The sequence below is a fragment of the Larimichthys crocea genome, chromosome I (genome assembly GCF_000972845.2).
Source record: "Larimichthys crocea isolate SSNF chromosome I, L_crocea_2.0, whole genome shotgun sequence".
In the NCBI taxonomy this organism is placed as follows: domain Eukaryota; kingdom Metazoa; phylum Chordata; class Actinopteri; family Sciaenidae; genus Larimichthys; species Larimichthys crocea.
Window position 1 is genome coordinate 20,607,950 of NC_040011.1, and position 72,089 is coordinate 20,680,038.

Genomic DNA, 72,089 nt, shown 5'->3' on the forward strand with positions numbered 1-72,089 from the left:
AGAGTCTGCTTGCTTGCTCACCCAGCTTTGTTGTGTCTCATAAAAGAATGCTGCTCTGTTCAATTAACGGACAGAGCCAACTATTGACTGAATGGTGGGCGCCAGATTTGTGTCAGGATCCTGGGAGAAATTACAGTAATGCAGTCAACTTGAGGATGATGCTATTGCTCCTCAGAGACAGACAAAGAGACAGAGTGGGAATAAGAGAGCAAACATAAAGGTGTTTATGATCCAGTGGTGACTCGGGTCTCTTAGTATTTCCTGTATATGTCCCCAGGGAAGACATTATTCATTTACATTGAGAAAGCTGCAGGATTCCAGCTGACCCTTGAAACCTGAAACACCAGTGTCTAGCACCTCTCCTGACACCCACGCATCACCATTTGTGTATCCTGTAATCCACGGCACAGACCAACACATACAGCGAGAGGCTGTCTGCGGAGGCCATAAATTCTGCCTCAGCTTATTGAGTGGAGAGGCTCGCAGGGCATGCTGTGTGTAGTCGCCTCCCGCTGTGGCAGACTTGCACTGTAATCCCTGTTTGCAAGGTCAAGAGATATTTTAATATCCATTGGTCACAGTCAGATTCAGTGCTCATCTTTATTAAAGCTGTCCACACCTGTTCTAGTGTAAACAATTGGGAGTGAATGCTTCCAGAGGGAAGAGAAGGCATCACTTTTACACAAGCACGTGCTCCACGATTTCAGCAATCCAGCCTATGTGTGTTAGAAATAAAGGAACAACATTGTACAATGCTGCAATGCAAGCATATATGTACATATAAGTATATGTGTTATCTGCATGTTTGTCAGTACAAAAGATGGACCAATGGGCAAAAACTCTTTTTTTCACAATGTTGCAGCACACATGCTCTGACACTTACTTCAATGTGAACATAAAATGTCATGATCGATCAGTCATCATCACCTAATTTAGATCCTGATGTGACTTGTCTCATGATACTTATTACATGACAGAGTCGCTGTATTTACACTTTTATTTTATTTGTTTATAAAATTATTTATTTACACTGTCTGGTATTAACTCCAGACAGGAGGCCTAGAGGAAGACTAAAGAGGAGGTTTATGGATGCAGTGAAAGAGGACATGAAGGTAGTTGGTGTGAGAGAAGAGGATGCAGAAGACAGGGTTAGATGGAGGCAACTGATTCACTGTGGTGACCCCTGATGGGAAAAGCCGAAAGGAGAAGAAGAAGAAGAAGAAGATTAACTCATCAGATGTATCTGGACAGGATAAGGAAAACTACATTCTATTAAAATGTGTGTTCATTGTCCTCTCAGTGCATACTAAAGATAAGGTAAGATAAGATAAGATAAGAGAATGAGGGAGTTTAATGATCCCACACTGTCACAGCTGCTTGTATGCACAAGGAACACAATAACAACCTACCGATCTGATGTGTGCATTTACACTATGAAGGGCATAAAATGATATAAATATAAATATGATTGAGGGGAGCCCATGCTGCAAACGGTCCTTGGTTTTAACAGTGAACCAGCTTGAAAACATTTCTACTGATCTATCACATCGATCCAACACCCAGTGTGACCAGGTGTAAATGGGATACGTTGACCTGCACATTTTTAAACCTTTAAAATCAGATTCTAAATAAATACTTGTTTTATGAATGAAAAATGAGAATGATAAGCACTCCTCAGTTTAATACACTTATATTGGCTAATGTTAACTATTCTCAGCAAAGGTTAGGTTGGTACTGCAGTGTGATTGACAGAGCTGAGTGTTTTACATACTGTAATTGTCATAGAGCTTTCTGTTCAGCAGAAGTTACTTTAAACTGTAATAATTAAAAGAAACCGAAGGCCGCACCGATGGTCTGCTATAATGACATCACTATATGATGAGCTGTTAGCATTAATCATCCTATACAGCAGCTTCTCTGATAAATGGACACTGTGTGTGTTTATAGCACATACAGGTTACAGTAAGCAGTGTGTCCAGCCTCCTGACAAGTCCACAGTGTGAAGCAGCGAATGATTAAATAATGAGGAGACCTTAATGCTTCTGCTGGCAGGACATGCCTCTGTTAATATACGACCACTTAGAGCAGACAATAACTGTCCTCTTTGTCTGCTTAAAGAGTTCAGACATTAAGAACAGGCAAACACCTTTGGACATAAATATTCACACGATTCAAATCAGCAGGCCTGAGAGAATATTGTCAGAGCGGTGAAATACCATCACTCCTCATTTCAGACGCACTCTAATGGTCTTTACACCGCCCCGCCACCCCCACCACCAACACCACCACCACCACCACCACCATCACCCCAGCTCTTTGTGCTGACTGAATGGAAAACACATCTTATTAATTGAAACACTCATTTCCTACCTATTTGCTCTCCAGGATGTGTTTCACTGACACATATGTCACATCCAGGTGATGACGTGTTGACGGTCATTTTATGTATGATATTTCTGATTCTGATATTATGATAAATACAAAAATCATAATGCTGCTCAAACAAAGAAATCCAGTCACTTTTCTCTGTTTGCATAGATATTCTAATGTCAGGAGAAATGAATGGAGCACCATACTGTAAATGCAGAGAAGACTTCTTCTTTAAGAGATTGACTTCCTCACGCAGTGAAAAGCTACTCCAGAAAATTAGCAACAGTCTGCCAGCTTCTGTAAATTATCCTGAAAAGTGCACTGGTGTTCAGTTTGGAGTGCTGAACTTGAATGTAAGTCTGAAGGAAAGACAGGTGGATGAGCTGTCAATCATGGGAGAAAAGTAGCTGAGAGAGTTCAATCACTGAAACACGTATGTATATATGTATGTGAGAGATTATTTTGTCATATCACATCATATTCATTTATAATGTACACTTATAATGTACTGTACCTATTTTTAATTATCATCAAGTCTAATTAAATATATAGAATCATCATTCAGTTCACTCTACATCTTCGAAGACACAAAGATTTAAGAGTACATCAGAACATAAATCATCATGGTCATCAGCATACACAACTCTGATTCCAAAGAAGTTGTGACACTGTAAAAACGGAATAAAAACAGAATGCAATGATTTACAGTTAATGTCAGTTTTTAATGCAGTGCTGTCTCAGGGGTCAAAGGTCACAGGCATTTAGATTTTTGGCCTTGTCTCTTATGTGCAGAGGTTTCTCTGGATTCTCTGATTTTTGAATGACATTATGAACTGTAGATGGTGAAATCCATACATTTCTTTGACTTTTGCACTATTTGCAGTTTTCTTTTCTTTTCTTTTCTTTTTTTTTTGCCCATACAATTCTATGAATTTTTTAAACGATCATATAAACAAAGAAAGAGACACAACACAATGACAAAGAATGGAAAGGAACAAAGTAATAAATAAAATAAAGCAAGAACTGGACAAAAATACATAAAAATAAATACATAATAATAAATAAGCAATTAACGGCTTGGTATTAAATGAGGATCCTGGGACATTGTACTAAGTAGGAAAAATAATTACAGCTCAACTAAAGTCTTTTTAGATTTTAAAAATATGTAATTATGGGTTACCACCTGGAAAAAAAATATTTTTTTCTTTTGATTGCCTTATCCCACAGGTTGTCAAATCAAATCAGATTTTATTTGTATAGCCCAAAGTCACAAAGTACATTTGCCTCTGAGGGCTTGTTACGACCCGACAGGGCAAGACTCAGCCTAGGGGAATTCAGGGAAGTAACAATTAAAGAAAAGACCCAAAAACAAAGGGGATTAACAAAGGACCGACTGCAAGTGCAGGGATTTATTCAAGAACACAGTTAAACAACGTAAAGTAAAGGCTATCTCAAACGTCACGATGAGTGCCAGGAACGATCATAAGCCACACGAAATGAACCACTCTCTCCGATTCTCTCCGGGAACACACCACCACGCACCACGAACCACTCGCTGCGGGATCACACAGCACACTGAGACACCCGGTAGGCAGTTATAGCCTACCGGCGTTGATCAGTCAATCAGCTGATTGAGGGAGGAGAGGAAAAAGGGCGGTACCTGCAATCAAGAGCAGAAGACAACAGGACACACACCCACTACGACACAAGACACACCCACTACGGCACGTAACAGGGCTTTACAATCTGTACAGGGAGTGACACCCTCTGTCCTTAGACCCTCGGTTCCAGTGAGGAAAAACTTGCCCACAAAAACCTTTAACAGGGAAAAAAGGTGGAAGAAACCTCAGGAAGAGCCACAGAGGAGGGATCCCTCTCCCAGGACGGACAGACGTGCAATGGATGTCACGTGTACAGGACAAATCAACACAAATATATTGTACAATTACAATGAAGGATAAAATGACAATGAATCACAATGAATGATAAAATGACAATGAATCACAATAAATGATAAAATGACAATGAATCACAATGAATGATAAAATGATTACAGTAGCAGTGGAACCTGTGATAGAGATAGAGAGACACAGATGCACAGCAGCAGCAAATCATCAACTAACTATAAACTATGATGGAGATATGGTAACAATATTACCAGTAATAATATATGTAGAGGACGTCATGCAGGATCACAGCAGAGTTTTCAGTAAAGGGAGATGTGATTGCATCTTCAATCAATACCATGTCTGACTAGGCATAACCCTGATCATCCATCACCTGTTACCAACAAACCTGTTTACCTGTGTCCAAACATTTTTGTGCACTCAGCAACTTTTACATTTTTTGTTTGGTTTGTTGCAAAAAATAAAGTGTATCGGTTTGGACAATACATTTCTTGTCATTGTGCTGCATTCAGTTGAATATATGATAGAAAAGGATTTGAAAATCATTGCAGCTGTTACGTGTTACAGTGTATTTTGTAATCAGAAGTGGCACAGCTCAGCTTCAAGCTCTCAGGCTTGATTTATTTGTGGGAGATATTTTTCAAACCAGTCACTGCTGAAATGTTGATCAGGAGAAACAGAGATGTTCAGCTTCACAGTGCTGATTGTAATGCCAGAAGATTAGTGTCATGTCAATTTTATTCACAGAGCCACAAATTAACTTGAGGAAAAAACAGGTGAGTTACCTGCCGCTGCTTAAAATGAGCTCATCACAGGACACACAAACAACCATTCACACTCACATTCACAGCTATGGCCAGTTTAGAGTCATCAATTAACCTATAAAGGTCATGTATTTGGATTGTAGGAGGAATCTGGAGTACCTGGAGAGAACCCACATGGACACAGGGAGAACATGCATACTCCACACAGAAAGGCTCAGCTGAGGTCTGAACCAGGAACCTTCTGCTGTGAGTTGACAGTGCTAATCACTGCTAATACCATGCAACCCAACTGTAACCATGTAGCACACATTTGAAAAATAATCAGGGTTTACCATGTATATATTAATCAGCTGTCCAGACACTGACAGATAGTAAATTATGCTTTTCACACCTCTCAGCATAAATCTATTCTAAAATGACATCCAGACTTTAGATTAAACACAAATTGTTGCCATGGTAGAGAGCTTGGCAAATATAAATACATTTTTCACTTTAAACATGCATGTCAAATATTGAGAGTCATACTTGAGAACTTACTATATTTTAAAAAAGAATGTTTAACTTAGCTCCTGATATCCATTAAATGCAACACATAAATTCTGTCAGGATTCTCAACATTTGTCATCTGTCTTTTAAACATCTGTCATCTACTATTCATTAAAAAGAAGCAGGAGCTGTTTTAAATGTATGATTAACTGTTATGTCAGTCACGTCTTTCTAACAATGGACATTTCATTACGCAGTTAAAGTGTTTTATAGTGGCTTGAATACACATACAAAGGATTGAAGCTGACTCTTAAGTAAGGATGGAGAGATGTTGGAGTGAAGCTCCTCACAGAGCTCATCAGTGGAGAAGCTGTTTTCCAGTTACAGCTCTCTTCAACATCCAGTCTTCAATCCATCTTTCACCTCTCAATAAACTAATAGTTCTAATGTGTGAAAATTGATCTCCAGGGGCCTTCTACCTCCTCCTCCCACAGCACTTTCTCATCCCCTCTCTTTGCTCACCTTCTTCTACAACTGATTAATGATCTTGTTGCTTCTGGGAAACAAATATTGATTTCTTTTTCTTTGCATAAACCTTTGTTTTAAAGTATGCTGTCCGAGCAGAATGAACGGGAAAACAGTTGTTTTACCGTCAGTCTGTGGGTGATCACAGACTGGCACATGTACAGAAATTGACAGTTTTTATGATGATGCAAAATTTTCTTGGTGTTTCAGAGAGAAAACATCAATTCATGTTATTTAAAAAATAGAATTCATTTGTGATTATGGTTTTGGGTTGTTAACCTAGAATACTGAACTTTATAATGCATCTACACTCTTACGGCAACAGAAATGAATAAACCAATTTGGACTTGATAGTCAACGATTAAACTCTACAAAGAAATTGCATCATGTGTATGATCCTGCCTCACCACATCTCCATCAGCCATCTTCGAGGTGGAGCTGGGTCTGATGCTGTGACTTGGCTTGACTTGGACTGAAGATTTCTTATGATTTAAAGCGCTGGCTCATTGTTGATGCAACAAACTTCACAGCAAACATCTGAAGATGTTGTTAGAGGTCAGTGTGAACACTTCCTCTGCAGCACTACAGCCTTCTCAGAACTTTGATTTAACGTTTAATGCAGTCTTTATGTACTACAGTTTGTTTGACATGCATTAAAATACATTTTGGAACTTGCAGTTTTAATTTCTGCTGTAACGTGACTAGAATTGATATTCTTATAATGACAACATATCACATGTGAAAACAATGTGACGATATGAAAGGGGTCGCTGGTAATGATTAATGTGAATCTGCAGCTTCCCTGGGCTTTACAGAGCTTTATATATAGCTTTAGCCACCGCTTTACCAGTTTGGTTCACTCTCACAGATCCTATAGTGTCAGTTTCAGCCGTAGAAGCAGCTGTTTCCACCACACTGCCTGTGTTTAATGCTGAACAGACTACAGACACAATGAGAGACTAGCTGGTGAACATGGAAGAATGTTTAGCAGCTTAAGAGACATTTTGTATATATTCCTCAGCTCATCTATTTAAACGGTGATGATATGTCAATGTTCACAACTTGTCTTTACTGAAGTTTAAAGCTGCACTAATCAATATTTTTATCGTAACTACTTCATGTGTAATGCTTGTAATGCTTTTTAACATCTTTCAACTTGTTTTGGTTTTATGACTCACAACCTTTCTGTTCGGGATGATATGATTTTATTTATGGATTTTTGTCTTAGTGCGTTTTCTGCACAACTGTTTATGAAGGTAAAAAAGAAAAGAAACATTATGCATGTCCTTTTAGTGTAGCAAACAGTGAAGCCACCACTGTCCAATGTACTAATTGCTTGTTATTATTTTTTTTTATTATTTATTATGTCATTATTCCAACATTTCTTTCTTTGAGTAAAAACATTGGCTTAACTGTCTTCCCAAGGGGATCTGTGGAGCTGGGAAATGTGAGCAATGCTTAGCACTACCTTGTGAACCCCCCCTCCCAAAGATTATATCTGCTCCTCACACAGATTGACCCCGGAACACACTGAGCTGGACCAGGCCGGTGTGAATCATGTCCTGCAGCCATGTTTCATAAAGACACAGCATGCTGCGGCACCGGCCTCCGTGTTCTCTATTGCTGACTGTTTGTAGTGCTGGCATCACAGACTGTAACTTACACTGATGTAAATATTGTTACCTGCCACTGAAAGAGCATAGTGAACATCATCAGGAACAGATTCAACCTCTCCAAATATATTCCAATAATAACATGGGCCTCCAACACTTTATATGATATATGTGTCAAGCACAACTTTATTTAATTCAACATTTAAGCATAATATAAATTCATAAAGTTTTCTTTCAGGGGCCCTTCTACAAATGTTCCTCAGGATTATGTAATAATGCTAGTGTTGGCTCTGTCACATCAGTTCATACTGGTGTTAGTGGTTGTGGTGGCTGAATACAAACATATCAGTTTCTACTCAGACCTCAAAGATACACACACATGTTTTTGTGAGTAATACTGAAAGTAAGTATAACAAGAATACTACACAGAATATCTTTAATATTTGTCATTGTACAAGTCAGTCCCAGAAGAAACGGCACAGTAACTTGAAAATCAAATATGAATGCAAATAAATTAAACATATAGAACCTACTGTGATAATGTGAGACTAGCAAAGTTGTTAAATGCATTTCCTTCCTCAATATTTGCAAAGCCGATTTTTACAAAATCTCCTGTCATGCTCTGATTACAACAATGTTTGTTAGCCTCCACTCTTTTTCTTCACTGCCTTTATTGGCATGTCACTTATTCTTATGTACTGTACTCTTATGTAATGCTGACCAGTGGAATACTGACTGTGCACATATATGTACAACATTGTGCACGTGCACGGCAAACAAATTCTGAAGAAACATAGTTGACTGTTAAGTCTTATATCTTCTCCATGATGCCTCTCTTGTGGCCTCTCCTTTAAAGGTTCACTGTGTCAGATTTAGAGATCTCTGTCTATTGAACATGTCAGAAATGGAATATATTCTTCATAACTATGTTTTCATCAGTTCATAATCACCTGAAAATGAAAATGGTTATGTTTCTGGTCTTACAATGAGCCACAGGCCCTTTGCCACAGAGTCTGCAATGTTGAACCTCCATCTTTCTACAGTAGCCTAGACCGGACAAACTAAACACTGACTCTAAATAGAGACTGTCACATTAAAGGTATGATGAGCTGAATGGGAATGAAGGCTGTTCTAAATATGAAAGATTGTTTAATTCATTTAATTTAAAAACAGCCAATGATAATGCCGCCCAGAGTTAAGTGTATCACAAATGAAAAAATATTATTGTAAAATTAAAATTAAAGATGTGTTTCAAATTTTTTCCGAAATATGACAGAATAATATGTAATATATAAAATATGAACAATCTGTTTTCTCACTTGGAAAGTGAATCAGTTTGAACATGCTAACAGACATTAACCAACATTTATAATGTGAAATTAGTCGTAATTACACAGTATTGTACACTGTAAAAAAAAGTAGTACAGTAAAAAGGGGCAGTTGTGGATGCCAGAATTTTACAGTAAAATGTTTTCTTCTGATTTCACTTTGGCGTTTTATTGCATATTTTACACTACAAATACAAGTTTTTTCCATGAAAAGAAATGCTGTTTTGCCATTTAACTGACAGGAAAATATCACATGAATGCCATATAAAATCAAATTTTTGCCATGAAATATTACACTGTTTAATGAATGATACCTCAGAACTGTTTCTCGAGTACTGAATAAAATATGAGTATTGAAGGTGTGTACTGTATAAGAAAATCTCCATTACTTTATTAGACTGAATATGACATGAAGGACATACAACACCCTGCAGTGTGAAGGTGACTGGTTACACTTGACTTTCTCATGGATAGTCCTCCAGTCGGCCCCACCTCAAGACATGTGGCTGCTGTGTGTGTGTGTGTGTGTGTGTGTGTGTTTGATGTCAATGCAGGCCCCATCTCTTTCAGCACCTCCGCTCTGCTGTTAAACTACATTCCTCCCACCTCTGAAGCCCAAGTATGTTCCCTTGCACTAACCTGTTACCATTAGGCCATTCATCAACGTTTGACTGTCCAAACATAAGAGGTGTTAGGGAGACAGTGCGGCCAGAGCGGTTTGGAAGCTTTCCAGTGACCCTGGTTGTGGAGAAGGTTTCCAGTCAGAGCACATAAAGTCTGCAAGAAAATGACGCCGATGTTTTGAAATCAGAGATATTTTGAGTTGCAAATTAACATTCTGGTCAAAGAGATTGAATAAAGGATCTTTGATGCCACAGCTGACGAAGCTTATTTTGGATGCACCGGGTCAAAAGTATCACCGTGACTCGAAATATATTTTCTTTTATCTTGTTAATATCCCTTTGGTCTTTCTTGCCTTAGTGGATACAGAGGTTTATTTGGTGTTTTAATATTCTCATGTTGTCACAGTAGGCTTTCCATGAAAACAGACAAATTTTCCATGAGAAGAAGAACATGAACTGTGGGATGGATCAGCTCAGAGGGTAGTGTAGGCAGCACAGAGTAAACCCATGTTACCAGCTCTGTGAGGCTCTACTTGAGCTAAATGCTCACATTAGCATGCTAACGTGCATGCAGTGATAATGCTAGCATGTTTATGGCTCAGCAGGTGTAATATTTGCCATGTCCACTGTGTTGGTTTAGTGTCTTAGTGTGCAAGCATTTGCTGAGGCTGATGGTATTTTGTCATAAACCAAAGTTATTTTGACTCCATAATGGTGCAACATGAAATGTAAGGAGATCAAAGTTATTAGAATTTATCTTCATGAATGTATGCACAAAGTTTCACAGCAATCCATCATGTAAGCGTTGACATATTTGTATAAAGCGTGGTGGTGGTGCTAGATGAGAGGTCAGAGGATCATCAAAGGAAGCGGGATACATTGTCTGGGTTCCACAGATATCTGTACGCAATCCATGTTAAGACATTCTCAGCTTAAGTGAAAATTTTGACCTGCTGGTGTCGCTGGTGGAGAAGACAGAGGATCAACAAAGTCGTTACAATGTATACCCTTACACTTCTGTTGTAAATTTACCTTCATTCCACATATTGCTTATTAAGATTTTTCAGTCTGAACCACAATTGTCAACCACCTGGTGATGCTAAATTCAAATTCGGCAGTTAACCAAAGTCAGTAGGATTCACGGTTCTCCATGTGCAGCTGTGGTAACTGAACAACTCAACTACAAAGACTCCTGTAGGCTGTGTTCAGACCAAATCAGGCAATGCAAAGAATGGTAGTGTGCGAGGGGTACTGGGGGTATGGGTGTGTAGGCTTGAGGTAATGGTGATGTCGGTCAGTTTTGTTAAACATATAGAAATCTGGATGACATTTTGTATAAACATTTAAGGTTCCCAGAGGATGAGCCCTACTGATTGGTGATCCTGACCTTTTTTCTTCCGTCATGATGTTGCATGTTAGACCAGATTTAAATATCTCAACAGCTAATGGACACATTTCCAGAACTTTTGATGAATTGTGATGTAAAAAAAAATGTCTTGAATTTGTGTTTTATACTAGGTCTTAAAAACATTTGGTATCTCTGCTCCATCGATTTTGATCGTGAGTCTAATTCTGGTTCATTATAGGAGTGCAGTGTAGAAATGGTGGAATACTCTTTTGACTGTTGTTTCTATAATCGTTTTTGCCTGATGAAGGTTCCTTTTCCAGTCCTCCAAGCTGCTTCTGACTTATGGACCATATCCCCAGATCCCAAAGAGTCCATCCAGTAATGTGGAGGTTTTACTCAGGAGAATGTGTTACTGGGCAGTGACCCAGTGGAGATCTGCGGGTTTATCCTCAGTGACAGGTTTCACACGCAGCTTGTGGGCCAAACCCACAAATAACAGCCAGGCGTCTTGTTTGCCATCATTCTCGGTCCTGTTTCAGATTACTGACTGGCTCTTTGAAGTTGGCTGATGGACAGGCAGGGTTTTCCCCTGCTTCTCTGCCAGAAAAAGATTGGGTCATCAACAGCTCTGCCACCCACCACATATCTTGAATGACCTCTGAATAAGAAGTGTGCTTACTTAGGCATCTGATCAGAGAGCTGTCGGGAAGCTGTAACAAAAGAGTCCAGTATGAGGTATTTCCTGATTTCACAGCAGAGTCTTTGCGGAAATACAAGCCTCTGTGTGTTGCTTTTAGAAAAACTGCTGTTACCCCTTACCATTGTTTCATCAAAGCTTATGACTAGCTGTACCAACCTATAAATGTCAGTCACTGACTCTGAACTTTAAGTCCAGTGGGAGATACTCACTGCTGACTGTATTTTCTGCCGACTAGGCTGCTACAACTAAAGTTGTTTCATTGTCATCATTGGTAGTCCATGTGTTGAGTCTGGGTTAAGGTTTAAGTTATGGGGGCAATATTACCAGAGCCGGGGCATCGCGAACCTCAGATGCAAACAAATATAGTGTTTCTGTATGATCTGGTTCATCACAGCACATCAGTTTCAGGAGTTCTATTCTCCCAGTTAAACTGTCGCCCATATCATTCAGTCAATTAAGATAATTTAAAATGAGGACCTTCAGTATTTTCATCAAGTATTTAGTGATCTACACCTATTTTAATGTGACATGTGCTTTGGTAGGTCCCAAGTATATTCTTTGCTAAGTTGTACGTGATAGTTTAGCAGTCTTTTTTTCAGTTTGTCTTTTTCATACTGACAGTCTGCCATGCATCACAATAACATGTCCTTGTTTCATACTGGTTAAAACACACTCATCTCAAAATAGTGAATGTCATGTCACATACTGTACAAAGTGGTAATACGGGGTAATAGGTAATACGATGTCATGAGTGACATTTCACTTAACTTTGTTCACTTATTACATCCTCAAACCTTCATCAACCGGAGATGAATGAAACTATAAAGACCACCAGATGCTAAAGCTGTTTTTCTCAAAATACATTTTCCAGTCAAGAATGTGAAACACTGCTGAATTATGTAGGAACAGTGTATTCTCACTGGTTACTTAATAGTCCAACAGCAGTCAGCAGCTCAGCGTCTGTCTTTCAGCCTTTTATTTCATGAACTCTGCCTGATGACTAAAAGTCAGTCCCAGATACACTCTTGCCCAATGGCTTCTTGCTCACTTACTCTATCATTTTCTTTTGTTAGCTTCCTCTGTCCTCTCCAGTCTCTTAGCCTCTGCCACTATCTATGTTTATAGAAGCTGCTGAGCCTGGTTACATTACCTGCTTGCAACAGCCCCATTCCACCTTTACCCTCTTCCTAGACCTGAAAATGTTCTCCAGTAAAGTTTACAGGTAATGAAGCTATCTAACATTAGCTAACAGCAGCTACAGTTGGCAGCAGTTCACTGTCCATCAGGAAACTCTGTAAATCACAGAGACTTGAGGTGGAGCAGCTGGAGGACGTCAGAGAGAAAAGCAGAAAACATAAAATATGATCCAGTTTCACCAAAATCAGTCAAATAGTTGGTGGTGTGTGACTTAGTGCTGTAAAACACACTTCACATGAACCAGAGCCCAAAATTACAATGTAAGAACAGACTTACGGGGTGCAGAGCGGGAATGACATCTGATTATGTGAACCTGATTAAGTCAGTGTATCATCAGAATGATAGTGAAGTTACATGATCTCACTTTAATGTGAAATCAAACATGCTGTGATAAAATCTGGGTAAATTGTGTTAATGTAATGTTATAAAATACAGCATGAATATGAGCATAGGTTGAATCACTAATGTGGCAGATCAACTGATGCAGCAACAAAAACATTTAAACGCAGAAACTTGAATTTCATGGATTGTTTTGTTGTATTGACTTTCTTCACACTTCATGGTTTTATGCAACTTCATATTGACCACCACCTCTTCATGTTGACATACTGTGAGCCCCCGCAGTGCTCCACATCAGGGGTGGCACACACGTCTCCCCCTGAACCTGCCGCCCTCACTCACAGAAAGTTTTCCCTGGGACGTTCCTACACTGTCATGGACCACTGAGCAATAAAAACCCTGTAACCAAACCCAGAGCCTAATCCAGCCGGGACAATTGCTGGCAGAGGCTGCACCTCCACAGATCTGAACCGCTGCGCTGTCCTCATGCAGCGCTGTATGGTAGGAGAGACCACATCAGCGGAGCTACTCGAACCACAGGACACTGGAATGATGTGGGGAGACTTAAAGTCAGACCAGAAAGCGTGGGTTGTGGATATGTGGGTTTCATGATAGTGAAGTTCTGTGGTTCATGGCATTGTTTTTGGGGACCCTCAGATTGGACAACACAGATGATATGATTTCATGTGAACTGAGGGGGAAAGTTCCCCACATTTTTGTGCCTAATAAAGTGTTCTATGACTTAATTGGTTTACTTTATAATAAATAGAGCTGAATTTTAACACCAGACTGTCACAAAAAGTGAAGTAAAAACTTGAGACAGGATTTTCTTGCATATAAAGTGCAATGCCAGGGAGGCTCCACCCACTGCTGGGTGTCATACTGAGTCCAAACGTGTCAAGGAGCAGATCAGCTTGGACACAGGCTGAGAGGCATCAGAGCGCACTGGACAGGATTTTAAGACAAACATCCCAAGAAAAGGAAAACACAGCGATAAGGCGGCTATCTTCACTGCGTTTTGGTGACTCTAAAAAATGCAGATACGCTCATCCTGCAGGTATCAACGTGGCATAAGAGTATAACCCAAACAGAGCCGTGCGTAAAAGTTTATTTTTACTTTGGAGACCATGCGCAGCTTTTCGGGGCTGTGCGTCCCAGACGAGGTACCACAAGTCTTTCCATCAAGAGTCAGAGATGTGGCCCTTCACGGGACTATCTTGGCCGGGCCCTCGCTGTTGTCCGCCATCGCTTTATCCTCCCGAGGGTCATCAGATCCCAGTTTGAATGCCAGCACGGAGCCGATGATTCACAGGTCGGCGGAGGAGCAGTCTTTGAGTTCGTGCAGGCTTCCCGAAATTCTGGAGAGAGAGGAAATGTCAGAGGACGAGCCTAAACTTTATTTGGAAGCCAGCGACCTTTGGAGACAGTTCCATAAATGCGGCACTGAAATGGTCATTACAAAATCTGGGAGGTAGTATATGTCTAATAATTACGCACGGATGGAGAGTTGCACTGTGTTTTAATAAATGCATGCTTCAAGCCGTCATCTCTTCTCCATGCAGGCGCATGTTCCCGCCGCTCAAGGCCAGATGCACCGGGATGGAGAGGCGAGCCAAATATATTCTTCTGATGGACATCGTGACGGCTGATGATTGCAGGTATAAGTTTCATAACTCCCGCTGGATGGTGGCGGGAAAGGCAGACCCGGAGATGCCCAAACGCATGTACATTCACCCGGACAGTCCGGCCACGGGCGAGCAGTGGATGTCCAAAGTGGTCAACTTCCACAAACTGAAATTGACCAACAACATATCGGATAAGCATGGATTTGTAAGTTTGTAATAATAATAAAGAACAGATTGTTTTTTGTATAATAATAATACATTAATAATTCAGCAGATTCGTTGTGATGATGATTGGAATAAATCTGATCTTTATTTAAGTTTCTGGTTATTTTTAAAAATTAAAAACACATTTTGGTGTTTGATTTGCAGACAATTCTCAACTCGATGCACAAATATCAACCAAGATTTCACATCGTGAAGGCGAACGACATGCTCAAACTGCCCTACAGCACCTTCAGGACATACGTCTTCTCTGAGACAGAGTTCATCGCAGTGACAGCTTACCAAAACGACAAGGTAAGAGGCTTTAACACAAACCTGCACTCAACTTGTAACACAAACCTGCACTCATTTATTAGATTTCATGTATCACATTTATTCATATTTAAGCAGGTCTAATTATTTATCTTGTTCTCATTTGGACCGATTTTCAGATCACACAGCTGAAAATAGACAACAATCCTTTCGCCAAGGGATTCCGAGACACGGGCAACGGAAGACGGGAGAAGAGGCAAATTATTCGTTCATTACAATGAAAATTAATGTTGAATATTTTGTTACAGTATGCAAATGTAAGATTTGTTACATAGAGGCTCAGTTCAGCTCCACGTGCGCCGTGTGGACTGCAGTCTGTATTCAGTGAAGAAGCTTGAAACTTTACTCTAAGTGTCAAAAGTAAAAGCACAGAAAGCCCACATATTATTATTATTAAGGATTATTATTAATTATATTTCGCTCTGTAATGTGGTGAAGTACAAGTATATCACAAAAAGGAAATCTAACGTACACATTTGTACAACAGATCATGTAAACGGATTCAGTGCAGTCCATTTAACAGCGCTTCGTTTTGTTTTGTCTCGGGGATTTATATAAGCTACAAAATAAAGTTTACAATTACAGATCGTTTAACCCCAATACCAAAACAAAGGTCTCTTAGTCTCAAATAATTAGAATTTGTAAATTTGTCACAATGTATTTATTAGTGAAATGTTAAGTCATATTTTCTGTTATATGATTTGTCAGACATCTTCTCTTGTGCCATAAAAACAATAAGGGAAAATACAGAATCATTTCTGTATTGAATTAAATTTAAAAAATTAATCCAAAACACTGGAAACAGACTAGAAAATAACACAAACACAACAACAAAACAACAAACAAAAACAACAACGACGACGACGACGACGAATAATGACAATAACAACAACAACAACAGCAACAATAAGAGTATATATAAAATGATAATAATAATAACAATAATAATAATAATAATAATAATAATAATAATAATAATAAGTATTATTATATATAACCACTATTTGGCATAAACAACAAAAAGTTGCTGAAATGTTCAAATACCAAGAAAAACTTCATAAAGCTTCATGAAAACTAGAGTAAAAATAGACTTTAAGTTTATATAGTGGAGGAAAATTTGGTTCTAAAACAGAATGTGATCTGAATTAATTAAAGGTAATAAAAATGCTTTTTTAAATGACAATGTGAGTCATTATCAATGATGATGATTTTCTTGATGAATCATTTTTTCATTATTTGTATTTGTAACATGCGAAAAAAGCCTCCTGAGGTCAACACGATGTTGTTTGCTGCAGTGCAGACAAACAGTACTTCAACATTTGTCAAGAGGAATTAGCAGCACAAATGTTCCACTCACAGCTGAGTGATTTCAGATTAATTATAAAATCATTATTTCAACTCAGGGTGGGTTTGATTACTGTGTATTATAACAGTTTTTCTTTCATTATTATCAATAAATTCTTTCTTTCTTTTGTTCCTTCAGGAAACTACAACACTCTTCACCAAAGTATAAAGAGATGAGGATGTCTGACATGGGCCCTGTAAAAGTTTCCTCTGCACAATATTCAGACACTTCCAAATCTTCAGGTATAGAAAATGTTTTTCACCTCTTCAACTTGTCGTTTTTGTTAATACCTACTGTTCTGTGAGTTTAGAAATATGAATCCAAAACTAACTTTACTATTTATTTTTTTCAAGATGCTCATGAAAGTGACAGTGACAAAGACGACTATGTTGAGGACAATTCTGGGCAACAAGTCCTCAAAACCCTCCAAGAAACAAAACTTGAACCAAAGGTCTCTATAACAATACAGACATTTGGCACACAGAGAGAAACGGACCCTAGACACGGCCGTGTCATCAGAACATTAAAGCATGGAGCGGGCTGCTGTGAGCCACAAGACTCAGAGAAGGAACAATTATTCAAATCATGCAGTGATTTTTCATACAGCTCTGTTTATCCCCCGGAATTACACAAACACCTTCAGGATCCATGTATCCCCAACAGTCTTCTCCAGTCTACCCAAGTAAACACCTGGAACAGCTGTGCCACCATGGACAGAGCAGCGTCATGTGGACCGAACCTGGCTGCTCCTGTCAGGACTCCAGGAATGCCAGGGTTTCCCATCAGCCTTCAACAGCACCCGCTGGTACAGGTACGCACACAACCAGCAAACAGTCAAATGCTTATTAAAAGACACGTAGAACACAAATACAATATTCATTACACAGAATTAAAAATATTAGAGTAAAGGCATCAAAAGTTAAAGTTGTTTTATACAAGAGAATGACCCCTGTATTCTTTATTATTTATTATATATTATTAATGTTGTAGTCAGTTGCTGTTGAGCTATTTTCAATTTCTATTTTATGTATTATCTTAATTTGCAGCTGCTATTGGTGAAGTAAAAAAAAGTCTCTGAAATGTAGTTTAATTAAAATAAATTCAATACAAGTCCAAGTTGCATTAGCTTGTGTGAGGTTTCTGCAGACAATGACGAGGGTATCTTCCAAAGTTACCATCTGTTACTGTAAAATTCCCTTTGCTTCCTCAGACATAAACTCACTGTTAACTATCTTATTAACTCATAAATGTTTTTGCAAAGTCACTACAGCTGCTGAATAAATGCAGCACAGTGCAGAAAACTACAATGTTTTTCTCTGAAATATGATGAACTAGAAATAGAAAGGAGAATAAACAAGTGCAATTCTGAGTACATTAATATTGTACTATAGTACTTGAGTAATGTACTAAGTGAATTAATGCCAGTGCATCAAATCATAATATAATAAATCTAAGGTGCATAGTAATTTAAATATTAATCACCCATTAACTGCTCTGTTCTGTTCAGGAGGATTTTCTTATTTCAAAACTGAAAATAATATGAGTCATCTACATAAAATAATAATTACCGTATACGCTGTATACGTATTTAGCTGTATTTATCTTTGTTAAAAAAGAAAAAGCATGGGTGCCATTTCAGTAGGCTATCTCAGATCTAAGCTGTCACTTTTATTTATTAAAGATCAACTGATGATGTGTATTTTCTCACCTGTTAATAGGACCTGGTGACCCTTTCACACTTTAGAGGCTTTCTATTTTACCCCTACTCCAACTTCTCTGCCGCATCAGCCCAGTATCTCATCCCACCAGTGCAGTCCAGAGTGGATTTCAGAGCCTATCCAAGCGTCCACAGTCGGGACTACTTCACCCCTCCAATCATATCTTCATCTGTTCCCCTCGTGGGTGGTGCTGGATTGAAATATCTCACTCCTGATTTGCTAATGTTACACAAAACCGACCAGGAGAACAAAGTTACAATTGATTCCACTCAAGACGATTCACAAACAGGGTGAAAATACCGACTTAAGAGTGGTTATCACTGTTTGAAAGTGTCCTGCATGTGGTGTGCCCACTCCCATCATGAAGGCTGTCAGCTTGTGCCGACAACAATTATTTCAATCCAAGCTTGTATAATGCCAAAGTCTCTGCATACATATCTGCATCTTATTGCCAGCATGACTGAATCAGTGTGATGCAAAAAGCATTTATTTCATTTCAATGAACATGACTTTATTAATAACATATTAAGTTGTCTTTATTGAAGCTATGCAGTGCTTGGTGGATTAAAGGTGAATTGAAAGATAAATTAAAAACACTTCTAGATTCAGATATGTCTTCCTTTTGAAGGCAGAAACATTGAACTGACCAAATTCTGAATAAAGTTTGGAGTATGACATATAAACCTACACATATTTATATGAATATAGTCCCTTTGTGTAAAAAAATACTAGTCGCAAAACATCTTTTAGGTAATAACCTGACAATCAACTATCATCAGATTCTGCTTCAAATACTTCTCTCTGGTTGGTGCATGGACGTATGTGGTGACAATTTGGGAAATATGAAATAACCAAAAATTCCACTGGTGTAGAGGAGATGAATAAGAGAAGAGATTACACCTTCTAATTGTTTATTTTTATTTTTTAGATTTTCGATTAACGCTGAACCTCAAAATTATAAATTATATATTTTTTTGTTTTAAAGTAGGTAGCCTTTGTTTTAATGGCAGCTTCATGATTTAGTCATCTGGAATGGCTTTTAATTAACAGATGTGCCAAAAAGTTCAAGCAGCAGACACATCAGTTGTTCAGAGGAGACTGTGTGCTGTTGAAATCCACGACTGAGGGAGACCAACAACAAGAAGAGAACTGCTTGGGCCAAGAAAGCCAATGAATGGACATTAGACTAGTGGAAATCCGGACTTTGGACTTTGAGTCAATTTTGAGATTTTTTGGTGTGTTTTTGAAAGATGCATAGAAGTTGAATGGATGGGATCTGCATGTGTGGTTCCCACTTGAAGCTTAGAAGAGGAGCTGTGATGGTGTTCGGGTGCTTTTCTGGTGACATGATTGGTGATTTATTAAAAATTAAAGGTTAGCGACATGTCATCCTATCTGGTTCGAGCTTAGTAGGACCATCACTTGTTTTCCAACAGGACAATGACCCAAAACACACCGTCAAGCTATTTAAAAGTTATTTGACCCGAGAAGGAGGTGATGCATCACATGACCTGGCCTCCACAATCACTCGACCTAAACCCAATGGAGATGATTTGGGATGAGTTGGACTGCAGAGTGAAGGAAAAGCAGCCAAAAAGTGCTGGCTTTTGTCCCAGACTCTATTAGTTTTAGCCAGTGGCTCCTAATAATCTGGCAAGTCATACACGCATCTCACTGTTCTGAGCTCAGCTGTCCTAAACACACTTTTGCTAGTAGTCTCAGTAGTACAGTTGGGATTCCAGATAATAGAATATCCAGTGAATGTGACTTATACTTTTTTTGTTAAACATTTTAAACAACCACACTGACTAACAATGGCTTCTCAAATATGACATTAGGGCTGTGGTTGATGAGGCCAAAAATTACATCCTTTGTCTCTTTTCCTCAAAAAAAAAAAAAAAGAGGTCAACCTGTACCTGGACAACTCTGAAACTGAATCTTTTTGATCTCCTACAAAATTAGTACAATGCAATGCCATTCAAAGTTAGAGTCTCTACTTGTTAACATTTTCTGCTTTCCCATCTTTGAATCTGAATGTGTCCCAGTGCATCTGCTTTCAGAAAACGCTGACATCTGCAGCAAACTAATGTCTGTATGGCAAGTCTAGGCCATACAGGCTAGAGACTTTCATTAAAGCACAAATCAACTGAATGACAACAAAAATGGCAACAATAAAGTTGTTACAGTACATTTCATTACACTAACATACATATAGTAAAGAATGGAAGAAAACTGCTAACTGCATGCACCATCATATCTCTGTGACATCAGGTGTGTCAAGCTAGATGGATCTTGCAGAGTTTCCGAATTGGAATTCCATTCCAATGATCACAACTTCTGTCAATGGAAATGGAAATTGTTAGGCAAATTCACAGTCAATGGGCAAAATGTCTGTTTTTGGTATAAAAGAACAATAACAGATTAGGTAAATTAGGTGACTGGGGCCATTAACATATATAAAAACACAGTATGTAACGTATAGCATGTAGTGTATGTGTACATTAAAGGGTTGACATTGGCTGAAAGGAAGTTCCTGTCTCTCATTCCTGTTTGTGGTCCTGACCCCAGGTTTAGAACCACTAAGCTATTTGCCAAGTCAGCATTACTCTACAGGAGTACCAACAAAGCATAAAATATAAATAAATCTTTTTTTTCTTTTTCATACTCTACTGATGGTTATTTTAACATGTTACAGGCTTAGTCATTGAACATGTTTACATTGAGGACATAAAAATATATATGAAAAACAAAAATAATGTTTTTTATTCACCCTGAGTAATTTATTTAACCTGGATAACTGGAATGAATTAACATATAAACCAGAGATGTCCAAAGTCCAGCCCGGGGTCCAGTCACAGACTGCTAGGATTGTCAGGTACTGTAAACTGGTTCACTTTTATAATATATTATTTATGGCCTGCTAGGATTGTCAGATACTGCATGGCTGGAAGATTAGATTTTTTGGTTGACATACAGTAATGAAGCATTTGAACCTGTAAGGACATAACTGCTGCTGTCATATATCTGTAGATGTGACACAAAATATTACTTTCTGAATGATCTTGTTAAAGAGTGATATGTTTTAAACTTAAATGTTAACAGATTTTGCATCACTCATAAAAAGTCATGTTTAGAATGAACATGAGGTTCAGATTTGTATCAACTTTATGCAAGTTTAACATATTCCATACAGTTTATTCTTTGTTATCTGACTCCAGATGTGAAAGAAAGGAAGAACTCGTTTTAGATTTGTTCACGCCCGATTGGTTTAGATTTGGTGACAAAAAAAAAAAAAAGATAGTTGTGACAATGAAAACAAAATTGTTACAGAAGAGTGCATTTGTATGTAACTCTTATTGTTCATTCTTTCATTTTTAAAATGTTATTATTGGCCCCCGGGCATCTTCACATTGTCAAATTTGGACCTCTTTAAAAGAAGTTTGGACACTCCTGATATAAACCAGTGACCGTATGGACTATATGCACAGCGTTGGAGTAATTCCTAAGGAACTGGAGAGGGCAGCAATGCGCCATTACAGAGTGTAGTCTGCCCACAGAAGAAGAAGCGGAGTCCAAATAAACGTATGTAAGTGGTTTAGAAAAGGTGATGCTATTGGCTGAAACACTAATTAAAGTTCATAGTTCAGAAAATCTATCAGCAGAGGCTAAGCAGCAAAGGAGTATTATGCTGGCACAAAAACACATGGGTTAATAAGAAAAACTATCTGGATCTTCCATTCAGTATGATGAGTTAAGGGCCATCCCCAGCACCTGGCAGTCAGCGCCAGGGAAAGATGACATTTGCTACTCTATGTTAGATAACATGGATGACAGGTCATTAGTAGTAATATTGAAATTAATCAACAGAGTATGGGATTTAGGGTAAGATTCCAGCTGCATGGAAGAACTCGGTTATAGTGCCAATTTCAAAACCAGGTAAAGTTGCATCAGATCCACCAAACTACAGACCTATTGCTCTTACATCTCAATTAGGGAAAACTATGGAAAAGGTGGTAATAGAGAGGTTGATGTATTTCATAGAAAGCAGAGATTTATTTCCTTCATGTCAGAGTGGGTTTCGTTAAGTGGGAAATACAATGGACTCAGTATTGTGCTTAGAATCAGAAATGAGGAAAACACAGACAAATAAAGAGATAGTGGTTGCTGTGTTTTTTGACATAGAGAAAGTGTATGTCATGTTGTGATAGGAAGGCCTGCTAATCAAACTGGACAAGTTGGGAGTGGGAGGGAAGATGTATAACTGGGTGTTGGATTTCCTGTTTGGGAGGACGATAGAGGTCAGAGTAGGGAAAGAGTACTCACCAGTATATATGGTTAAAAATGGAACGCCACAGGGGAGTGTATGCAGTCCAATACTCTTTAACTGTATGATTAATGACATATTTGAGGAGGTGGGGGGGGATAAGTAAATCATTATTTGCTGATGATGAGGCATTATGGGTAAAGAATCAGAAATATCTGCAGAGGAAGCTGCAGGCAGCGGTTGATACAGTGGAACAGTGGGCAAATAGCTGGGGATTAAAGCTATCAGTTGCATGTTTTGCAAAATGCCACAAAGAAGTATGAATACAGATGGATAAAAAGAGCCAAAAGAGCAGCAAATGAAGAAGAGAACAACAGATCATGCATCAGTGTACACAGTTGAACTCCTGGCTATCACGCTCACACTGAGATGGTTAGGAGGAGACAACAGAGCCAATACACCCATTGCATCAGTAAGCTGGGCAGTAGTAGTAGTCAGTAGTATTAAGACCATGAAGTCATGCAGGCAAGATCTAATCATGGAGATCCATCAAAGGCTATATGGACTTCATAATGGGGAGGATGGTCTGTTTTTTTGTGGGTTCCTGCTCATGCAGGGGTTGAGGGCAATGAGGATGCAGACATACTCGCAGAACAGGCACTCAGGTCACAAACAGTGAACAATATCCCACTAGGGAAAGCAGAAGGAAAGACAATTATTACAAAAGAAATGCAAAAGGTTTGTCAGGAATATTGGGATATAAATCAGACAGGAAGACGCTTAATAGCACACTGCACAGAACTGGTAAACTGGTAAATCCTGAATCTGTGCAGCATGTTCTTATGGAATATGAGAGAGAGAGAGGAGAGAACTAAAAGCAGCACTGCAAAGGGAAAAAGTGACCTTCACGGTAGGGAACATGTTGCAATGTGAGGAAGTACTTGAGGGAAACAGGGTTAATGAGGGTTAATGAGGGTTTATATATATATATAGTCTCTCTCTCTCTGTCATCTACTGCTGCTCCCCCTCACTCCCTCAGATCTTCCTCCTTCATTCACCTGACTGTCCCCTCTGCCCGTCTCTCCACCATAGGGAGCAGAGCTTTCAGCCGCTCTGCTCCCCAGCTCTGGGACTCTTTACCTCTGTCATAAGGAACATCAACTCACTCTCACAATTTAAGTCTACACTTAAAACCCACCTGTTTAAAATAGCCTTTTCCATCTGATTCAATTGCATTGTCCTATTTTAACCTGTTTTTAATGTTGTATTCTTGTAATTTGATACTTTTATGGTTCTTTTTTGTTTGATTCTGTGATTTGCTGTCTACTCTCATTTATTATAAGCTGTCCTTGGGTGACAGAAAGGCACCTATGAAATAAAATGTATTCTTCTTCTTCTTCTTCTTCTTCTTCTTCTTTCGTCTATGATAGTATTATTAGTTATGATTAGTATTATTAATTATTATTATTATTATTATTATTATTATTATAGTACTACACTCCAGTCCGGTAGGTGGCGACAATGCATCTATAAGCGGGATGCCAGCCGCCAATCAAATCTAAAAGAAGAAGGACGTCATACGCAGCTAGCTGAATGTCGCTGCTTACCATGAACGGCTGTTATGATTGTTCTGATTGTTATGATTGTTATGAGGATTAATGTAGTGTTCTGAGGCTGACAATGATTTCAGTGAGCTACATCCTGCTGTGTGGACAGTTCCTGCTGCTGCTGACGGTGATTCTGTTACAATGTCTGGAAGGAATTCACTCCCAGAACTCGTCGACGACGGAGACTCCCGCTACTTCCCCCGGGCAGGGAGCCACGACGCTCCCGTTCAACAGCGAGCAGCCGCCCGAAGCACCGGACCTACCGGAAAGTACCAATTATACAGAGGCCTATGAGTACAGACCCCCGTCACCAGTGGTCCTCTGCAGCTACCTGTAAGTCACATTCACGGTAACGCTAGTCTGGTCTGTCGTTAAGCATGTCAGCTGACACAGCAGACTGTCAGAGATCTGGGAGAACAGTCAGTCCACGAACTCCCCACAGAATGTACCACTCCTGTGTGAATGTGTAACAATGCAGCAGCCAGTGTTTGTGCCCAGCCTGTTCATTAAAAGATGTATCCTATGAATAGGCCTTCATGCATGCTCTGCCTGTTGTGATTGTACCGTCTGTCTTTCTTCATTTAAAGGCCGGAGGAGTTCATCTACTGTCAGGACCCCGTGGATCATGCAGGCAACATGAGCGCCTCCGTGGAGATGGGCCATGGCTGTGTCGGGGTAAGTTTATTTATTTATTTATTTATTTTTACAGCATTTTATGTTGGTAATCACTCAAAATGAATTCATTGTCTGTTTTTTGTCTTCAGTGGGGTGGCCAGACGAAAAAAGAAGTGAACGTCACGCAGGTTATCTGCACCGCTCTTGATGGTATAGAGTGTGCCGGACCCAGAGAGTTCCTCAGAGGAGATGTACCATGCATCAAGTAAGGCACAGACCACAGCCCCTCAAGACTATTCATTTTTACAGTTATGTTTGGAATGTAGTCCTTAAATGACTCATTTCTTCTTTGGCTCCACCAGTTAATGGCAGAGTAAAGCTTTCAGAGTTTTCATTAAGTCTGGACGTTATTTAAGTGTTTAAAATTCAAAGGAAAATACACAAAACAAAATGCCTGAAATGTAGCAGACAGGAAACTAAAGTCAAAACTGTTCCATGATAAGTCCCCCCCAAATTAAATCTTTTATGAATATGTTTTCCCTTTAACTATCTGAGAGGCAGGATGACTGGGCATTGATGATGGCTTCATTTAAGATGTGTTGTTTGTTGTTAAGTTTGCTGACTTATTGTTAGTACTTGTTATCCGAACCTAGCGTCAGACTTTTTGAATTTCTACATCACTTCTACATAAATCACGAAGAGAGAGCAAGAGTGTGAGAAGTAAAAGTTCCAACCCAATAAGTGGCCATTCTTTAGGAATATGCACTGTATGTGTCCGTATTACTGACTCAAATGAAATATTAGGTAATCTCTGTTACAAGATAAGCTAAGATAGACTTTAATGATCCCACACTGGGAAAATTTGCTTATTGTAGCTCATATGCAGAAGGTTTATAATAAATTATTAGTACCGTAGTTTTCGGCCTATACGACGGTGCGGCACTCTCCAGCAGTAAACACAAAAGTGACGTGGGGAAAGATTATGCACCAAATAAGACACTAGTTTTGATTTTGATTTTGAACTGTCATTTTGCAGATCTTGCGCACACCCTCATCATGGAAAACACACGAGGAAATGCATATGATGCAGCTTTTAAGTTAAAGCCAATCGATCTGGCCATCTAAGAAGGAAATAGTGTTGGTGCCGTGCTGGTGCCGTACTGCCGATTTTCAGGCACAGTTTGAAAAAAAGCGTCTCAAAAACAAAAATCTTCGTGTACCGTCTTTCTGTGTAAATACCTCATGTTACAACATGAAAACATGCGGCTCATATTCAAGTGCGGCCCGTATACATACAAAATTTATTCTCTTTTCAAATTTAGCTGGTGCGGCTTATATTCAGGTGCGCGCAATAGTTAGAAAATTACGGTAAGTAGTAAGTAAGAAATATACAGAAAAAATCCTGAAGTCATGCTGATGTTGAAGTGTCTGACGGCTGTTGGAAAGAAGGACTTGTGGCTGTCAGACTGTTCAACAGCAGCATGACTTTGTGACACAGATTTGTATAAATATATAGATACTGAGTCTGGTCTAATGACTATTCAGCTTTTTTTGAACAGTTATCTTCATTCATGTGCTGATATCTGTTTAGAGATGAGCAGAAATGTCTTCCTCGTCGCGCTCATGTATGAAGATGCTAATCAGATTGCAGAGGAAGTCTCAAATCTGTTTTCAAGATATCTGCTAGCTACACTAGAAACCTCCAAACATTGTTACACAGTAATTTTGATAACAATGCTGAACAATGAATTGTTTTAATATATTGAATTTAGAGCTGAAACTATTATTCACAGATTCAGTTTCAGCCCCTTAAATGTGAATGACCTCAGGCTTTGATACAATTACACATTTGGGCTGCAACAATGATTTGATTATTTTCATCATCAATTCATGCTGATTATTTTCTAGGTTAATTGATTAGTCATTTAACCTATAAAATGTTTGTTTGTACGTACCATCAATGCTGAAATATGACACAAGATGATGCATCCTGTAAAATAAATGTGTGCTATTAGTGTAATTGAAATGGATGGAAATGTGAAGCCGGCAGAGACTGAATACAGCATACAGAGTTCAGATGGAGACACGAGTACTGAGGCTAAAAATGAGACTTCCCTTCTCATACATACATGCACTGTAGCAGGACGTATTATATCCAGTAACTGACCCAACTCATTCAGATGTAAGTCTGTGGTCTTCACCACTAGAGGGCAATGTTCACACATGTATAGAAGCATCACTTTACTTTGTATTTGTCATGGTGTGATGCTGTTCTCCCAGCATCTCTCTGCATTCATCAGCACATGAGTGTTACTGCATCGAGATCAGACACAATCAAAGCAGCTCCTGTACAAGGACACTACTGCAATAGGCATATGCTAAATACTACATGAGGCTTGTTCCGTTCAGACAGTCTCCACCCAGGATATCGCTCTTCACTACACTAAGGTCTTAGTTCATTGTATTGATATCATGGTATTGGTGTTAGAATGAAATGTCCATCGTTCACTTGAACTCTTATTTGCACAGTTCTCTTTACATTTTGTCCCAGCTGACGTTAAATGGTCTTAAATGGCCCCCTGTACTGTTTTCTGTTGTGCAGATACACAGGACACTATTTCATCACCACACTGCTGTACTCCTTCTTCCTGGGCTGTTTTGGCGTTGATCGTTTTTGCCTGGGCCACACCGGCACTGCCGTTGGGAAGCTGCTCACCCTGGGAGGCCTGGGAATCTGGTGGTTTGTGGACCTGATCCTGCTCATCACGGGCGGCCTGATGCCCAGCGATAACAGCAACTGGTGTACCTACTACTGAGTCAGACAGCAGAGAGTGACTGAGGACTCTTCACAGCATGTTAAATATTGAGAACTCCGGGGATTCGGCTTCAGTTTGCGGATATGACTCTGTGAGCTCCAAGAGGATTTACAGCTCTGCTGTGCAAAGTGGAGTCCAGGGACCTCCTGAGGACTCTACACGGCTCACAGGACCCTTGAGAAAAACTAATTAGATTTGAATCTAGTCTAAGTCACCAGAAATGTTCCTACTTTGAGAACACACAAGAACAACTACTGTACTCAGCTCTCAGCAGAACTGTCAGCTAAGGTCATGTTTCATAGCTGTAGTTCAGTTCATGTGGAACAAACACTGATACGGCCCCACACGCACCTGTTTTAACTGATGGATTAGGCAAAATTACTGCACTCATGGTGGCATGCATGTGTTACCATGGTTACCAAATGATTAATTTCTACATTGCTTCTAAGACAGTTGATCAGTAGATGAGTTTAATATTTGTCCAGCTTGTTGCATTGCTGTCATTGTTGCCAGCCAACGTCCAGATAACAAACATAAAGTTCCTCAAGTGAAATGAAGCACCGCTGTGTCCGTGTGTGTCCGTGTGTGTCCGTGTCCGCTCTGTGTGGGAATCAAAAGTTTTGGGATTTGATGAATGTCCTGCGGAAAAATACAATTCAGTTGACATGTACATTGCAGTCCATGTTTTCTGCAACTTACACACACATGCACACGCATGCTGCAGAGTGATACAGCCTCGTTGACAGTCACTGCTCACATACTTAATATTTCATACTGACCAAGAATCCTCCGCTTTAGTTAAACTCTGCGCATTGATCTTAGAAATATTCTGCAGTTTCCAGAGGGCAAAATCCTACACGGAGCTCTCATCATAGCTCTCCTTCTTCAAATTACCAAAGCACTCAGCTTTGACCCTTCACTGTCCGCCTCCGCTGGTGGAGTTCTGACTTCTGATTTTCTCTGCTGTTTTGATGCATTCCAACTACTCAGATTGATTAATGTTAGAGTTTAAAGCCAGGAGGAAGACTAGTCTAAAGACGGACAGTTTTCACATGAGTCACTTTAACGAGGTGATGATTTAGTGGTTTTCAGCATGAACTTGAGGAGAGCAGTAAATTCCATCACCTCTTTACATTCAGGTGTAGTCTGAACCTGTTCAAATGTCTCCAACTAAACCAAACTTCCATCTTCATTGACTTTCTTCAGCTCGGCTTCCACTTTGTTACATTTCTGAACTGGAGCTTTATGTTCTCTTTCATACAGTGAGCTGGTTTCATTATGTTAATGGCTCCACAAAACCCTTTTGACTTCTTTCACAATCCGACAGTTTGCAGTATGCTGCCTTACAGAAAAATCTTTCCTCTTTATCGATTTTTGTTCGTTTTCATTCTCAAATCTCAATCCAGCTCTGTCTCAGTGTGAAAACAAACTGAAGCATTCTGTGTTCAGGCCTCTTTGAAGACATTGTAAAATAGTTTATGTACATGTATAGATTATTGATTCACCAAACAAATGCTTGACTTGGGAAATGCTTTATATTCTTTAACTTCAGTCCACTCCACTATTTATTATGTGCATTATCAGTGTCTTATGTGACTTTATTTATGTAAATAAAGAGTTGCCAGTCGAGATAGAATTGAGGTGATGTGATGAGTTAATGAAGGTTATAACAGACTGTTGTGATGCTGAGGCAGAATCTAAAGTGTCTCATGCTGTATTCTCACTCTTCACAGTTGTTACGACTCAATAAAAACTATCTGGAACATTGTGTTTTGAACATTTGTCTTACTTCTTGGATCCGAGTCATGAGTCCAGTCATGAGCTTTGGCTGGTTCAGGGTTTGTTTTTTGGGGTTCATCATTTCGCTCGAGGTCACCAACATGCAGTCTGGAGGAGCCAGACATCGTACCACCAATCATTTGATTAGTAAACGTCTCCACCTCGTCTACTCTGCCTCCAGAGCCTGTTGTCCAGTTGGTCCACTTTCAAAGGTGCAGTGTGAAAGTGAACCAAACCAAATGAAGGTGTGAAAATTTTCAGCATTCCCCGCCCAATCGGACCAAGTCCCCCGGACTATCCTGCGGTGTGAAAGAGCCCTTAAAGTGGAATGTTTCCTATTCTTACTTGAAGTAAGATTTCAGCTGCTCAATGGTTCATTTTAAATGAATGAATAATATTAATTTCTAAAAAAAAAAGTCATAGAGAACTAAATATGCCACACAACCTTTGAGGGATTGTTTCATCCAAACAACTCAGTTGTTCATTTCCTTCATTCTTTCTTCCATATGAAGGCTGTATGGGCATGTCACTGTAGTTTGTGAAGACTGTAGTGTGTGTACAGCTGTGACTTGTTGCCTCAGTCAGAACATGATGTGTCTTGTTTCAGTCAAGAAATTAAACATTTGAGTAAAATACTGACTCTAGAAAGAAGCCAAGCAGCAGAGTCCATAATACACCAAATATATATTAACATGACGTGCACTGGCTGGTGTAGTTTTATCACAAAGGTTAGCTGCTGAAATCACTGCTGCTCAGTGTGTTTAGCTTATCAGTCAGTCTGATGAAATGTGAAGAGGAAAATATATAAATATAAATATAGCGAGATTAATACATAGATAGACACATAGACAAATTATATACAAAGACCAAATGAATAGGAATGACAGAGTTACAAACTGGTCTGAGCTAAAAGACAAACACTTCTTTAAACTGATTTATTTAAATATTGTGAATTAAACAGTATTGTGTGTGTGACTTTACTTAATCTTTACATTATGTAAAAACTCTAAAACCGAATATCAGATTATTAGAATTGATAAAAGCAGCAAATGCTTACATTTTATGAATCAGGATATGCATGTGGGAAGACTTTGTGCCCCACACTGCACCACATCTCTGGGTTCTCCCACCTGCCAAATCCCACTTTAAACCCTGAGAATAAGTTTTTTTTCTCTTTAATGGCTGACATTTACAGTCTGTGGTATCAGTCACCCTCTTCAGGATAGATAATTACTGACACATCCTCGTCTTTTCGTCTCACCACCATTGAAAGTTCAGTGCTGCTCTGGATAGCTTCGCTCACTTCCTGCATGGTGTGGACGGGCTGTCCATTGATGTTGATTATGATGTCGTGATTGATCAAGCCGGCGCTGTGGAGAAAAAACAACACCATGCATCACTCAGACATTAAGCCTCACTAAAAACAGAACCAGCCCAGCCAGGTAGACCTTAAACCCTCAGGCAAACATCATTGACCTTTAGACAAGCCTTCTCCTGTCAAACTCCTCCCCCCTCAAGAGACAAAGTAAACAATAGAAGTGGTGGAGTCATGGCTTTTTAATGCACTGCACTGCTTGACATTTACATTTGAGGCATTTACACTTGCTGATGATCTTATGCAGACTAATTAACAATACATGAACACTTTATTTAAAGATTACAGTCTGATTTCACCAGACAAGGTGACAGTTTAGCATTGCCATGGTAACTTGTATGTTATGTTAATACTGTATTCTGTCCAAAGCTTCAGACTTCAATGTGACTGGAGGCTGTGTTGGACCATTAAGAATATAGAAAGTCTAAAGACTCAGAGAGATAGATCCTGTCTTCACTAAAAGGAAGATGTCAGTGCATTGCCTGTGGAAAGCACAAGTATAATGAACAACCAGCCCACAGTTCAATCTACAGCCTTGAAAACTGCAGGGATGCTCTTATTCCACACTTTGGAAAATATCCAGAGGCCTCCAAATGGCTGTTCACAGCACTACTGTGTGTTTTGTAAAACCTAGTATCTAAACAAGCACTTACTGTGCATCATACCCATTAGCTTCAGGTAAGACTTTCTAATATAAAATACAACTCACTGGTGAAGTGTCTTTCTTTGAAACTTACCAACAGGAAAAAGACATATTTCATTTTTTAACATCTTTTTTGCAAGGGCTAACATTTTAGAGTGACCTTGGTTGGGCCAAAAATTCTCTGTGACAATGTGTCATAGAGAACATAGACTGCTAAATGATGAAGATTAATGATTAATGTGTATTCTTTTACGCTCTTAGTGATGAACCCACACAAAATTATTACCCAACTCTGCACTACAGTGCATTTTAGTGTCTTTCAGCTCGTCTAGAATATTATAGCTTTGGTATAGCCCAAAATTACGCTCTCACTAACATCATTTGAGTCATAGCAAACCTCTAATATACCCTCTGTAACCTACCTACCAAGCAAGAAATGTTTCACAGATAATGTTAGTAACTGGTGAACATAGTGGCTAAATTATGTAAAGTCAGTTTGTTAATATAAAAATATTACTGCAGTTCTGGAGGTTAAGATGAAGGTCTCCATAAACAGCAATAGTGTCAGGTTTTTACATTGAGCATTTGACAGGTAGATCAGATTTATAAGAAAAAGCCGATCATCAGCCACTATCAATAACAAACATACAGTGTTATATTTTGCTTTTCTGAAACTGTGAACTCATTTGGCATTTCACATCACATATAGAGGAGAATGTAGCTGGATTCCTACCTGGATGCAGCTGTTCCAGGTATTACTTCGTAAATGTAAACCCCCGAGCTCACATCTGGAAATTCAACCTTATGTTCCTTGAAATCTTGGATCAAACTGGAGTGGAGATAAAGGATTAAAGAAATTTAGAAAGAGTCTAGTCCAACTGAAACAAGTCAAACTGAAGAAAATGTTCCAGCCTTGACAGCTGCAGGGATGTTCTTATTCCACACCTTGCAAAACATTCAGAGAACTCCAAATGTCACAGTGCTGCCGTTGCTTTTTGTAAAACCTAGTACCTATCCAAGTTCTTACTGTGCAACATACTGATTAGTTCCAGGTAACACTGTCCAACTAAAAACTTACTGATGTAGTGAGATGGTATCTTACTTTGAAACACTAATGAGGGACAAAAACACTTTCACCCAACATGTATGCAAACATTCATGGTCACCAGAGGATGAATCTCAGTGACTTTTCCTCTAATGCAGTGTAGTCGACATTTGTGCTTTTGACTGAAGTGTTTTGACAATTGTTCTGTGGATTGCCATGACATTTAGTACATACATTCTCACAACAGCCAGAGGTGTTAGCTTGGCCAGAGACTAGACACCTTCCTAAAATGTGGTACTTCACACTTCTTCAAATGTTTACTTACGTCGGTGTGAGCTGGAGCATCCGCACACCTATGTATTTCTTCTTTTGTGCTCTATTTCCTAAAGGCAAATGAATATTGGGATAATTTGAATGAATCAGTGAGATCATATAGTAATTCCCAGACACTGTGACTATATCTGCAACACATCAGATCCTGCTCACCGTTGACTTGTCTGATGAATGATTCAGCGAGGAACTGGCGTATTCTGTCTGCAGGGATGGCAAAAGAGATACCTGCTGCCACTTTCAGAGTATTTATGCCTATTACATCTCCATCCTGTTAAACAAACAATAGGAGGAGAGGGGTGAGATGGGCTTCATTGATTGCATAGCTTTGTTACCGCAGTGTAGTTATGGCTTTTGTCTTACAATGCACGTGACATAGCTCATGGTCTGTTCAGTGTTATTTGTACCTACAACAAAAACCTGGGTTATTGTAGTCACTTATCTGTGTTTTCACAGTGAAGGACGATTTATAAAATGCACTGTTGGAGTGGCAACCGTTCTTGAGAAAGAACAGAATTTTTAGGGAGAGAAAATTTGTGGCAACCTTGATAAATGAATGTACCATCAGTATGATTTTATTCCACAGTAAGTTGTCCTAAAATACTGTGAGGGAGGCTTAATCTTGAACCTGAGGAAGCAGAATGAAGACTCTGGGTATTAAATAAAACAGAATCATGACCTTAGTCCTCACTGTCATAAATAAAACAAAAAAGCAGAACAAATATGCAAATGCTTTGGTATTATCCCTTTAAATCCTCTTACCAAGTTGACAAGTGGTCCACCGGAGTTACCGTACTGTGAATCGACAGAGCAACAAAAACATTTTCTTATTCGTTGTTAAAACGTTGTCAAGATACATCAAATCAGATGCAGAACAAAGAGAAGCAATGATTGTGCTTCTAATGCTAACTGTGGCCTCACTAACATTAATGATGGCATCAGTTTGGATGTAGTCCATGTCAGAGTCCTTGAAGCCCAACTCCACGCCGTTGCGCTGGGCAGTGCTGACAATGCCGGTGGTGACAGTGTTCTGCAGGGCGAAAGGGCTTCCCACCGCCACCACAAACTCACCGGGGCGCAGGTCTGATGACTCGCCGAGGTGAAGCACAGGCAGGGGACTCTGCAGCAAGGCACAAAGATGGCAAGGATAACGCACACTTTTATGAATGCAACACATCATGGGTAAAATAATGTAAATTGTCATTGTAGAAATATTTAAGGTACACACAGTAACTATGGGTTAGCATACACTGAGGCATTACACTGACCCTTTGCTAAAGGTTTTAATCTGTTTTCTTCAACATGTTAAGAAGATTCTTGTCTCTTCACTGTTTCCATAGAATACCTGAGGACTTGCCTGCTTTAGATTCTTGTAAACTTTTACCACCTTCTTCCAAACTTCAAGCAAATGCACCTTTGACCACCACCTCTAGATACAACTTTTGTGGTAACAGAAATGACTATATGAAGAAAACTATTGCTTAAATACTGGGCTGTAGGACAACTATCAGTTCATGGAGCAGTTTTTTAATGCTGCCCAAAAAAAGGTCTCTTAAATTTGATGAATTATCTCAAGTGATGTGACATGAGTCAAGGTTGGACTGGCTGAACTTGAGTACTCTTTTTATGAAGTTCACTTCCATCCATTTTTAGTTTTGATTGTATGTGATTCTAACACAGGATTTCAGGAGTAAAAAGTAAACTGAACCTTAGCTTGCCTCTGCCTGCCCCATCTTATTGTAGGTTGAGGCCATTTATCTCGGAGGGAAATGGAAATTTATAGCCACATCTCCCGGGGCATGGAGCCTTTTAGGCAAGCTATCCTTCCTTCTATGAAGAATACAACACCGAGAGATATAGCATTGTAAAGCTGTCACCCATCCCCAGTTGTTTTAAGACAAATTCCTTCACCGACAGAGCAGTCAAATGCAGTGATGGTGATTTCCTCTTGATCTTGATTTATTCTTGTATTCAGATCAGCACTAAATATGTTAATCATGTGCTTCATGCTGAGTGGAGTCTGTCTGAAGTGGTCAGCAGTCCTGTCTGCCATACAAAGCAGTTGGTTGTGTAGGAGTATGTCTGAGCAGTGACATGTTTTATTCAGAACAGCACTCACAAATACACAAAAAAATAGCTGAGGCTTTGAATTTACAAGGCGTGACCAAATACCACCCCAGAGGAAGACAGACAACAAATTGACCATGTTAAGGAATAAATTCTTTTGGTGAGCAAAAGCCCTAGTTGACTTTCTCCAAGGAATATCTGCCCCCTTTGTGTTCAGGATTAATAAACTTTGATGTTAGCTGCTGATGACAAGCTGCCAGGCCAGAAGACAAACACTAGACAGAATTTAGTCTAAGGCCCTCGGGGAGCTGAGGGGAAACTGTGGGCACTCACATCTGGGTCGATTTTGATGAGTGCAATGTCCATTTTCTGGTCCATGTCCTTGACTGTAGCATCATACTGCGAACCACTTTTTAGCCCTACTTTTATCCGCTGCTTGTTAGTGAGAACATGAGCATTGGTGATGATCCAGCCGTCCTCTGACACTACGAACCCGGAGCCACTCGACACAGAGAGCTCCCCACTGGAAAATGGCAGCCTGGAAATGGAAAGGGCAAAAAGGCAACATCATTTTGTTGTGTTGTTGTGTTGAAGGTGGTTTCATTTTCTTGCTTTGGTTAGTTTTACCTTTGAAAAAGTTCCAGATGCACCACGGCTGGGACAATCTTATCCACCACGTCTGCAATGAAGTTGAACTTGTAGCGCATACTTTCTGGATGTTGCATTCCTTTGAGGACACAAGATATTAGAGCGTAGTAAATAGACAGGTTAGACTGCTCAGTCCTCTAGGAGATGATCATGACAATCATGATGATTATAATAATTTAATGAAATTATTTTAGCCATGGTGGTTTTGATCCTTTTCTTTTTATTTCTTGCATAATGTGTTTTCCCTCATCATCACATCATCAGTAACTACTTCTCTGACTTTTCACAGTCTGTCCTACAATAGTCCTCACACTTACCTGTTCCCATATACCATTCACTTTCCCTTAGTTTCCCACCTGATTGTTCTGAGTTAGTCTTGTTACTTGTTAGTCATCTTACCCTTTTTGCTTCGTTAGTCTGTTTGGACTGACCACTTGATGAACTATGGACACAATAAACATCTCCTGTTTTCAAGTATTGCATTTTAGTCTCCACACTCACAGAGCAGTGATTGTGACTGAGATTAATTCAGTGGATAAACTTTTCCATATATTCTTTCTTCTTTGTCCACTTCATAACTTATTAATAAGATCTGAAATAGCAAAGATGCTGCAGAAAATAATTAAATGTTAACAATTCATGCCAACAATTAGTAGATGCATTTGTTAGGTCTCTGTAAATAATATTATAAAGAGTACGGTATAGACCTGCTCTGTATGGAAAGTGTCACGAGATAACTTTTGTTATGATATGGTGCTATATTAATAATATTGAATTGAATTGAATGGATGCAACCGATGCAGTTTCAGAGCACATGACCCAAATTATGACTTCTCAGACAAGTTGAGACACATGATTGCTTTTATGGCCTGTAATTTCACTGAGATCATGGACTAACAAACACAAAAACAGATTATAGAACAGTGCATGTTAAAGCCGTGTGCAGCTTTGCTGCCTTGCCACCACAATACAGTTTTTAAGTTTTTTTTTGGTCTGATATCAAAAGACTTAATGGCTTGAGTCCCTACAAGAGGAAATAGAAGGTCAAACCTAAACTGTTTAAGGTAACATCTTGAGTTTCATTTGTGCCATTTGTTTGTGTCACCTATAAAGGCTGTGCAATCTCTTTTTCGACAATATCTCCAATGTTCTCGTCCCTCTGCTCTCTAGGCAAACACACAGTCCCTCTCACAAAGCCACACTTTCACTGATGTTGTATTTAGAGTTGCACAAATGGACTTGTCTCTGCAGGAACAGCCTTAAATGCAAATTACTTGTAAGGCAGAACACCAACTATTTTGCCTGTCAGCAAGCTCTACTAACAGTTCAACAGTATGTTTGCCGCTGGCAAGGAGATCCCATGCCATTCTCTACCCTCTTGATTTCACTGTGCAGCTATGCCAGCTTTTGCGTGCGGTAAAGCACACAAAAATGTAGTAGTACACTGAAGACCAACAAAGGCTGTGACGAAGAAGATTGCAAACATGGACATAAACAATGCATGATTAAAATCTTCTGATGACTCGAGCGCCACTGACAGATGCATTTTTCAGTTACACTGTGCTACATAGATTGACACAAACTTTTGTACAGACACTCACAGTCCCCAAAGGAAATTTTTTTACATTTGTTTTTATTTTCTATTTTTATTTTTTGATAGAGAGACAGCTGAAGAGCGACAGGAATGCAGGGGAAAGAGACAGATATGCGGGACTCGAACCCTGGGCCGCTGTGGCAAGGACCAAGCCTTTGTACATCGGGCGGTCACTCCACCAACCGCGCTAAACGACACCCCCACAGGAAGTTTTTAAAAATAATACATCTAAATACATTTAGATTTTAGGCTGACACTGCTAATACTAATAATACTGACCAATGAACGCAATGCAAGTGTACAGACAATATTCAGTTGCTCCTGTATTGAAATACATACACTGCTTAATAAACTGTTGTGCCACCACAAAATGTGAAGTGTTACAAAGATTTTTACTAAATATTGTATAATTTTTTGCTATTTTTATATAACTATTATTGTAACATTCTTTTATTCATCTTCAAACAGTGCTATAATATTAACTTTCACACTGAACTGTAGAAAATTCACTATACTCTGTCAACTGTTTATAATATGCACAGGTGTGTGAGTATGTTGAAAATACAATGTGTCAGGAGCGGATTCTCTTCAGTAATATGGTGAATACATATGGGTATGGTTGCTGTCTCACACATACACACACACACACACTCACGGGCACATGTTGCATTAAGCAGACAGAGTAGCTGTAGATATGCCAACAGTTTGTGTTGGCTGTTTCCAGATCACCCCAGTTACTGAGCAGCAGTGATGGAAAGTGATGAAATATACTGACAGGCCTCTTGACATACTTACTGCTATCTACAAGTCACAGTCCTAATGTTACCTTCTCTACACTGGAAACATGGGTTACATGGCTTTAAGTCTTCTCATTCAAAATACTGTATTCTTCACCCTTACAAAATCCTTTCATCCAAATGACTCACATCAAGTTGTATCTAAGAGACATACATGGAAAGAGTTTGGTAGTTTGCTTGTCTGCAGCGATGTAATGAAAGTGAATACCATACTTGATTTGTGGTGCCACAGCATTAATACATTTGTGAAAACAAACATCAACATCTCTTTACAGACACAATGGCTCTGTTACAGCACACACTGCTTTGGTGTTCAACAAGGATTACTGTATGTGCTGGACTAATTCTTGGCCGAGTTAGAAAGTTACTAATCCTGACCCAGAAATAGCCCATACACAACCTCCTTGGCTACATAAACTGGCTAACTATAGACATTTAAACATTTGAAACCACATACTATACATCCTGTACATACTGTATATCCTCATTTATTCTAAGCACAAACGTAAAGCACAAACGTAAAGCATCAAATATATTTTGCCTCTATCTAGTGATTATTTGCAATGTTCACTTTATATGTTTCCAAAAAAATGCCAATAGAGTCCCTTACATTAAGCATGTCCCCTCAGTTGCCAAATCAGGCTTTACTTAACTCAACATGCTACTCAACTTCTGACACAAGCTGTGGTCATCTCAAGACTAGATTACTGTAATGCCCTCCTGACAGGCCTCCCATCCTGCACAGTGAAACCCCTTCAGATGATCGCCTGGGCTACAACTAACCCAAAAGCTCACATGTCACCCCGCTGCTCATCGAGCTCCACTGGATACCTGTAGCAGCCCACATTACATTGAAATCACTAATGCTGACTACAAAGTAGTCTCCAGTTCTTCACCTACCTACTTGAACGCCCTTCTACAGACATATGTTACCTCACGTCTGTTGCGCTCCTTTAACGATCGACGCCATGCTCTGCCACCCATTCACTCAAGACAATCCAGACTCTTCTGGTCTGTTGTTCCCCGTTGGTGGAACGTCAAACCAGTTCCTACCAGATCAGGGCTTCCCTCTCTACATTTAAAAACCTCCTGAAGACCTCCAGCTCTTCAGAGAGGACCTCCTCTCCAACACTACCAACAACTTGACAATCTAAATCTATCCCTTTAAGAATTGTCACAGCACTTACTGCTGCACTAACACTTTCTTATCGCACTGTACCTTTATTGTTTCCCTCTCTGTAAGTAGCTTTGGATAAAAGTGTCTGACTAAATGACTAAATGTAAATGTAATCCACATTAAACTCTTTATTAAGCAACTGCTCGATAATTAGAAAGAAGACCAAGTACTGACTGTGTCTACCTAACTCTCTTTGTTATTGGTCATGGTGCTATGTATTATAGGGTTTGACATTATATATCTGTGAGCTTTGCATACATGCTTTTACAGCAGAGCAGTGAGAGGTCTAATGCATAATGAATTCTGAAGAAAAGGCACATTATGAAAATGAATAGCACAGAATGGGAAACTGAAGAGGATATATTTGCACAGCAGTGTGGTGCTGGGATTCCCTCAGGAGAATTCAGCGCCATCATCGAGAATTTGCGACTGCATTTTGTCTCGTTGCTCCTCAGAGCATGAATATGCAGAACATTGGAGGCACATTGTATCAAACATTCTGATATAATTTTTCATCCAATATTAGAGTCACACACAGACTCCAGAAAGGCTTTTTAGCATCTCAAGTCAAATTATAGTATGTGATGATGGGAGGAGTCTTTCAAGTACCTCGCACCAATAAGTGGTAGGTCTGACGATATTTTGAACCTTTTTTTGTTCAAGGAATGTTTGCAGAGCACAAACACATCATTCCTTCAGTCCTGACTGATACACCACAGTCGGCTGGGTCACAGAGGAGCAGCAATAGAACAGCTGAGGTTTATTGTTCGCCCAAAGTCCACACAATTTCAGCAAATCAGCAAAACTGAAGCAAGCTCCAAAAACACTCAATCCTACACTTCCCATAATACAACTCAACAGCCTTTTACATTAGAGCCCATTTGCCTATGTCAAGCCTTTCAAACCTCCCACCCGCTTTGTACTACTACTTGTAGGACTTCAGAAAGCCCTTCCAGAGCCACATAAGACATTACACAACCATCTTCACTGGCGGAGTGTTACTCTTCATGAAATGTGAACTGACTTATATTCAAAAAAACAAAAATTGGTACTGTTGTTCTATCCGGGAATCTCAGCAGTGTCAGAGCACGGTCAAGCTTTTATCATTTCTTTCCCCTCTACATATATGACCAATCTACACTGATGTTACACAAATATTTACTCTTAACAGGCTATATAATGATGTGTAAACTCTGGGGCTCTAGAAAAAAGGAATACCATCAGTGTCACATTTTTTGATAGCTATCAGTGGTCATTGCTACTGAGCAGTGATGTAAAGATGTAGTTGTAAATTGCTTGCTGAGCCTTACATCAGAATCAGAATCACATTTATTGGCCAGTTGTGTGTGCACAGGTGAGGACTTTGACTCCAGTTACACTTTTCTCTTGATGTACAAATGTGTGTACATGTGATATATATTAGATGACAAGATTGATAACACACTCATATCTGTCCAGGAGCCAGCTCAGTTTAGTACAAAGGCTGCAAATGGGAAACAGTGCCTGTAGAGCTCATTAAGCAACATTGATTTCATTTGTTTGATTTTGTTTGTAGACTTTTGAATTTTATCTGCAGAGCTGTTACTTAGAGGCACTGTTTCATTCGTAATGCACTGATTTGAAGTTTTTGTTTTATTATGAAGGACCTCTGGCACACAGATTTTTCCATCATACAAACTAACGAATTAAAGACTGAAAGAAAAGTGCATGACACAGCTCACCTAAATCACACCGTCCCCTCTTGATGAAAATGACCGGTGGGATCTCACCGAGCTCGGCCCTCCTGTTCTCGGCTCTCAGGCGACAGATGCTGGGGTAAGTCCGGCCGTCGCTGCCACACACCGGGCCGGAGGAGGCGCACACGCATGAGCTTTGCAGCTCACCGTTCCTTCCCCGGAGAGAGTCGCACCGCAGCCCGTCACCACAGGAGAGGTCACCACCACCACCACCGCTCACCTCCCCGCAGGCATCACCCTCACCAGCTGCGCACACCACGCAGCAGCCGCATCCGTCCTTCACCTTCCCGTAATAACAGGCCTGCGTCGGGACAGGGCACTGAGAAGCATCGCAGACCTGCGGGCAACTTTGTCTGTTTCTCAGCAGCCCTGCGTGAACTGCGGAGGTGAGGAGGATGAAGTGAAGCATATACTTCATCATAAAGTCGATTTACAGCAGTCTTCTTCTTGTCGACTCTCCAGTCTTAACTACTGTTTGTGCTGATGCATGTGTCCATACTGATGCTGTTCACCCAGATACACATAACACCACCACACAAGACAATCTAATCACCCTATAGGACTGGCCCACAGCCAGTATTTATTTTCTAGTAGCAGCATGCTGATCCTGGTTCCTGTGTGCTGCCTCTGTCATCATGCAACCACCATGGAATGCAATTCGTCAGGTTTCAGGCCATATTTTTCTGTGGAGACTCACAGACCTCCCACTCACAGAGACCAAACTGCATGTGAGGATAATTGTGCATCATTTTCTTTTTAGTCTGTGGTCTGAAACTTTTTTCCTTTTACATGATGAGGTGAAACTGAAGGTCAACTCAGCCCCATCTTCAGAATACTAATTGACTTCTATGTCAAAGTACATGCTCATTTTTATATCATTCCTCATAAACAAAACTTCTGTTTTTTTTTCTTTCTCTTATTGTGAATTCGAGAATTCCTCACAATGGATATTCAATCATTTAATCATTATATTTTCTGCACGTGCACAGTGTACATTCATAAATGAGTGTATCTCTGCTGGCACAACAATGAAAACAGAAAAAGTGAATTACAGATGAAAATATACAAAACAGAAGATTGCCAGAAAACAAGAAAAAAGAAACTAAAAATGGCAAATAATGGAACAAGCAATGAAAAGAATATATTATTATTCATAATAACAAAGATGTGCACATGGCCAAGATAAACTTGTCTCTACCCCTTTGTCTGTGTTGCCACACTGTTTTTCTGTAGGGGGCTAACCACAAAAGCTTCATTTCAGAGACTGTTGTAGTGGACTGGCAGCTGTAGTGAAACATGGCCAGAAAACACATTGAAATCCTATATGACATTTTGTAATTGTTCTGTATTCTAGTATGTATTTTTGCATCCCAATCTAACCTACTCCAGTCTAATTCCTGGGCTTAAGTAGGAATCACTGAGTTAAGCCACTGTTAGCGTCATGTCTATGAAAATTCAGCTGCAGTTGTCTGAGTAATGGAAGTTCAAATGATAAGAATTATAAAACCAGCAAAGTATATAAGACAATTAAATAGTAGTTCTACCATGAGTACTACCTGACTATAAATATTCAATATAAGATGAAGCATAACCACTTGAGGAAGGGCGTGCTGGGCATCAGGACACAGGACAGATGCAGTTCAAGACAGTCTCATAAACCAATAGGACTAGAGCCAGTCATTGTCTTTCAGTAGCAGCATGCTGATCCTGAATTCTTCTTCATGATCCTGTGTCACTGGAATGTGATTCATCAGGTTTAAATGGAGATTAAAACTATGTTTGATTGTTTTTTTAATCACATCATGTCAAATTTACATCCATTGTGCAGTATTTTAAATCTGAAACTGGATCTTCAAAACATGTAGGGTCCATTCTTTTGCAGGAAACTGTGAGTTCTTCTTCTCTGATTTTTACGGCATGAAAAGTGTCAGTATTACTCAGTTATGTTTCCTGTAGACATATCATAACTCCTTTTTTAGCTACAGCTTTTCCTTTTTTGTACATAGTTGAGGTTCAAGTTAGCTTCTTTCGTTGTACTCCACTCAGCCGTTAATCTTCTTTGCTTAAACTTTTATACTCCCTAACTGACTCATTATCAGAGAATAGCTATCTATTGATCACATGCTGCTCTCTCTCATCTAAATTACACCTGTTGGAGAGCAGAGCCTTTGTTTGATCCACAGATGGAACTCATTTAACCCTAACTTGACTAACTCTGTGTGACTCATCCATGTCACCTTGAAGGGGCTTCTCTGAAAGATCCAAAGCAACATTTAATCATATTCTGCAGCTTGTGAATGTAGGTCACTGACATCTAAACTGTTTGTTGTCTGGGACTGTTTGTCCCTGAAAGTTACTTTGTAAGAGAAAGCATAGATGTCACAGTGTGTCACCAAAGAGTAATAGATAATAGACAGCAGGGTTCTTGACCACTGGAAATGACTAAGATGTGCCAAGTAAAGTTAAGGTGAAGTGTTTAGTGTAACTCAAAATGGAGCCACTCATTCCAACATTCTTATTTCATGCCACTACTAACAAACCAACAACTGATTGTCAGGATACACATAATGGTGGAAGAAGTGCTTAGATACTAAGTTAAAGCGCTGTAAAGCAGCTTAAAGGAAACTTATCTTGAGCCAATACGTTGTTTGCTCATTCTGGACTACATTCAGGGCTAGTTCTGCTTGGTGATGTGGATGCAGGGCTAGTTGATGAGCTGCTGTAGCATCCAAGTCACTGCTAGTCAGCCACAGCTCCAGGAGCTTCTCTTTATTTGCTCTTATGTTTACTGCCCTCTGGTATTTTAATCACCATTTATATGAAGTATATGAGGATGGAAAAATGTTCTCCAAGCTAATGAGCTTAACGTGTGCATTCCACTCCTGTCTCAGAACAATTGCTCTTTTGTGCAACAAATATTACTCTGACAAAGCAAACATCTAGGAAGTGCACACGCTTTGAGACCAGTTTGGTTGTAATTATAATTATAATACTTTTTACACATGTAAGGCAGTTACCAGTTTTGGTCACCAGGTGGCACTGTGGCGCTGTCTATGCACAACACCATAGTTTTGAGATTTGCTCCCTGTAGGACGCCATGTTTTTCAAAGTTTACTTTCCTTTGCCCCGCAAGGTGTTATGAAGCCGACTGTGATAGCAAGCAGCAGAAATGAAGAGTGTTACTGTGAAATAAAGTGCAATAAAGGTCTCAGCCACAATCCCGAATCCTGCATCTGGTGCCTCCTTCTCTCTGCATGACACTCCACCACAAATACTAAAAAATCACAATGCAGAGTCCAGGGGAGGTATTAAAATTTGATTTGATTAAGTTCTTATTCAAGTTAGGTGAGGGCTAAACTGCAAGTTAGCTGGAAGTCCCTGTGTGAATGCTCTAAGGCTGCTGGCGGCCACAGAGCATTCACCCAGGTAAATTCTTTACAGCGAGAAGTGGCTTTTTGGGCTTCATGCGCCATGAACATCTGTCATAGGAATGAACAGTGCCCCACCAACACTGTATCAAGACCTAATTATACATCATTGAACAAGTGAAACTCTCTATCTCTGTCTCTCTCTCTCTCTCTCTCTCTCTCTCTGTCTCTCTCTCTCTCTCTCTCTCTCTCTCTCTCTCTCTCTCTCTCTCTCTCATACATGTCTCATTAATGGATGTTACTAACTAAACTTTTTCTCCCAGAGTTTCTGTGCTCTGTCGTCCAGCAGGTTCTCATGATCGTGGCTGCTGCTGTGGTCCTTCATGACGTCCTCTACATATATTATTACTGTCATTATTGTTACCATATCTCCATCATAGTTTATAGTTAGTTGATGATTTACTGCTGCTGTGCATTTGTGTCTCTCTATCTCTATCACAGGTTCCACTGCTGCTGTAATCATTTTATCAGTCATTGTGATTCATTGTCATTTTATCAGTCATTGTAATTGTACAATATGTTTGTGTTGATTTGTCCTGTACATGTGACATCTGTTGCACGTCTGTCCGTCCTGGGAGAGGGATCCCTCCTCTGTGGCTCTTCCTGAGGTTTCTTCCACATTTTTTCCCTGTTAAAGGTTTTTTGTGGGCAAGTTTTTCCTCACTGGAACCGAGGGTCTAAGGACAGAGGGTGTCACTCCCTGTACAGATTGCAAAGCCCTCTGAGTCAAATATGTTTTGTGACCTTGGGGTATACAAATAAAATCTGATTTGATTTGATTTGATTTGAACAACATAGTAAGTCATGATAGTTTCCTTCATTTTGTACACTGCACTGTCACAAAGGCTTGTAGATGGTCAATGGAGCAAATTCGCATGTCAAAGTATACCAGAGCAGAACTCTGATATGGAACAGATGGAAGCAGTATGCAACATTCATATAGATTTGAATTTTTGAATGAGTTGAATTTGCTGCATAATCTAGCTGTTTAAAAAAATGTATGTAAGTAAAGTATGCATAACTTCAAATTGAACATAGGTACAGTTTAAAGTACTCAGTTACTTTCCATCACTTGACTGGTTAGGGCAAAATAAAATAAACCCCCCCAAAGACAAATTACATGGTTAACATGAACATGATGTCAGACTAGATAAGTGACAGAGAAGTGAAATCAAACGATCATAAGACTGGCACCAGTGTTGATTAGTCATTACAAATGAATTGTTGTCTTAGCCTTGTATTATTACTTTATGTTTTGTACATATAAATAATAATCAATAATACGAACTATATAGATACTCCAATATATTACTTAACATCACCCTTACCTGTGATGGCAAGTGTTGGATTCTGTGTGGCAGGTTGGTTGCTCAGTAGGTTTTCAGATGACTATTTTGTGTTCATTCGAAAAGACATAGATTGTCCATCTGTGTATTTATTTTCTCTTCACTGTTTCCATGACACTGTGATTGCACTGCACGCAGTGTGAGTTTGCTCACAGGAGATCTTGATAATAGCTCAATAGTCTCTGACAAGCAGCCAGGCTGAGTATAGTAGTGTGAACCTCTTTGCGACACATACTGTAATATATTTCAGTGGTGGCTCTTTGATCCCACTCACTGTCATCCTAATGTGGAAAAGTGGAAATGAAATGTGGGCCATAAAAAGATTTCAGCCTGATGGTTTTGCTTTAATTAAAAACAAAGTTATGTGAGTACTTACGGAGGAAAGCAAGGTGTAAGAAGAAGTTCTAATGAAGGAAAATCTGAATCTAAATGACAATGAACTGAAAATCTAAATGATAATGGAATGATACTTAAGGCTGTGGATACTTTGAGGTCTCATCATGTCTGTGCCCTCGTGCACAAAGCGGTTCCATGGAGACAATTTTGGTGTTTGGTAAATCTAAAGTGGACAAACTGACCTCAATCCCATCCAACACCTTTGGGTTGAACTGGAACACAGCTTGTGAGCCAGATTGTATCAGTGGTTGACCTCACTAAAGACACAGTCACACACTGATGTCACAGCTAATGTGAGTAATGATTAAATATTGTGCTTTGTAGTCTGATGATGTAATAAACAATGTGATGGAACATGGCTACAATAATAATTTCTCTATTTCCAAACACAGTTTTTGTTCATTGGGTTTACTGTTGACCTGAGCTGGCCAGGTTAGGGCACAGAAACAAAAAACACAAGTTTGAATTTGTCAGTCATAAATCCTTCAATTGAGGTGAATGGGAGACAGGGTGAATACATGTGGATACATGTGAAGACAGAAAATGAATGTATGTGACTATACCTCAGTTCCTCAGTCCGCAACAAATCATTATCAAAGATAATGCCATGAAAGTCAGAGATGTTTGTGGTAAAGATAGGCAAGAAGAGAAGAGAAGTGAAAAGTAAGTATTGGGATAGTGCAGTACAACGAATATATATAATCATATATATATTTACAGTATATACAAATATATATATGGTTAATTAAATATAAAACTATATAATATAAAACTGAAAGAGCAAAAATGCAATAAAAATAAAGACAATATTTTAATACTACAATGTAGTCCACATTATGAGGGGATTATTTACACCTGTACAGTAAAAAAACATCAAGCATGCCTGTCCATCAATCGTGAATTTATATAATTCAACTGTATTCCTCTGAATTTTTGGACTGACATGCTTTCTTTGTTGCATTGAGCCTTCACACATGTCACGTCATCTATCAACAGTGTGTGTTCCTAATGTCACCTTTTAGAACATCTATCTTCGACACACCTCAGGGGGCTGACTCTGTGGTGATTAAAACATATGGAGGAGCGTTTCTTTTAATGGGGTCTTGATGATAATGCTAACAGTTTGGGTAAAAGTAATGATACTGGCATTATAAATGTGTCACCCTTTGGCTAGAGTTCAATTGCATGGCGTTATATGATGTGTTGACTGCCTTCCATGCTTCATTATATGCTGATGGAGAGCAGATGAACTAAACATCTGGTTCATTCCGCCTTGAAAAAGCTGTTATTTGTGTTGAAGACGTGGTCGTGGTCAAACACACCTCATTCTGGTAAAAATATGAATCTTGTGTTTAATTGAAAACAACATGACACAATCACTCATGAAGAACTTTATTGACTGCTTGTTGTGAAAGCTCACTTACAGTATATATTAATACACACTGTGTTATGTACTGTATGTTTAGCTGTGCAGCACTTGAGGATATTGTGCGACTGGCACTTGACAGAGACCTTTCAAAGGAGAGCCCACATCACATTACTCCTCAAGCTGACTGCATAATGGTCAAAGTGAGGCACAATAATGGCAGACTGGTAGAATTCAATTTCCTGATTATTTTGTTATGACTGTAATTACAGTATGTTCACATGGAACATGGATTACATTTAACATAGTGCAGTTAAGTTCCCTTACATCAGAGGAAGAAGAAATGACCTGACATTTTCATAATGGCTCACTGTAATTGTGCAAGTCGTTTTTTTCATTTACAGCGGCTGTCATTCTGGCTGCTCCTTCAGCATACAAATCCATTATTTCCCCCGGAAACTCATAATTCATAAGCTCATTGCAGAGGGTGTGAATTAAAGAGGCTCAGCGTCTACTTTGTGCAATTTCCTGATCAGGAGTGGCCTAGTTAGTGAAAGTCAAGAACAGTTTCAAAAGCATTTATTCTTTCTAACTTCAGAGATACTTTTAGTGACTTTCAAAGGAGTCGGTTTGTCCTTGTGTTATGGAACATTGAAATCACACAAAGTACTTCTTCACAGGGTTTTCTGCATACTTCTCTTAGCCATGACCCATCACACTGCAGCTATGAGCCAGGCTTTTGTGCAATTTCTCCAGAATCCTGTCTTTTACCACAACTACACCATCTGATCGTCACCTTGTGGTGGTGGTGCTGCTGCTGCTGCTGCCGCTGCTCTGGAATGGAGTTGCGTTGGTTGAATAGTGTCATGCTGCCAGTAGGGGGCAGAAGCGATCCATATTTCATGCTCTATGTAATCTAGTGCTTCCTATCTAATTTAGGGCAGGAGCTGCAGCAGGGAGAGTGGCTTTAGGCTCCACTGCCTCTGTAGACCCAAATGCATCAGGGAAGTTCTGCTGCTCCAAGGTCAGCCATCTGAGGACCAGCACTGACCGCAGCTCTTCTCCTCTTCCACTGATGACCGCTGGACTAATTGGCTATGGGTTGCTTTTGCAACACTGAAAATGAAACTGAAGCGAAATGACAGCCCCTCTGGACCATCTGAGACACTGCTTTTTAAAGGTCCCATATGGCAATTGTCAGAGTCAGGGCTGTTTGAGTGGAACTCTCCATATCCTATTTCATTGGCCTTGTCTGCTGTTATGGATGAGATGTAATGTGGTGGCAAAGTGCATCTCAACACCCCTCCCCAGTCGTAGCTGTGAGATCACCAGGGCAAATAAGCTTAGTTATGGATACTGAGTTTACTCCCTCACTCTCTTTTGTGTGTGCTGATTGATGGCGCGTAATCTATTAAGAGGATTTGGGCTAGTTTGAAATTGAGGGCAGGAGTGTCTGAGAATGATCTTTATTAATATTAGGAAATTCAGGTTGAAAACTATGTGAGCGAGAGGTGAGGGCAACTTTAGGGATGATCTGGGAAAACTCATGCTCAAGCTGTGAACGTTGTAGCAATATACAGTCTATGAGTCGATTGATAAGCATTTCACACAACCTCTTGTCACTGGAAAACATGGAAGAGACAATTTGAGTCATCACCAAGCTATGGAAAAACATCTAGTCATCAATCCTCAACCTAAACCTTTAGTCATCCCTGCAGGCTGTTGCATGAGCTATGTGAAGCTCAAAGCTGAAATTAGCTTGAATGTGGTGAAGGAAGTTGGAGTTGGAGATGGAAATGAGTTGGACTGAACAAGGAAGTTTGCAATGTTGAGTTGAGGTAGAAGCATGGTTCAGCCTTCAACTTCTCAAATGATTGAGAGAATCATAAGTTGTAAAAGAAAAGGAAAATCTGTATCCAAACTGTTAACTGGTACTGTATAAAAAACGTTGTATGCTAACAAATGAATAACTGTTTCTAACTCCCTAAGATTTGATGAATGTATTAATATAAACCCATAGCATATAAACCCATCAACATGTTTAATTTTTTCAGGAGACAGACCGGGCTGTCCAGACACAGAGTATTTTTGTCACTGGTCTTCCTGAACAAATGAAGTGTGGACCTGCTTTACATATTCTACAATCATAAGATCCACTCAGCATACTGCACGTTGAAACTTGCATAATTTTATCAAAGTTAAACAAGAATGAATTTGTTAGCAAACAAAAACTACAGCTCCCATGAAATGTATCTTTGCTGTTACAGTGTCACAGTGTATCTTCAGATATAAATGTGGTTTTATCCACATTCATAATTCCTATCAATTTAAGTTTTTTTTTTATTAGCCAGATGATGTTGCACCTGCAGTGGTCTAGGGCTTATGGGAAATGGTGTCCATTAAGACAGCTAGAAACAGATATTATTTAAAAATTACCACACAACATACACTGCTGTTTTATTATCAATTTGTGAGAGTTGATTCATTCTTTTTTTCTTCTTTCTGGGTTCCAGTTTTTTTTTCTGCAGCGTACTGGAGCTCCAGAAGCAAATCATTGTTGTGAAATATTTTTTTCTACCAGAGGCAACAAAGGTGTATGGGTACTTTTATTACTGCCAGCTTGACTGAGAAAGGGCCGTGTAAGAAATACTGGCCTTGTAACTTGCAGCTCGCCTTTGGAAATTTACAAGAAAAACGGTGAGGCCCTTTACAGAGAATTTATATTGGAAATCATTTTGATCAGACAAGTCTGAGAGAAGATTCATCTCTGTTGTTCTGCTTCTTATTGGATTTCACTTTGTTTTATGTGAAAGGGTTCTGAACTGTTGGCTTCCAAGAGTTTGGTGGCCATTTGATAAGGGAGCACAGTAATGATTTGGCAGTGCAATTACCCCTCAGGAGCAGGCAGCAGTGACAGCTGGGAAAGGACAAGAGTGTGTTTCTGTGTGGACATGGTGAATGTCAGGAAGATGCAGAGGGAAGCCCATCAAAGTGGAGCTGAATGAGTTGTTATTTATGATTTCATACCAACTTCCCTGGAGACTTTAAGGACCTCTTCAACTTTTTAAGAGTACTCCATTTCGGACACCTTATCTAATCTGTGGCAACAAGATACTTTGTTGTCAATACTTTGATGCTAAAACATTACAGTCATGATTACAAAGTCATGACTGTGCTTTTTAATTCCATCTCAAGATTCCCGCAGGCATAAAAAGTGTCTTCCTGTACCTAACTTATACATGTTTGTGCCATACTTTATCTCAACCTCTGTTAATGTTCACATTGAAAAAATAAAAGAGTCTGACCAGAAAGCAAAAGTTCAAAATGGCATTGTCAGTTGTTGCTCTGGTGTGTGTACGCTGGATGAGAGAGGGAAAAAGGTTGTTGGTTGGTCGGTTACTATGTTTCCAATGCTGTTTTTTTTGCAGAGATGCTTGTGGTTCTGATTTGGGTCTCCTCCACCCTGACAGCCATTTGGGTTTAATCCCTATTAAAACGGCTCCCTAAGAAGAGTGTCTGTCTATTAGAGATTGCCAGTTGGGTTTGGTTGTGGGGTTTGTTGACAGAGATATCTGTCAGGACATCCACCAGACAGGGCACTGCCCCAACTGTTCCCCTGCAGTTTAACAAAGGTATGATGTATGTATGACAACAACAACATCAATAATAATAATAAAAAAAACAAAAACAAAACAGTGATAATTGTTATGGAATTTTCTATCCTTAGGTTACTTGAGGTCACGTGTGAGCCTTGTGGTCCTCGGCAGTATTAATTGTTTGTCTTTGACTAGGTGCCACCATATCTCAACTCTGTGGTGTCCAGGGTCGAAGAGACCTGTTGCTGCATTCCTAGACATAATAGATAGCTAATTGTTGACGTTCCATTAGCATGAACAGACAACAGTGTCTCCAGACTAGAATGTGTTGAAGGTGAACACGAACATGGGTAAATGCATTCCCTTTGACTATTTTGGGCGTAAAGTATTTGTAGCGTCATCTATGAGGGTTTAAAGTGTGACCACCAGCATGAGTTCATCAGAATGCGAGACCGACTCAAGCACTTCAGGTGCACTTTGAGAGTATGTCTAGTTCTCCTTGGCCAAGCGTCAATAAATAATACAGCATAAGACATCAGAGGCTCCTGAACACTTTCTTCCCTCCTGACCTCACCATTGACCTTTGACTTCAGCAATTTCTCCACAACAATAATGTTTATCATTTTCAGAGAAACAGTCATAGTAGAAAAAACAATTATGATATGTAATATTGTCATCAGCAGTGACTGTGAGTATAAATAGACATCAGAACCTAATAAATAAACATCTATGAGTCTATATACAGTACACACTTTATATAGCCTACTTACACACTTATTTACGTATAGACTCATACGCACACACGCACACACACACACACACACACACACAACACACACACACACACACACACACACAACACATGCCCATATTCATAGTCGTTTGATAATTAGTGCAGCTTTAGGTCGACGTACAACAAGCTGTACAGCAGCACCCATTTTGCAAACAGCCATCAGTGAACACAAAACCAGTTTGAACTGTTGAAAAACCACTAATGATAATGATGATGATGTGAACTCTGATTCAGATACAGAACCAGACTTGTTTGAAAGAATGTTTGAACAATGTTTCTATACATTTTACGCTTATGTTTCATTCATGATAAAGTTTTCATTATGTGTAACATAATAGTGTACACAGGGATATGAATCATTTAAAGATAGACGTCAAAATTTCATCACTGGACTTGACACTACTTCTACTTATTATCCTGAGAGAAAATGAGTGAGCTAAATAATTTTTTATTAAATTGACATGTTTAAACCTGCCAGGCTATTTCAGAGAACTTGAAGAACAAAACCTAAAAAACTCACAAAAACAAAAAGAAATAAATTTTTTGTTCCCATGAGAACAACGTTCAAAATTAAGTTAAATATAGATCCATGATTCGTTGTAAAAGTTTTTCATCTGCAGACACAAAGAATTTATCTTCACTTTCACTTACTGACACTTGTGTATGTTTTGTATTGTGTACTCTAATCTTCTGTAGTCTAATCTTGTTAGAGGTGACAACGATAATAAATGATGACAATGATAAAGTGATGAATAAACCTGAAATGATCATGTTGAAATGATAGATGATGCTCAAGACTTTTGAAGTTGTAAATGTATTTGGCACTTGTTAATATATATTTTGCAACATTATAGTGATCCTTGCATAAAAAGAAGTTTTGCTTCATGTCGAAGGTCAGAGTCACCTTCAACAGGAAGGGCTCTTTATAAATATGTTTTTGGTATACTGTAGGTAAATAAGGTCATTTACTCAAGTGTAAAAATGTGGCAGCATCTGCAAAAAACCCAAAGAAATAGCTGCTGGCAAATGTTTTACATCATTTTTTTGAGTATTATTTGCTTTTACCTTGACCCTTGTGGAGAAGGCACTTGCACCACAATCTGTCTGATAACCACCATCTGTCATCGAGTGCATCTGTGGACTTGAATTCAACCCCACAAATCTCAGAAAGGGCTTGCACCCAACTGTGCAGAAACTTTATACTCTGGACAAATCCATCCACACATCACTCTATGGAAGGTTGCCTGTGCCTAGAATGCCTAGAAATTAGAGGTCAACTGATTCATCATTTTGGAAGATTAATTGGTGCTGATCAGACGTTTGAAGAACTATTGTTACGGGAGGAATCTGGCTCTGTTAGTGGCTGTTCATCCTGTAAGCAATTAACCAATTAGGTCAGCTTTTCTCTCCTACAAACTATCGTTATTATATCAGCCTTTATAACTTCAAAAACCCACCATGGCCCAACCTCTGCTACAAACAAACAAAACAAACAATGCAATAACATTATTTATGTACATTTTTCCCTTTTTACTGCTGAATTGAATTTGTGTCATAATTCATGAAAAACATGATTTAGCTTTTTGTTTAGTACCTAAATGAAATGATTTTCAACACACAGGTTGGGGGCAGAAGCATGGGTGGAGCTGATGCAAGCTTATGAAAGCATACAACACTTTTTTTTTTCTTGTGGGCTAGCTGGCTGGAGCCACTCTTTCTACACTGACTGTCTGCACTGACTGTCTGCAATTTTAAGAGAGGCATTGTGACTGACAATGTCCTGAAAATTATGGTAAAAGAAACCTAATATAAATGTTGTACCTTTTTTTAATTGGCCAAAGGTTTACCTCCGAACTTTCTAAAATAAACTTCAAATTGTGGCTATTTATCTTGGAGACATCAATTACAATTAGCAACATAAACTAAGAACTCTATGAAGAGGATCCCTCCACATGTCACAATCTGTTAAAACTACAGTCATGCACAGATTTAACTAATATACAGTCAATAGTCAGTAGTAGTATCCATCTGGCCATTTAGCTTACAGGAAATAATTTCAGTGTGAAAGGCGATCTGTCCCACTAATATCTAATGCTGCATTCATGTCACAGAGGAATCCTTGTTACGAGTTTATAATGAACAACATAGAAGTGCCATTAAACCAAACAAATGTCTCACATTAACTATCATCAAAGGCTGTCATTCATGCAAATGAATCCAAATATTTGATGAATGTGGTGCTATATTGTCAGTGCACTGTATTTTAATCAATGCGTGTATGTGCTTTTAATGCTGTATTTAGTTTTTGCATGCACAAAGTGTCACCAGCTGAATAAAAAAGAAAAGCACCTTGTTTAAACTAATGACAGCACTTTGAATTGAATCCTCATTTTTAACTTCCAACTGAAGTTTTGATCCCTGTATGTGTTTTTATTTACATTTATATGTATTTTTTATTCACATTTCTTTATTGGTTGTTGTGCAGAGGAGGCAGTAGAGTAAACAACATTTGGCTCTTCTTTTATTCATTTTGTTTTCTGTGAAGCACTTTGTACCCTTGTTAAGAAAAGTACTATATAAAAAAGTTTATGATTATTATTACATATTAGGATTCTACACCTCTCTTAATTTTAATGTGGAATGGAAAATTCATGTCACAAAGAAAAAAACATTGTATCCAGTTATCAAAGAGAAAAAGATACACGTAACACGGTGACACACTGGAGTACATAAAAAAGGAAATACATATAACAGCATGAATTTATGGCTTAGTTTGATATGTTTTTATTTAAGCACTTTAAATCTTCCGTATGACGCCGAGGTAGAATGATGAAATCAACAAACAAAGTCCTCATTTAAAATCAGAAGAACAAGCTAGTTTACAGGGATGTCTGGATCCTCCAGTGTGTGTCATGAGTTTCCCAGAGACCTGTCAATGCTTCATATACCACAGCTAACAGGCTGTGAGGGGCTCTGCTGAAGGCTTTGCACTGGATATACAGTCATGAATATTTCATAGTTCATACTTTTACTTTTTACTGGTCTCTGACGGCGTAGCCCGCTGGTTACTTCTCCCTTGTCACATGCAAAGTGCAGATACACAAGGGGGAGGTGTTTGACAGTTTGTTTGTATAGGGACTTCATAAGGACAGCTCAGCATGACTGTAATACATGAAAAGCCGCAGTGGCAGTATGGTGCAGAGAAGGTGATTCCAGCAGGTTGGCATGCTGTTTATCAGCAATAAAAAGGCAAATCACAAATCACAGCTAGTCACAAAACACAGAGAGAGATGCAGTAAGGGAAGAGGATTTATATATGACTGAGTGTCCTCCTCCAGGCTCAGCATGTCTGGGAAGGTGAAAGAAGCTTCTAAGACAATTCTAACGTGTTTGCATGCTTCAAAACTCTTTAGAAAAAAATTAGCACATATCTGATTCAGGTCACATCTCCAGCTGCAGTTACATGGAGGCTTTGTACATGTGAAATAGCTTGATATCTATTTATTGAACATCTAATGCCATCCACTTTAAAAAGCCTCACCTGTGCACACGAAACAAGTCTTCTTAGAGTCAAATATTATATTCTACAGGTCATATAAACACATTCATACTCATTTTAAACCATCTGATATGTTCTGCAGGAAATTCAACATGCTGTAAATGATGGTAGCGATTTAAAGAGTGAACAAGAATATATAGGAAATGAATAAACCTGACCGCACACATCTGGTATTATATGTATTTCAGGGGTCCCATTTTAAAGGAGAATTTGAATTATTGGTCATTTTTATCTGGCTATTGGTTATAATAAAAATGAGATTTAGGCATGGAAGCTAAACTGACAAGCCTGGGACACAGAGGTAGGACTCGGATGCAGAGCTGGTCAGAAGGCTTTATTGAGCACACAAAAAAGGGGAATGATCAACAGAAAGCGCCTCGAACAGGAGGGATGGCTATGAATAATTACTCAGCAAAATCCTAACGCCTAGGGAAAAAAAACAAAAACTGATGAAAACAGAAGTGGGAGGGAAAAACCACAAACGGGGAAGTCCAAACTCTCACTAAGTATTGCTATGAAAATTAAATGACCAAAATTAAAAGGCCAACAAAAAACTCTCAAATCGAGGCGAAAACTGTGGAAGGGAATTACAGACTGTGATGAGATACGACTGGTGGGTCAAGACGAATGACAAGACACACTGGCACAGGACAAAGGGAGACACAGACTATATGAACACATGGAGGCAATGGGGAACAGGTGGACACAATCAGGAATCAGGGAAGACACATGAGGAAGGCCAAGTGACCTGAAACAAGAGGTGAGTTCATTTCAAAAATGAAACAGGAAGTCACAAAACAAACAAGGAGACAGGACAAAAACTCAACTTGACATACCGGTGTGACACTAAACACTGCTTAGGGCAGGAAGCAGCAAAACTATCTGAAAAAATCTATTTAAGCGCAAACATATTCAGACAGTCTGATGCGGAATTTAATCTACGCTCTCTTCAAAGCCACCAGACCAGGGGCCTCATGTACAAAGCATGCGTACGCACAAAAAAGTGGCGTACGTCCTTTCCCACGCTCACGTTCAAATGTATCAAACGTGAAACAATCGTAGAAATGTGCGTGCCCCACGCCAATTTCATAGCTGTCGTACGCACGTTTCTACAGCTATTGTTCCTTTGGCGACACTTAGAGGTGAAGCTGGGAAACTGTTAATAATGTGAAAACAAGTAGTCATTAGAGTGATGTGCACATCAGAGACACACTTATGAACTATTAACACACGCAGGTGTTTGCAATTATATAAGTGGATATAAAAGCATGCGCAATGTGATTAAGAAAATGATATTAACAAAGACAGCGTTAGCGTTGTTAGAGGACCTTGCAACGGACCGCCGTGAGCGATTTAAGGAACGCAAGGATTTACTTGCAAACCATGATAATTGGCTCATAAGCCGATTTCGGTTACCAAGGCCAGTGTTACTGGAGTTACTGCAGAGCTGCGGCCGGCCCGAGAGCGCAACGGGGGCCGGCGGGCCGGCTGCCTGACTGCGCTGGGGTTCCCGGCAACAGGGGCATTCCAGCGGGAGCTGGCCGATCGGTCAGGAGTGTGCCAGTTAACCCTGAGCCGAGCCATGCCAGCTGTGTGGGACGGAATCATCCGAATGTCTTCCTGGTACATCAGATTCCCATACAGTGCTGTTGAACAGGCCGACATTAAAGCACAGTTTGCAGCGAGAGCCGGTTTCCCTAATGTAATCGGAGCTATTGACTGCACACACATTGCTATAAAAGCGCCATCACAGGATGATTTTTTTTATGTTAGTAGGAAACATTTTCATTCCATCAATGTTCAAATCATATGTGATGCGCGAATGCAGCTAACTAACATCGTGGCAAGGTGGCCTGGTTCAACGCACGACTCATTCATTATGACTAACAGCATTGCTGAGAACAGGCTGGAGACTGGCACGGTGCGCGATGGGTGGCTTCTATTCGTTTAATTGTCCCGTATGTAACGCTGGATTACATACGAAACAATTAAACGAATAAACTCTTTACTTACCCAGAAGCCGTGCCAGTGTGCCAATGCATATTTGGGCATGTGCGCATTCAAATATCATGTTTTTGGTTTTCTTTATTTTCTGCTGGTGAAATTAGAGCTGCAGAGCTTTCTAACAAGCCCCTGATTGTCTCCCTGTGTTCAGTATTCTTGTCAGTAAAAGCGGGCGTAAAATGTCAGCCACAGCGCCACACCTGTCCACACCTGTGTGTGCGCTGCTCGGATCCCACGGCATTTACAGCCTCACACACACACTACCACTCACGTCTTTTTTTTGGTCATATTTATCCCTGTTGACAGGGAACCAAACAGAATCTCCACTTCATTCACTAGAATATCTAGCTCAGACTCTGTGAAATTCATTTTCTTTCATTTGTTCATCGCGTTATCTGATCGGGCGAAGAGGTGAATCTCAGGCCCGGGGCCTATTTAAATAGATTTGCATATGTAAATGGGGCGTGGACAGGGAGGAGTTGCACGTGCGCTCAATTCCATGTTGATTGGCATGTACAAAAGAAACGTGCTTGGATCCATGCTTACGCACACTTTGATACATCTGAATATTTTTGTGCGTACGACAGTTTCCGGGTTCTGGCGTACGGCAAGTTTTAGTAGGAAATCCACGCAAGTATTCGTACATGAGGCCCCAGACCTCCTTTGACAAAAACAATATAATAATATCATAATATATATTTATCAAACAAGAGTTACTGATGATAGGGTTAGAAAAAGTGAACAGAGTAAAGACAAAGACAGTTTCATTTTGTTTCTGTCTGTTTAATTGAAATGTGTCTTACATTGAGTTAACAGGATGATTAATGTTAGCTTGGTACACTCAAAAGAAAAATTAAATGTTGACTAAATTATTTTTAATTAAAGTGACATGTTTAAACCTGCCAGGCTATTTCAGAGAACTGGAAGAACAAAACCTAAAAAACTCACAAAAACAAAAAGAAATACATTTTTTGTTCCCATGAGAACAACGTTCAAAATTAAGTTAAATATAGATCCATGATTTGTTGTTAAAAGTTTTTCATCTGCAGACGCAAAGAATTTATTTTGTCAACAGGTTACACATAATTATATTAAGTTCTTTCAACTCAAAAAATGTTACGCAGTTGAACCCCTAACATAATATTTTTGAGTTGAAATAACTTACAATACAATTATGTGGAACCTGTTAATAAATTTAATTAAAGTCAATTAATTTTTTGAGTGTAAAAGAGAGAAGGTTGAATCCATAAGGTGTACACTTGCATTTTTCTGTTTAATAAGGAGAACAGGTGCAACACTATTTCCTTTATTTATCACATGAAACATAGGAAAGTCTTTTGGCTACAGCGTTTTGATGATTGATTTGCAGAATTAATTGTTAATAATTTATTAAATGTCCAAATCACTGCCAACGCCATGTCAGGAAAGTTTTAAAAAACTTAATTGACAATATTTAAAATTCTTAATGCTTTTCTAATGCTTACTTATTATGTGCACAGGAACCTGAATTACATAGTTAGTTATAGCAAATGGTCAAGCAGTTAGATGTGGCAGCAAAGGGTTTGCTCGAAATACAGAAGAAATTGTGTTTTTTTTTGGGTGACATTTTAGTATTACTTGGGGGAAGTGATGGCCAAAACTTTAAAAATGATACGCAGGTTTTGAAACAGCACTCCTCAGGCCTCTCAGTGATTCACAGAGTTTCCTGATGGATGGAAAGATTTGTTAACTGTTAAGCTAGTTAGTTCAGTCCATTCGGCCTGGACTGCGAGCTCAAAGCACCAAGAAGTGTTATTTACAGACTCCTTGCAAAGGAGCTTTGGATTGCCGGAAGGAGGTTTTCAGGGTGAGCCAGTGGGGAATGCTGATGGAGAATGGTGCTGGTGTTGAGCCAGAACCAGAGCCAGGCAAGCGGCCAATGTAACTGGGCCCAGCAGCCTCTATGGACATGACAGAGGCAAAGAAACCAAGAGGACATTGACAGAAGACGTTAAGAACAGAAAAGGAAAGAGTGAGCAAGCAAGAGGCAAAAAGTAAATGTGGGACTGACTGACAGCTTGGTGAAATAAACGGCTGAAAGACAGACGCCGAGCTGGGCTGACTGCTGTTGGACTAGTCAGTAATATTAGCTGCTGCTATGTCTGCTGTTGGTGACCTTGCTTAATGATTGGCTGATAGCAAAGTTTTTAATCATTAGTAACGTGACCAGGTCAAATACACATGTCCAGCTGTCCACATTAACCACAGTGGTGAAGTGCTCCCTGGAACTCAAAAGCCAAATTGCACAAATCTTACAAACGTTGCTTTAATGAAGCTGAATTATTCTTTAAGCCGAGATGAAGAGCTGGTGTTTTCCTGTATAGTTTTCACCATGTGAAACAGCGAAGGGGAACAGTGTTTGAAGTCATCTTTACAGTGTGGAAGCTGTGCCACAGACTATTTTACTGTATGCACCAGCTGCACAGTGACATGACAGTCATTTTCATGCAGGAGACTCGTATTAACCACCCTTTCCCTCCAGCCTAAATGTACCACGAGGCAGCAGATGAGCAGATGTCATCTCTTTGTCCAGCCATATATCCTTTTGTGTGTGTCCCTCATTAATAATTAGCCTGTGATGGTGCAGAAGGTTTTATTCATGAGAGAGCGGTGAGAGCAACAGATTGTGATTGATGGGTGGTGTGTCTGCTGAGACGTGGATGAAAAAGACTGCAATGGCACAGACAGCGCGTCAGCAGATGGTTGGTGATATAGAGCCACAGCCTCGCTCCAGATAGGTTAATTAGCCTGATAAGTAAAAATGTGTTGAATTTGGCACCTTGTCTGCAGCTGGTTGATATTTCCTTCATACGGTCACCACTTATCTTTCAACGCCCGGGAAGCTGCAGATGAGCCTTTGTCTGTACTCAGGTGAGAGGTACACTGTCAGTGCTGCACGAGTAGCTGATGTCAGCTCCCTCCTGTCTACTGACAGGTGAGTCATGTTACCAGCAGGCATCACTCAAAAAAGAGAAGAGAGTTACCCGAAAAAGTGAATCTTACATAAGCAGTCCATAATTCTGTTGCCATGTGCACTGCATCACATGGTAGTGCAACCCTGTCTTATCTCAAACATGTACGGTTTGGAGGAGATGTAATTTGCAGCCTGGGACATGTTCAATGACAACAGCTTTTAAGATCCAAGATGAGTAACGATTCTTGAATGGAAGATACAGGGAGCAGGAGGGGATCAATGGTTGAGTGTACAAAGCACAGGACTTTGATAACAGTGGAAGGGATTTGTGTTGGTTGAAGTTACATCCACCCTAAAAATATAAAGGATATGGGAAATTTATTTGCAAACTGTCACCTATATATATAACCAGAATATGTAACCATGACCAGAATATTTGTTCAATCTTAACTCTTCTTTCAGTTTCTAAGTTGTTTTTGTTTTCAATGCCTGAAATATAGCTGGCTTTTTACCACTATGTTTACCAGTTCATTGCAACGGCTCTTTTTTTAAAATCAGATGATCAGTTGTTCTGGCTCTTCCAGTCTGCGTGTCGAAGTGTCCTTGAACAAGATACTGAACCCCAAATTGCTCCTGAAGGCTGTGCCATCAGTGTGTGAATGTGTGTGAATGGTTAGCTTCCAAACTGATGAGCAGTTGGCACCTTGCATGGCAGCCAACCATGTCATCAGTGTACATAAGTACAGTCCATTTACCATTTAGCTTGCTAAGCAGGGAGTACACAGTAATTTTGTCAGATTCTTCTAGTGGGAAACTGAAAAAAAAGATGGACAGATGTGATATGGACAACTGACTAACACAGAACTCATTCACATGCCATCAAGTCCACCAGAGGTAGACACCTTCAGTGAGTGTGCACCCTATGTTTGGTGCCAGCCAGGGTAAACTTGACAGAGACCGGAGAGAAACGAAGGTAACATGGTGTCGTTTTGTCCGACTATTATTAAAGATTTATTTTTTTTCTCATTATATTTGCAGGCAATGCCCAGGTTTAAGAGCAAGGCCAACAGAGGACTGTCATCAGTCCAGGTGTGTAGGCTCAAGCAGTGGTTCCTTTAGGGTCACAAATCTCCAGACCGCACACTAATTTGACTATAATTATTGTTTAATTGATATGTTGTTGAATTGAAATAATGGGTAATTCGAAGTCAACAGTCGACTTGTCTGCTTTAGACCTAAAATGATAGATAGAAATGCATATTACTAAGGTACCTGGGTAGGTAACATGTTTAAAAACAAAATAGATTATTATATGCTGTTTGAGTTCTTGGCCCCTCTGAATGTCAATAAAGGGTTAACAGTGATGAGAGATGCTTCCTGTCTCCCGTTCCACACCGCTTGCCACAAGGTTGAGAAGCATTGTGCTTGAGCATGTCAGGCTGTTTTATTTCAGGGACAGTCTGTAAGAGGTTATTTATGCACTAAGGTAAGTTTGACACATTGGATCAATTCCATACAAATTTGACATTTAACATGATGAATTGATTTGAGATTAACGTGGTCATTTGCTTGGAGGACTAACTGAAACATTAATGAGCGTTATGTGCCAGAAATATTAAATATCTTTTGCTTTGGGGTCCATTTATCCAACTGTTACTTTCATCCCATGACTGTGTCTTTTTATTTAAAGGTAACAAAGCCCAGTGTCATTTTCTGTCTGATTGTGACTCATTTATTCAAAATTATTTAAAAAAATGGTTGGTGTTGTAGACGACATGTGCATGTTGTTAAATCAATGCCTTTCTATGTAAACAGGAAAATGCAGCTCTCACATACTTTGTGTATACCTGCAGTATCAAACTGTATACTCACCATGGGAAGATAAAAGCTGAAGCATACTTGGTTGGCGATCAAATTTCTTTCTTGAGAACTTCAGATTTTGCACAACCTGAACTGTATATCGTATACATATCATTAATATTATATGAAGAAATAGAATTACTATAATAAATAAATCATAGTCATATTTGAAACAGTACAAGATGAATGTTTGTCATGTTTTTGGGAAGGCTGGGCTGAGTAACATGTTTTCAGTTGTTGTTTCTGCACTTTAAACTTTCCTCTGTGCACCCGCTGGCATCACATCAAATCCTGCCAGAGCCTCCACTGCTTGCCCTCTCTGCTGTCCTGCTGCTGCAGGAAAAACAGCAGACTTTCTCTGCTACTTTAAACAAATTTGTCAAAGGTGAGCAAGCAACATTAAAACTAGAATTGACCCTCTTTGTGCAGAATAGTGAGCAGCTCCACATAATACTGTGGCCAGCAAGCAGAAGATATTTCATTAAGATGTGCTTATTTCCCAATACCTGCTGGCAATGTGGTATCACCAGCTTTCAATTTGCATATAAATGTAATATATTTTATTGGTGTATTGTGAGGAGGATTCATTATGAGCAGTTCAGCATACAGACTTAAACATAGTCAGACTCTATTATGTCAAAGATGGGTCTCGATTATTAAGCCCTCAACCACCAGAGCCCAAACCCTGAATAACAGATTAGGCAACAAGATTTCATATAAGGCACTTCAAACATTTACTTGAATCTGATGTAAACAAAATGGTGCCTGTTCAAAGGATATCAGGGAAGTAGAAACCTGATCATGGAGCTGAATAATGCAAGATGCTGAGGATGATCACAGCCTGCACCAAAGTGCTGCATGTGTACCCTCAGATCCACATGCCCTATTTTTTTTTGTTTTGTTTTATTACTACGGTGGCTGGTAAGTGCAAAACAAAATTACAAAAATTTAAACACTTTTACAAATGCTCAAACAAATTTACAATTTAGAAAACAAATTTGCAAAATTCAAAACACTTTTACAAACTCTGCAACAAATTTACAAACTCTGAAACATTTTTACAATCTATGAAACAAATTTACAAACTCTGAAACACTTTTACAAACTCTGAAATAAATTTACACACTGAAATAAATTTACAAACTCTCAAACAAATTTACAAAGACAAAATTGTAACGGAAAAGGAATGTAACAAAAGCCGGATCTGACCCGGATCTGATTGTGTGAGCGGTTTGTTTTGAAAGCAGTTCATGGAGCAAAGAAGCACCAAGTCCAAAGACAGACAGTCCAAGTTGCCTTGGCCGTTTTATACAATTTTGCAATGTTATATATATATATATATGTGTGTGTGTGTGTGTGTGTGTGTGTGTGTGTGTGAGATTAATTACGTCTTTCTGTTGTTTTACTAGATAAACATAGGATTGATGGTGCCACATGGAACTGATTTACAGTTTTTTCCAGTTGCTAACATACTGAAATTACATGGATAGCACACATATTTAAACACAGGAGCAAAGCCTCATCTCAAATCTCCAAAACTTTAAACACATTTTCTGCTTTACACACATTTTGCAATTGGAAATGTCTTTAAGTGTACTGAATGCGGCTCTCTGCATAAGACACAACAATCTGACATAAAGTCACATGTTTGCAATTTCAAAACACTGCCATTTAAAATGACACTACATGAGCTCATTGGCCACTATATGTGCCACCTGGCCAAACAGGTGTTATGTAATTGTTAACACTTCAATCAGGAAGTAAGCAATAAAAGAGCATAGGTGAGCATCTTTGGAAGACATTGCTGAGAGAGGAAGAGGAAGAGGGAGGGTGAGAATGAGAGGGGGAGGAAGAGTGAGAGGTCGGGGTAGAGCAGTGTTGTCAAATTATTTTGCTTTCCTCTTTATTTCTTTATTTTTTTATTTTTTCTGACATTTTTTCTGCAATTGTATTTTTCAGCATACTGTTTTGTGAGCATATTTTAGTTCACTCCAATGTAAATATATCTGCTGTGCATATGTTGCACTGACCTGTTTGGTGAAAAATAAAAAATAAAAATATCTTAATAGCACATGTGTGTATCTGCAAATATTTCTGTGCATGTGAACAATCTGAAGAATTCTCTACAGTTTGAACTATGTTAGTATTATGGCAAAGCATACTAAAGATAAGAGTGCTTTTCATTATGCCCAACAGTGTGTAGTTGGTTAGACAGAAATCAGTAATACGAATGAAGTCTGTGCCATCTGGTGCAAAAGTTTGATTTTGGTTGCAGTGCTTCATTTTGCGGGATATATGAGGTGTTTTGCAGTTTGGGTGTGTGGTTTGGTGAATTGTGTTAGTGTTTTGATAAAACCAGCCTAGTTTGCAAAATTGTGTTTAAGCAATTGGAGAAAAACTGTAAAACCTTTAAGAAGGAACAAACTCCATATATACATAAAGGTAATAATTGTATCAATTGCATTGTGTTTCAGAGATGCTGTTAAGACTGGTACTTCACAAAAGCTTGGACTCAAAAGCACGACTCGAAAAGCAGTTCAGGGTTCAAATGCCAAATCAGTTTACTAGTCAGAAGAAAGGTTCGGTACATGATAATCAATCAGATCAGGCAAACAAATCCAAAAAGGGCTAGGCAAAGGCAGAGGTCAGAAAACAGGCAAAACAAAATCCGATCACTAGAAAATCACAAGGCTGGGACGTAAGGCACTGAGGTACAAAATGAACTGGCACAGAGAGGAGGAGAAACACAGACTAAGTACACAAGAGAGGGGAGTGGTAACAAGACACAGGTGAATCTAATGAGGGCGGGGCAGACAATCAAAACTGGAGGGAAAAACACAGGGGCAGGAAGTGAGGCGGTCTGAAACGAGAGGAAGGGTAAGTTTCACAATAAAACAGAAATCATATAGTTTAACAATAAAACAGAAAACAAAAACACATGACCTTAAGAGGTTTGACGAGATGTGTCAGATGCTCCTGGGAATTCAAGCACAGTTCAACCTGAACAGATAGCAGACTGTGACAGCCTGTTTCCAGCCATGTTTCTTGCTCTCAGTGTTGTGTTGTTTTAGACATTTTAATTTTTTTTTCAGATAGTAATATCTGATAGTGAGGATCTGGAGCCACATGAAACAAGTCCAGTCAGGACTACTTGCTACAGGTAAATAAAAAATGATGGTGACTCACCTTATTTGAATTAATTGATTACACAGAAAAGAAAAAATGTTTTGCTATGTTAAGATGTTTTAACATGTGCATGAATTTTCCAACAGTAAATACACAGACCTGTATATACCATGTTTTGAGGAAGAGGATGAGGAGTTGGTTGCAGTCATTTGAAGAGTTTACAACACACACCAATGTAAACTGAGCTATTACCTGCAGCATTCCAGTTTTTTTTCTGTACAATATTTTTGGTGTTTAAATATTTTTTGAAGAAGTGGCAAATCCACTAATTAGGTCACTTTTGTTATTGTCATTGTCATTACAGGGAGGAGATGAACATTACACTACCTGACATTATCACCAACCAATCACATCCCATTTATTATGTAAGAGTCAGCAGGTTCAACATCTCAAGGGCTAATATTTGGGATGGAGCAGTCAGAGGTTTTAAGCCTGCAATATACTCTGAAACCTGTGACATGCTGGTCAAATTTACCGATGATGCTGGTGTTTTAAGAGAAGGAATTGACACAGGTGGACCAAGGCGAGAGTTTTTAACTCTATTAATGAAACATCTGAAAGACCGGCCCATTTTTGATGGACCAGAAGGACATCAGTTTTATAATGCAACTGGTCTGCAAAGGGTTAGACGTGTACTATACTAATGGTTAATGATCAGTAACCATATATATCACATGACATATACTTTGTTGCTACTATTTTTCAAAAACTTGAGTTTCATCTTAATACATTATAGTGTATATAATACATTATATGTTTTGATTTTGACAATATGACTTCATTCACAGCTGCTGGCCAGCCTTCATTCAAGACAACAGTTAATTCAGTAACTGATGAAGAAATAGGGAAAGCTTTGCAAGAGGTGAGAAGAGCATAAGGCTGCAGTGTGGTATAGCAGAGTATTACATAGTCTCAGCAGTGTTTTGAAACAAATGTTCCTTCCCTAATTAACAATACACAGAATTAGCTTCATTTATTGTTTTGTAATAGTGCAAGATTATACTATGTTATGTGCAGTAAAAATCAAAAGTTTGAACACACTTTACCATATACTTCAATGAAAGTCTGTCCAAACTTTTGACTGTATTTGGAGAAGATACAGTACATACAGTTATTAACTTAAGTGTATATTCCTTTTTATGTTTTTCAGATTGAGAATGCTGCTTCAGTTGATGAGAATGTACCATGAGACACAGCACAATGTTACAGACAGCAGGTTGTCTGAGACATCTAGCTACTGAGCAAAGAAAGATATCATGTCTGACTACTTCCACTGGTATATTATTGACTGCAATGCATCTGTAATTGACAGCTAAGATCATACATGTATTTGTAATGATAGGATTTTTTTTTGAATTTATGTAAGAATGCCTCATGGTCTCCCTGTAGTATTCCTGATATTTGATGTCTGTCTCCTTTCTCTGTCTTGTGCCAGTCTAAAAGTGCTTAAGCCACCCTGCCCTCTGTGTCATTCCAGTCTTGGATTCTTTAGATCAGTTATGATCAACACACAACCGATTTTAAATTTTTTTCAGGTGGATAGTCATTTTAGAGAATATTTAATAGTTTTCTTTGGGTAATTTAAATGTGATTGTCACTACACAAAAATGAAACAATGTTTGTGTTCACTCTTTAGATTCAAAGATGGTCTTTCAGCCCTTCAGTTTTTCACTGCACTACAGCAACACCCTGCTTTGGTGTCCCCTGTCCTGACCCACTCTGAAAAGGGGCTAACTGCTCTTCAACTTGAGAGACTTTTCAAACCTGACCTAGGTCCACCAGGAGACGTTTGTAAATCACTTATAATTTTTAAAACTAGTTGAGAAAACACATTGCCAAGGTGCTGAACATTTTTTTCTTTGCAGAAGATCAGGCTGCTGTGTCTGTGGAAGATGTTTGTTCCTGCATGACTCTCCATTCCCAATGGCAAATACATGTTCAAACACATTGAAATTACCACTCCCAGACACTGACACTGTGTTTAAGACACAAATGGACTTTGGACTCCAAAATTACCCAGGAGTTTTTAAGCCATGAGATGACCCCTAGGGACTCTGAAAAGGTTGTTCTTTGTTAATGGTTGTTAAGAATCTTTATAATGTAAAGATATGTGAGCATGTTTTTTCTCATAGTTTTCACAACATTCACAACATTTTGGCCATTCTATTTTAGACGAAATAAACAAAACAAGGCTAAGAAGTGGCCAAGTATTTGATTAATTTATTTCATTCAGACATAGACAGCAGTGTTCCACCACTCCAAATCAGATCTCAGGGTATATAAAAAAAAAAAAACATCTTTATAACTCTGAAAAAAATAGCGGGAAGAAAAGAAAAGCCTCAATGTGCAAGCACTTGGCTACTAACTTTTTTTGATTGTTTTATATCTGAGCAATTTCTTTTAGCTTCATGTACAGTCCTATTGCATGTTTGGGTCCCCACATGTAGCTATTGATAAGCTTGCCTCAGGAAAGCCATCCAATTCAGCGTGTTCAATTTCAAATCTACAGTCTCTGGAGCCAAATCTATAGAAGACATAACAGCATTTACTTACATTTAAGTTAAACATCAGACAGAAACAATGAAGTCTCAATCTATCATCAAAGTTTTACCTGTGTGGTAAGTAGTACAGTTCATTGGGCACTCCTCCTGGACATGACGCTGTTCTGGAGGAGTGAATCCTGTGACTGTTCCACAGTCTCACACACTCATCCAAGTCCTTCTGAAGAACATCACCATAGCAAAATCTCAATAGGCACTGATGCTAGTTACTCCCATTGAAGTATCCTGCTCTCGGAGGTCTGTAAATAACTCCACTTAGAACTGAGATCTACAGAAATGGATATATGATATAATGATATGTCTGTGTGTGTAAACATATTTATATATAAAATTACTTTATGAAGGCCACTTACCTTCCCTTTCTGAAAATGGACCACCAGGACTCAATGCGCTGGTTATTAGTGGATGAGCCATACAGTACATGTGACTGGACGCTCCAGAGTAGTAGTCATGGTGATGGTGACGTAGGGTACACTGAATCGCAGCCATAATGCCGTTCTCCGTGCCGCAATCAGTTCTCAGTCTCATGGGGATGACACCAAGGTTTCGCACACATGACAGGAAATTATGAGCGATCACCTTTGTCTTGTCCAGGTCCACGAAGTTCCATCCTGATGGCATTAATTACGCCATTTGGAGAGGAATAATCCTTTCTGCGGTACAGCCCTGCTTGACTGAGTATACTTAAAGTCTGCAAGCTGATGTTTATACCATGTAAACTTGACATCATATCCACGATTACATCATACGAGGGTCCCTCACTAAAATATTGTGTGCAATAATGCAGCATATCTGGTCCTTTCGTCTGGTCCATGTCCTTTAAAAACTCCAGAGACCATCCACACTAAATGCAAAACTGTTGTAACAGACTCAAATGGTTTTCACAAAATAGGCAAAACATCATTAACCTCCATACAAACCACACAACACTACTCACTTCATACAGTATTTTCAAAACAAACCGCTCACACAATCAATTCTAGGTCAGATCCGGCTTTTGGTACATTCCTTTTCCGTTAGGATTATGTCTTTGTAAATTTGTTTCAGAGTTTGTAAAAGTGTTTCAGAGATTGTAAATTTGTTTCAGAGTTTCTAAAAATGTTTTGAATTTTGTAATTTTGTTTTGCACTTACCAGCCACTATATATTACTTCTTGTAAAAGTAAAACAACAAAGTGTAGTGGTTGGGCTTTGTGTTGTTGGGGGTATCAAAAAGATGACATAAGACTAGTACATGACCATGATTATGGTAGGCGTAGACAGAGGTGGGACTGACTGCAAACTTATGTTTTATTGAATATTTTGTACGCAGGAAATGCTATAATGATAACTGAAATTGAATCAAGGATGTGTTTAAGTGCAACAACTCCCAGAACCAAAAAAAGTTACAAATGACAAAAGACAAGACAAATTTATTGCACCATATACATTAAGCATATCAGCCTAAACAATGGTCTGAGGCCCCTGGGAGCCAGTTGTCCACTTAATAATCCAGCCTTGGTTTAAGTAATAAAGAGTTGAAGTGAATCAGTTATTACAAAATGATGGTGAAGGAATTACTGACATGATTGTCATTATTACTGAATACTACTATGGCGACAGTGACGGCTGCTACTACTCCTACTGCTACTACTACTACTGCTACTACTAATAATAATGAACAAATTGTCCTCTGTAGGTGACAAATCTAGGAGGAGGAAGATCGACACATTCGAATAAACAGACTTTGAAACTGAACTTGCTCTAAAGTGTCTTGAACTGCTCTGGAATATTCCTTTCACTTGTACCTGTACCTATTTTTTTTTAATTTTTATCCAAAAATCAATCTGTAGCCAGTGTAGCCATTAAACCAACATAAAAAGTGAATTGAAGTTTAAATGGAAGGTTGTGTCCTCTGCAAGCACAGGGAAAGGATATTTGAGACATAGAATACATCATTAATATAAATAAGAAATAATAAATGTCCAAGAATGGACCATTGTTGGACCCCAGAGAGTAGTCTAGCTTTGTTGGAAAATAAACCAGTAACACAATCTGTCTTCTGTTGTAGACAGATGTAGTTTTTAACCATTTGGACATGGTGTCATATAAACACATTTATACAGATAATGTATAAATCATGATAGGAACGTTATCTGGAATAATATCCAGTGGATTAGTATAACAATATGGAATTGCGTTAGCCAGGACTTAAATGTTTCACAGAAATATTTGTTTTTGCAGATTCGATAGAATGAATAATATTTCTATATTAATGGACATCATGGTCATGTAGGGTTTGACACATTACACATGCAGTTTGTTCTTTTTCCGAAACAGCTTCAGTAAACTAACTGTAAATTAAGGTTCACTGAAGTCTACACTGGATCTGTTAGAAGAAGTATGATGATCAGTATAGATCATGCCATGAAATACTAGTAAGCATGTATTTGAATTTAGAAATATTTGTCTTACTCATGTAATAATTATTATTATTTTCTTTTTGTGTTTAGTTCAATGAGTAAAGAATAAATGGAATATGTGGAAAATGACAAATGAAAAGACCCCTCATGTCATTCTTTGTTAAGATGTCATCAATCAAAGTTGCTGTATTTTCTTTAACTCTTGTAGATGAATGAAAAATATTGCGAAAATCATATTAAATGTATTTTTCATGTACTTTATATTGAAATCCTCCAAAGTGTAACAAAGTTGCAGCATCTCTTGCAGCACTGAATTTTGTCGAGCATCCGGATGCATTGAACTTTCTTTAAGCTCTCAATCATGTGGCAAATCTGATAGAGAAGCATTGTTGTTTTATTTTAAACAGCATCATGAGTGCTGTCAGATCAACATCTCCTTGCTCTGAATAAGATAAAGGAGCCAAAACTCCCCATGACAACTTCGAGTTGTTGTGCTGTTGCATGTAGTGAAGCCAGAGCTCAGAGCATGCAGATCCTGACAGTGCTGAGGAACAGCTACATGTTTTATTCTGAAGGCCAATCTGACGCTCTTCAGGAGAGGCTTAGATGTTGGAAATTACAGAAAAACACAAGGGAACAAACTTTCATCTCAGTTTATGTCTGCAGCTCTGTGAAGCTCACTCCTTTGTTCCTGCTCTGCACACTCAACTGCAGCATTCCTCAACATTATTATGTAACGGATGAATAATGAAGCCATTTAGTTAACTTATTGATTCATTGCAGTACACATAAACATTTTCATCATCTCTTTGGTTCAATGACTAGAAGTTTAAACTATCAAAGAGATAAAGCTGTGCATATACAGTTAATTTGGACTTTCATCAAGGATAAAAGGATAACGAAGATGTAAATGTAAAAAAAATCAAAACCAAAACATTATCGGACTGTCCTTCTGATTGCCATACACCTTTTGTCCTCTGGGGTTTTATTTATAGCATACTTCAGCCCAACCCAAAATCTCTCTTCATTTTGGAATTTAGGACCAATAGTTTTCATGAAAGTATACCATATATGGATCGGTAGACATAAGGCGGGCTGAATGATGCCTGGGTCTTCAAATAAACATCTGCTTGTCCAACTTCTGCTGTTAAGATGGACATTTTAACATGAGGACTTATGGAGATTGAACTGTTCTGTAACAAGGCCATTCGTGGCCTTACAGTTTCTAACACTTTGGCATTGGCTTCACCTGACAGACACAGAGGTTGGTGCTTGGTTTTGACTTTTCCATGCATTTTATTTTCCTTTTCTGCTCCTCTACCTTTTCACAGTGTGTGCTGTAACGTTGTGTTGAAACTGCACTAAAGGTGTGGTTTAGGCTCTAAATCTTGCCAAATGGGTATTGTACTCATATGGCAGCAGCAATGTGCTCTTAGCTTAGTTTGCTTTAATACCCCCACCACCCCACCACTCCACTCCACTAGGTGCCTCTGTGTTCTCTGCTGCTTTGCTCTCTGTTGCAGGATCCAGGTCGTGGGAGGGTCATCTTCTTGATGACACACCTGGGCTGGTGTGGTGTCTTTATAAGCCTGTCCATACTGCAGTGCTCTCTCTTGCCCTTGCTGCTGCAGCCATTGCTTTTGCTGTGTTTGTTTGACACACACTCACACACTGCTTATGCTTACACTGCTGATTACTCACATTTATATACCTTTTCTTCTGTTA

The 72,089-nt window shown here is 39.1% G+C and overlaps 2 protein-coding genes across 3 annotated transcripts; one reads left to right on the forward strand and one right to left on the reverse strand.

Annotated features, from left to right (window-relative positions):
* The first annotated feature begins 24,233 nt into the window (after positions 1-24,233).
* tm2d2 (TM2 domain containing 2) lies at positions 24,234-29,492 on the forward strand. The gene is made up of 4 exons (XM_010739846.3): positions 24,234-24,626; positions 24,881-24,968; positions 25,058-25,173; positions 27,511-29,492. Exons 1-4 carry the CDS (start codon positions 24,367-24,369, stop codon positions 27,722-27,724), a joined length of 678 nt encoding a protein of 225 aa, XP_010738148.1. The 5' UTR covers positions 24,234-24,366; the 3' UTR covers positions 27,725-29,492.
* Positions 29,493-30,476: 984 nt separating this feature from the next.
* On the reverse strand, positions 30,477-45,719 carry htra4 (HtrA serine peptidase 4). 2 transcript variants are annotated; one of them, XM_027279906.1, is made up of 9 exons: positions 45,672-45,719; positions 35,591-35,690; positions 35,297-35,501; positions 33,822-34,016; positions 33,659-33,691; positions 33,053-33,167; positions 32,892-32,949; positions 32,255-32,350; positions 30,477-30,873 (listed from the first exon to the last, which is right to left on the reverse strand). In XM_027279906.1, the coding sequence occupies exons 2-9, from the start codon at positions 35,686-35,688 to the stop codon at positions 30,708-30,710; spliced, it is 966 nt and encodes a 321-aa protein (XP_027135707.1). In that variant the 5' UTR covers positions 35,689-35,690; positions 45,672-45,719; the 3' UTR covers positions 30,477-30,707. The 2 variants fall into 2 exon arrangements, with proteins under 2 accessions (XP_027135707.1, XP_010738158.2); XM_010739856.3 differs by lacking the exon at positions 45,672-45,719 and adding an exon at positions 40,901-41,526.
* Between the last annotated feature and the right edge of the window lie 26,370 nt (positions 45,720-72,089).

Excerpts from the sequence above, each read along its gene's own strand:
- htra4 (XM_010739856.3), bottom strand. The coding sequence starts at position 41,336 with ATGATGAAGTATATGCTTCACTTCATCCTCCTCACCTCCGCAGTTCAC. Across the intron at positions 35,502-35,590 it reads CATCTGGAACTTTTTCAAAG|GCTGCCATTTTCCAGTGGGG; the intron begins GTAAAACTAACC and ends TTCCATTTCCAG. Across the intron at positions 32,950-33,052 it reads ATTCATCAGACAAGTCAACG|GAAATAGAGCACAAAAGAAG; the intron begins GTGAGCAGGATC and ends ATTTGCCTTTAG.
- tm2d2 (XM_010739846.3), top strand. The coding sequence starts at position 24,367 with ATGATTTCAGTGAGCTACATCCTGCTGTGTGGACAGTTCCTGCTGCTG. Across the intron at positions 24,627-24,880 it reads GTGGTCCTCTGCAGCTACCT|GCCGGAGGAGTTCATCTACT; the intron begins GTAAGTCACATT and ends CTTCATTTAAAG. Across the intron at positions 25,174-27,510 it reads GGAGATGTACCATGCATCAA|ATACACAGGACACTATTTCA; the intron begins GTAAGGCACAGA and ends TCTGTTGTGCAG.